Genomic DNA, 72,089 nt, shown 5'->3' with positions numbered 1-72,089 from the left:
GTACTTCTCATTCAGATTGGTGACAGACGATACCTCAAAGGAGACTGTTAGCCCTCTTAGTTGTTTCACATTCTGGTGAATAGTTTGTATAGGGAGAGTTTCTGGGGTGCCCTGTAGTTTGAGGGACTGTAGGACTGTTGCTAGTACAATAGTCCTCTCTGGGCCATCATCGAGTATAGCATAGGCTTTTAACGCCTGCTTGCCATGGTGGATGAAAATCGTGACTACCTTTAGCATCACCCGCTGTGAACGGTTTGGGCGATCAAGGTAGACTTTGGTTGCTGTAGAACTTGTGGTTGGGTTTGCATCAGCTGTGTAATGGACGAAGTCGTGGAGTACAGTGAGGTGCAGCTCTTTGCAGATCTTACAGGGCCGTTTAAGGGTACAGTTCTCTGTGGCACGACTGCGGCCACACTTTCGGCACCAATTTCCATCCTTGATCCATTTTACAATCTGATTAGGTGTAAGCTTCTTAAACTTATCACATGGGTTTAGGTAGTGATCATTCTCATCACAGTGTGGGCAATAGGGCTGTGGTTTTGGAGCCAAATTGCTATGAGTTGGCTTGGAGGGAGTTGTATCATTGTTTACTGTGAGAAGCACAGGAGTGGATCGTTCCCAATATGCGTTGGGGTTCTTTGCACTCTTATTTAGCCTGTGAGGCTCGGGTTGATATAAAGCTGCAGCCCGGCTTGAGATGCGTTTGGCATGGGACTTGACCTGGAGCCAGGCAGCGAGATCTGGTAGTGTGTGCGTTCTGTCTGAACCAGACTGCAGGATACTCCGGTTGAGGCAATACTCCACAAAACTGTCACGGTAAAAGGAGGGCATTTGACCTAGTAACCGGTACACATGCGATCCACACTGGAGCTCAATCCCATTTGGGCCTTCTAGAGTCTGTAACATCCCCACAACAGATTGTATAGACAGAGCAAAGGTATCAAAACTGTTAATGTCGCTCATCTTGAGTGTAGTGGAGCTTAGGAGGATACCAAGCTCTGATTGTATGAGCTGCCTTGGTTGGCCATATTTGTCCTGCAGTGCATCGAGTGCAGCAGTGTATGGATTTGGAATATGCATATAGGCCTTTGCAAGTTGTAATGCGCTGGGTAATTGTGACTTAGCACTTGGTATTTATACTGCTCACTAAGATGGCTGTGATTGTCTAATAAGCTGTCCAGTGCCATCTTAAGGAGGGCAAAGTCACTCTCTCGCCCACTCTCAAATACTGGTAGTGTTGGCTTAGGTATGCCAAAGGCAGTAGCAATAAACATGTCCACTCCGAGTTGTGGCTGTGGACCAGAATAGGTGGTGGGCTTTGGTGGAGGGACTGGGTATGGTGCAGGAGTGGCTGGAGGTTTCATCTCTCGAGACATCAGGGCCAGGGCCGGTAGAGTATGTCCTGGATTGGTACCTGTACATGGAGGGTACAACACTGCAGAAGATGGGCTGTTGTGGGATTCCCTCTGGTGCTGCATCATGGGAGGAATGTCAGATGAGAAGGTAGATTGGGCTGTGCTTGGCTGTGGCCAGGGGACTGCAGCAGCTTACATTGTCCCTCGACCTTGAGTGGGCTGTTGTTGAGATGTAATGGGCGAGAGTACGTTGGCTGCTGGAGCAGGTGTACTTACTGATGGAGATGCTGGTGGGGCCTGCACTATGTCTGTGCACTGGGCAGGATTCTGCGCATCCCTGGATGGAGCATTATGAGAGTGTGCTTCAGGCTGAGGGACTGCGGCTGAGATCAGGTGTCCAACTGATGCTACTGGACCTGTAAGTATTGAGACCTGGTCGTCTTTGCTAGTGGTGATGTTAGTGGAGAGCATGGAGGTAACTGGTTTGGCTAGTTCTACATCCGCTTCTAGCTTTTTGAGACGACGACTCTGTTCTAGGCGCTTGCTCATAGCTTCTCTAGCCTGTAGGGCTTCCTCTTGAGCTAGTTGAGCTGCCCTGGCTTGTGCCCGTATCTGCTGGAGCTCACGCTCGGCTAGAGTGTCTTCCTCCAGCTGCTGTTGTAGATCATTTAGTTCGTGTTTCTTGACACTTTCTTCTAGTAAAGCTGCTTGCAGCGGTGAGAGGCTGTGCAGGGGATAGCGGCAAGTGGAGTAGGTGGTTCGCCGCCCAGAATGTGAACTGGAGCTGGTTACAGTGCTTGTATCTCTCCTTGTATGGCTTCGGTATTTGCTATTAGAGTGGAATGAAGCAAGTGGAGGCTGTGAGCTGTGCACGGAATAATCTACTTCATAGTCCATTAGGTGCTGGGGTAGACGAGTCACTCTCTGCGGTCTGCTTCGTTCCTCTTCCGTGGGTGCAGGATCATCCATTTTGTGTTGGTTTAGCCTCAATCCGGGCTCAAAGGACAAGAATGTAATGCAGTAGCACTATACTAGTAAAGGGATACAGATTGGTTGAGGCCGTCAATATGGACAGGAGGTTCCGGTCTAGGTGAACGAGAAGTATTCTCAGTGAATTTATTGGCATTGACATTAAACAGCAGACTCTTTTAACTGGGGTAGGAAACATGTATGTGTACGTGTGGTTTCTAGGAAGAAACAAAGTCACTTCCGTAAGTTAAATAGTCCAACAAAGACATATCCAACACCCATTGCTAACTAAACAAATTATAAACCGATACTCGTGTAGCTGAAGGTACGTTACCAACTTGGCATGGAACTCGTAGGGCTAGCTTTAGCATTAGCAACTAACGGCAGTCATTTAAATACACTAACAACTGTGACTGATGTGGTACCAAACATGAAACAACATAGCGAACATAAATGTAACATAAATATTCACCTTTAGTACTCACTTTTATATCCGTCACGCACAACATATAAAACGTTAAACCGGAAGTATGTCCGTCATAAATTAAAGGCACGGTCTGGAAGCACGGAACAAACATTAGTTCCGCTCGGCGGAATATTAGTTCCGCTTCGGTCTTTCGGACAACATTGCTGCTTGCAGTATGCACAAGCTAATATGCTCATTCGGAAATTTTCTAGGTGTCCCATTTCTGTCAAGCTGACATTTTTCAAAGCATTTTGTATGCCACTTGTAATGCTACCCTTCACAATCTAATGTACAGATGTATGTGTAGGCTGATGGTCTCTGGAAATGGAATTATCTCTATCTTGTCCACAACGACACAAAGCATGACTCGATTCTATTCTAACTTTTGGAATGACTGGCGTTGTTGCCTGTATATTTGACAGATCTTGTCAGTTTGTATTGCTTTTGGTTGTAATTTTATTGTTATTAACTTGCTTTATTGTTCTTAATGTTTTTTATTTTCTTGCTTTTTTTTAACTGTTTTTAGTCCTCTAATCTTTATTCTTTATGAATTTAACTATTTTTACTGTTCACTGTGTTATCCTTCCCATTATGGACCTTAAAGGCCCGGAATAAAGTTTGATGATGATATATGGTTGGATTATTTTAAATATATTTTATTGCCTTGCTTAATGATGGCTTTTTAGCTTGATGCCTGCAATGTATTAATCTCTTCCTTTGGTTCATGATTTAGAAGCATTTTTATAAGATTCTGTAAGCTTCTTGTGTCAGTGCACTATGTTTTGTGAATGGGACTCCATTCCCCATAATGCTTTGTTGTGTGGAATTTGTTTTACATCAGCTGTTCTCCTTAACTAGGAACTATCTGCATGAACATGCACAATTCCTGATGAAGGTCTTTTGACAGAAGGCTTGAGAAGAATGAATACTATATTATCATAGATTGAAGTGTGCAGATGATGTTCCTCTTCAGGGAATCTTCAGGAAAAAGGAAAAGCACATCACACCTGTGGTGTCTGGATTCCTGTCAAAGTCAAAGTTGTTCATTTGTCTCCGCTGGGAGATACTTGCGCATTTAGCCAGAGGGGGTTACACTGCACCACTATACTTCACTCATCCAGACCACTACTAAAAAAATAGTACATGCACAGATTAGTAATAAAAATATTTAGACAGTTAAGCATATTTAAAAAACTAATAAAAACCTAAAATCATATTATTCTAAAACAAGAAATAAACAAGTGCAATTTGATCCGCGTAGAGCCACCCACAATCAACCCCTAACCCCAGAATTTACCCGCCTAGGCAACAGCGCGTCTACCAGACATGCTCATCTCACGCTTTTTGTGCACATGTGCACTGTCTAGTTTGGGATTCTGTTTAAACTCCTTTTGTTTAAAACACTTGATGGCCTAATCCAGGGGTGCTCAATCCTGGAGGGCCAGCATCCAGCTAGTTGTTTCTCTGCTCAAACACACTTGATTCAGTGGTTGAACCACCAGTTCAGAAGCCCGTGAAGCTCTACAGAAGCCGTAAATTACCTGCTCAATGAAATCAGGTGTGATGAAGCAGGGAAAGATCTAAAACGAGGTTTCTCAACCCTGGTCCTCAGACTTTTGGTAAACAGCATTTGTTACATGATGCTGTAATATTTTCACCCTGGCTACATAAGTTACTATTATTACAGATAACACATGGTGGCAAGACGACTGGTGGTGCAGATCGGAAGTCTCATTGATCAGTTACTATTTTTCTATCTCACTTACTTCTCATGGTTCCATATGGTTGCCCTTCATTAATGTAGTTAGGACCTTGTGTGTGTGTGTGTGTGTGCGTGCGTGCGTGCGTGCGTGCGTGTGTGTGTGTGTGTGTGTGTGAGGCCTATGTTGTGAACATCTTGCAACACGAGTACATCTATATCTGCCCAGGAAGTGTGTGTTTACATCGTTAAAGCCGTGGCTCTTTGGGGCCATCTGGGAAGCTGGTTGGTGTAATTAAATTGGATCTGGGGGGGGGGGGGGGGGGGGGGGGGGGGGGGGCTATACAGAGGAAGAGGGGAAAATGAGACCAGAAGATAAAAAAAATCAAGAGAGACCTAAGAGTCTGGGCAAGAGGAGGTGTGGAGCTGAATCAGTTTAGCTACACAAAGCTACACATTTTCAGGTTCCTGTTCTTTTTTTTCTTTCCAACACATGTTGAAGAATTGTTGTCACGTTTTGCAGAAGTGGTGCATTGTTCCTTTAGTGCTGCTTGCAGTGTCATTAGTGTGAGTCCTGCAGCGAGACAGATAAATATTTACTGAAAGCCATGCTGTGTTAAGAAATAAAACACTTGATAAATTAGGTGTCATTTTATCATCTTTTGCTTTTGGCAACTCATCAGCCTCTGATCGAATATAGGGGAGTCTTGGAGCAGTAACAGAAATGCTGGCAGATTGGTTCACCTGCCCGTTGAAATGATTATAGATTTGTTAGTTAGGGCTCTTAGCGCTCTAATGAACAATGCTCTTGAGAAAATCTGATTCTATGAAGTAAAGCCTTGGGGAACCTTCATGGCTCGGATTTTAATTCCAGTTCGCTGACAATTCTTAAATCTGATGTACATTTTGTTTTTGTTTTTATCTTGGTTCAGGTTGCCTCCCTGGGTGTGACAACCTTCACCTTGTGTGCTCTGTGCATCGATCGCTTCCGTGCTGCCACTAATGTCCAGATGTACTACGAGATGATAGAGAACTGCACATCTACAACTGCAAAGCTGGCAGTCATCTGGATCGGTGCCCTCCTCTTGGCCCTCCCAGAGCTCCTCATCCGACAGCTGGTGACCGAGGACACGGGACTCCCGGACGAGCCTCCGGTCGAGCGGTGTATCATCAGGATATCCACCTCTCTACCTGACATACTCTATGTGCTGGGCCTGACCTACGAGGGTGCTCGGCTGTGGTGGTGCTTTGGCTGCTACTTCTGCCTCCCGACCCTCTTCACCATCGGATGCTCGCTAGTAACTGCGCGCAAGATCCGGCGTGCGGAGCAGGCCAGCGTGCGCAGCAACAAGAAGCAGATTAGGCTGGAGAGCCAGATGAACTGTACCGTCGTGGCGCTGGCGATCGTCTACGGCGCATGTGTGGTGCCGGAGAACATCTGCAACATCGTCTCAGCGTACATGGCAGCTGGTGTTCCGGAGCAGACCATGTCGATCCTGCACCTCCTCTCCCAGCTACTGCTGTTCTGCCGAGCCGCTGTGACGCCAGCACTGCTGCTTCTGCTGTGTCGCCCACTGGGCAGGGCCTTCCTGGACTGCTGCTGCTGCTGCTGCAATCACGCGCCTTCCTCCACCACAGCCAGTGATGATAACGAACACGAGTGTACGACCGAACTGGAGCTGTCCCCGTTTAGCACTATCCGCAGGGAGCTGAGTAACTACACACCAGCTGGCTCCAACTGCTAAAATGGCCGTCATTATCAGGGAGGGAGGTTTTACTGGCCAGCTACCTGCCTACAGCTAGTGTTTTTATACTTTGCTAGGAGTGATTTGCCTTACCTAGTCCACTTTTAATATCAATAAGTGCACAAATGGGGTTAGACACCAAAAAACGAAGCTGAATCATCCAGGACTTCTTTGAAAATGTTTCTTTTTACTCAAGGCCAGGGGAGCTACAGGGACCGTGGATACTTTTAGCAGTCCTGCCTGAAACCTTTAAGACTCACAGATGGTCCTCCTGCAGGGTGTGGTTGCCCTGCAGGAGGAAGCAGCTGGTCTGATCAACAAGGAATCGAATTCTGGAATTGAAACTAGAATTTTTAACAATAAGTGCAGTCCGTTATAAAATTGTGAGATAAATGCCTTGCCATATTAGCTAAGTTTTTTTCCTTAAGGGGAGCCCTGTGCCGTTCAGCTAAGTGGAGAAATAATCAGTGCCAATCACCTTAAATTATGCCACTGTTACATTTCAGAGGACCAGGGTGATTAATTGTAGGGTGCATTTTGTATAATAATTCAGATACAGCTAAATATGTTGGCTCGCACTGCCTAAAGAAGTACTGTGTTTACAGACCACATCAGCTGCAAACAATAGAACGGTGCATATAGGGGAAGAAGGCTTAGTATAATTAAAGCATCTCAGTGGTTCTAACACTTTGCAAAAGAAAACCTCAAACAGGAGAATCCAGAAGTCCTCAGAAACACTCTGGAAAATATCCTCAGAACTAACAGGAGCTGGTCTCAGAGTACTAAAGACACAGACTTAATGGGATTAAACAGTTTTAAATGAACTAATTGAAGCTGAATTAGAGCTGATTGAAGCCAAATGGAATCAAATGCAATGCTACAAATTGAATTGAACAGAGTGAATGCGGATGGAATGGTTTTTAATGGCGATTTACTGGAAAGGACGGACAGAAGTCTGAAGTATCTGCACTACACTGTTGTATTGTGTTACGCTTTACACTTTGGGGGCTGTATATACTCTGTACACTTTCTTTGGTGCTGTTATGATGAATGTGCTGTGAACAACAAATCCATAGGTTCGATGTAGAAGCTCAAGAATCTGAGATGTTGTTTGTTTCCAGTCAAGAAGACGAATTACAACAATCTGCTACTTTAGAGTATGAAACAACGTCAGGATAAAAAATATTTTAAAAATCAATAGATACTTTTGTTGAACAATTTTCCCCTGATCTGGCCTTAAGTACTAGTTGGCAGCACTTTATTCTACAGTGATTACAGTACTAATGGTTTAAGGTTATTAGCTCACTGTAACTACACCTAATATGCAATAATTTATGAGTTTAATGGTTATGATAGTACAGAAATATAATCACTGGTTTTCTGTAATATATTACAGCAATAATAATATGTATATAGAAATGTTAACTTAGTGTCACACCGTACATCCTAAAGTTTTACACATTGTAATTAAAAGAATGAAATATTTTTTACAGCGAAATAAATTTATACAGTCATGTTAGCTAAATGGCCTCTGAATTTAACAGGCAGCCAATGTAGGGAAGCTAAGACAGGAGAGACATGATCTCTATTTTTAATTATCATCAGAACTCTAGCTGCAGCCTTTTGGGCAAGCTGAAGACTTTTAACTACATTCTGTGGACTTCCTGAGAGTAATGAATTACAGTAATCCAGTCTTGATGTAATAAATGCATGAACTAATTTTTCTGCATCACTCCTGGAAAGGATGTGTCTAATCTTAGCAATATTCTGAAGGTGGAAAAAGGAAATCCTACAAACCTGTTTAACGTGGGATTTGAATGACATGTCCTGGTCAAAGATAACACCAAGGTTACTTACTTTGTTCTTGGAGATTAATTTAATGCCATTCCAGTCAGGTGATTGACTAAGCAATTTCCTTTTCTGGATTTCAGGTCTAAAGATGAGAACTTCAGTCTTGTCTTGATTTTAAAGCAGAAAGTTTTGAGTCATCCAATTTTTTATGTATTCAAGACAAGCCTGTAATCTAACTAACCGATTAGGTTCATCAAGTTTAATGGATAGATATAACTGAGTATCGTCAGCATAACAGTGGAAGAGTATCCCATGCTGTCTAATGGTTTTACCAATTGGAAGCATATATTTTGTAAAAAGAATTGGTCCAAGCACTGAACCCTGTGGTACTCCACAAGTAACCCTGGAGTATGAAGAAGATTTGTCATGCAGATTTAAAAAATGAAATCTGTCAGACAGGTAGGATTTAAAACAGCCTAGCGCTGTTCCTTTGATCCCTACAACATGTTCAAGTCTTTCTAAAAGAACACTGTGATCAACTGTGTCAAAGGCAGCACTGAGATCTAACAAGACTAGAACAGACACAAGATTCTTATCTGAGGCCATGAGAATATCATTTGTAACTCTCACTAATGCAGTTTCAGTACTGTGATACTCTCTAAAACCAGACTGAAATACCCCAAACAGATCATTAATGTTTAAATGCTCACATACTTAGTTGGCCACTATTTTCTCAAGGACTTTGGATAAAAATAGAAGGTTAGATATTGGTCTATAATTCATTGGGTCATCTGGATCCAGAGAAGGTTTCTTAAGTAAAGGTTTGATTACAGCAACCTTAAAATCCGGAGGTACGAATCCATTTACTATGGATAGATTGATTATATCTAGAATGTGGGCAGTAACCAAAGGAAATGCATCTTTAAATAATTTGTTGGGATTGAATCTAAAATTCGGCTGCGCAGTGGCGCAGTGGTTAGAGCTGTTTCCTTGCAGCGAGAAGGTCCTGGGTTCGCTTCCTGGCCTGGAATCTTTCTGCATGGAGTTTGCATGTTCTCCCTGTGCATGTGTGGGTTCTCTCCGGGTACGCCGGCTTCCTCCCATAGCCCAAAAACATGACTCTTAGGTTAATTGGTCTGTCTAAATTGTCCTTAGGTGTGAGTGTGTGTGTGTGCATTATTGTTTGTCCTGTGTGTCTCTGTGTTGCCCTGCAATTGACTGGCTCTCTGTCCAGGGTGTACCCCACCTGATTGCCCATTGATCGATGGAGATAGGCACCAGCCCCCCGTGACCCTACGTGGACAAAGCGAGTTCAGAAAATGGATGGATGGATCTAAAATTCTTATTCTAAATATTATTTGTTCCATTATCATCAAATATAATTTGCTGCTCAAGACAAGAATTATAAATTTAAATCATGCAATTTCATCTAATTCAAAGGGAAACTCAAACCACGGTTTAATAAAAGCATACAGAAATTATTCTAGATAAGCCATCCATCCACTATTACATGCTAATGCTAATGTCTTTAGTTTTTAATAAAGTTTTTTTTTAGACTTACAGAAACCATCCAAACACCTTAATTCCTCAGATGCAAAAAGTTTTCCACTAATTTTGACTATTTTGGTGCAAAATAGTAATATTTGTGTTAGTTTTATATGCTGACTGAACATGAAATTAGTCGTCTACCCTTCTTCCTCCTGAGTTAGCTTCTGATGGAAAAAGACAGAAAAACTCTTGGTTCACAAAACCCTGACAGATCTACGTCATGCTATCACTTCACATTCATGGACTCACCCATCTTGACTCACAGCGGGAAGGCGTTGGTTTAGCATCCAGGAAACAGCATCAGCTAGTGCAAGCTAACCATTAGCTTTAGCAACTCCATCATGCAGAACTCCTACCGGCGTGTTGACCTTTAAAACAGGAAAAGTTTAATTATTAATCACTTCATCATACAATAAAACTACTTGAAATTTGTTCTGCAAAATTTTAGAACATTAATAATAATTAGATACATTCATTTGAGCATTAGTTTCATTTAAAAAAAATTAGCACAATGAAGGCTGTGTTAGAGTAGCAACCGTCTGCTTACATTGATAAAGTTAAACCAAATGGTCTAAAAGGGATAAATACATCAAATACATTTTGATGGATATTATTTCTGAAAACAGCAAATGTGTGCTGTATTCACCAAGATGAGTTGTGTTGATTTATGCAACACATAATTATATATAAAAATCAAGTACTACTGCTTTTGAATTTCACTTGAAAAAGAAAATGTCTTTCCCCTGCCAAGTCCTTTCAATCATGAAAACAGTTTAGTGGAGATTTTAAACAGTTTGAATTATAAGGCCTTTATTACTCGAGCTTCTAAAGACAACCAAGGAAGTGTTTTCCACAGCGCATACATCCACAAGTGTATTGTACTGTAAAGTTTTTTTTATTACTAATCATACCTGGGTCAAAATAAAGGCTCAGTCAATTTTATTTATTAATATTAGAAATTTCACTAAAAACTCAGAAGGGTGTTGCACACAGGTGCTTAAACCGACCACATTTCTGCTCTTACTGGTTTTATTTGAACATTTATAGTAGTGACAGAGTCCCCGATGACCCAGGTTTGATGTTCATTGGTAAACCGTGTCGTACTTGCATACAAGTCTGCACTGCCAAACACCTCGTCTCTGTCTCTCGTGCTCTTGTGGTGGTAGCTCTCTAATCTCTGGCAGTCTCTCTCAGCACAGAAGCCAGCTTACTTTTCTTTTAGCCCCATCGTTACAAAGAAGAATCCTCTTCCCTTAAAGCATAAATCTGACACCATACTTTGGCTCGGATGATCTCCAAACAATGAGCTCAAGGAGATCCAGGTGGATGCAGTCTGTGGCCAGCACATTAATCATCAGCTGTGCAACACCATGCAGCCTGTTGGACAGAGGCCTTTCATTACAATCGCCATCATTATTGAGGGCCGATGAGTAAACCCCTCTTGGGATCTCAGTGTTTATTGCACTACTATTAAATACGTTTTTTACAACTTTGGCAGGATTCATTTTTGATTTTCCATCTAATGTAAAGAGTGTCTTCATAGACCACCTGCTTACCGATGAGACTATTATGTAAACTGGCTTCTAAACTTTTTCTCGCTGCATATTTCCAGAAGTATAGCTCATAAATGGCTCCGTGTGTAGTAACGTGGTTGAAATATTGATGAAGTGAATCTTGTTAATCAGTGAGATGTTTCTTCTGAAATTTTATGATTATCCTCTTCACTCTGAGGTCAATGTGTTTGTATTTGATACCTGAACATGTAAGCACACAGCCACAGTCATGTCCACGTCTAGTCACTGGTTTCTAAATAGCTTTTTATATAGCCAAAAATTGTTCACTTTGTTTATCAAAGAACTTTATCTTAGAAACTGTATATTAAAATCCTAAATGTGTCACGGGGTTGTTGTTTTTTATGTTTTGTGTTCTTATTATTAAAACTAATGCCTAGTTTGAGATTAGCTATTACCAGGATAGGTGTGACTTTGCCAGGACTTACATTGTCCCTCGATTCTGCTGGTGGTTCTCATGAAGAGGATGTCAAATAAAAGCCACGAAGAAGAGGGTTTCTGGTTTAGGAGTTGACAACCAGTGTTAGAAGAGCTGCTCAGTAATCTGATACCATAATTCTTAGATCAACCCCCCACTGGCCACACCTTCACGGTCTTCACTCCTATTCACATAGTTGATGAGAAGTGTGTATTTGGGGGTGAGAAACAAAGAAAGGACTGTCCTAGATGGTGGGAATAGTATGTGATGGAATTTGGGAAGCACATAAGGTGTTGAGCTGCTGCATTGGCCATGTGGAGGGAATCAGAGTAGAACCGCTACTCCTCCACATCAAGAGGAGCCAGTTGAGGTGGCCCGGGCATCTGATTACGATGCCCCCTGGACGCCTTCATGGTGAGGGTTTCTGGGCACGTCCAACCTGGAGGAATTAACCTAAAGGAATACCCAGGACAGGCTGGAGGGACTTTGTCTCTCAACTGGCTAGGGATTGCCTTCGGAGTCCCCTGGAGGAGCTGGCCCCAGTGGCACACCCAAAGGGTGGAAAATTGCAACACCCCCCCTTTGTAATTTATATCCATGAGCAATTGGCAAAATCTTCACTTAGGCCGTAGGTTGTTGAAAGAATTGTTTGTGATACCGTATTATGGGTTATAATTTGTGCCAAATGGATCAACCAATAACACGGTCCTACACAAAATACACCTGAAGAAATCAACCTTAAAGAACATTTCAGAAGCAAAAATAAAAAACAAATGTACTTAACAGTATTTCTGATTAGCACTTCATTGCATTACTCAGACCATTTAAAGGTTTTATCTATTTGCCTTTGTTGCACCTCAATTTTGCTTCAGCTCTAGGTTTTTGCCTCTATAAGACAGTTTCATTGTAAGGGGCTCTTCAGTGCTTCGATCTCATTGGTTGTGAGGGTTGGGAGTGAGTGGCTCAAATTGTTTGCCATATACAAACTTCCACTAAGACTTTTTGATTGCTTTAGTTGGATATATTTTCTGTAACACTGTATTTTTTTGGTTGATCCATTTGGCATAAATCTTATCCCATACAGTATATTTTTGCTATCGTGTGGACGGACGGCCAAACCACAGGAAAATACCGTGTTACGTGTGGATAATGCATTAAGGACTTCCTTTACAAAATTTGGGCATTTGATTAGGCCGCCTCAAACTCCTACCCATTAGGATCCCCCAGAAGGAGCTGCAGTGTTGCTGGGAGAAGGATGCCCGTGTCTTCGTTCTTGGCCTGCATGACCCAACCTTGGGTATGTGGTGTGGAGTGAATAGATGCTACAACTGCTCTACCAAGACTAAATGTCACTCAAATAAACTGTAATCCAAAGTTTTTCCATTTCCACAGCTGTGCACAAAGTTTCAAAAACTTCGCCTAGGTGTCTTTGCTCACAGGTTGAGGAAAATAAGCTTATCTGAGAAACCAAAGACATGATCAAGTCACACTGAGTGACAGCTGCTAGACAGTTGTAGCAAACAGTCAAATCATCAATGTCAGTCAGTCTCAGCCAGCAAATCAAAATAATCTAGAGACTAAAATTACACTCAGTGAATGTCACGTGTAACCACAGGTTCAGGCCTTAATAATCTCTGCTGGACTGAACCTGCAAGCTTCGATCCAACAGCTGCTGACTACTCATTCCTTCCACTTTTTCTAATATTCTGGTAAACAATGCTTGACTAATTTAAAATCTACAGTTTATTGTTTGTACTTGTGGAACATTTAGCAAAGGAAATAAAAATGAAATATTCAACATCTATTGGTGAAAATTATGTTAACATTTTTAGAAGATGACATCTACTTTACATTACAGTTACATTTAATTGACTGCTTTTGTGAGTTGGCTTTTATTAAAAATAAATATGTTATTTAATAAGTTCAGAAATACATTAAATAACATATCTACCATAATGTTGCGATACTAGTTTCATAATGGAGATGGGTATAAAATAGACTTTAATATTATTAATTCGTATAACAACAGTTCTTAGAGCTAACCTTTAAAACAAAATGGTAACGGGGGATGGAGAAGTAGGGATGTCACATCCAGTTCCTTGGAATTTATGGAATTTCCACAAATCACTTCCTACTGTTTTGATCTCAGATGAAACGCAATATGTCACTATAAACCAGAGGAGACTGTTCAGTCTGCTTATTGGTCAGATTGTCTGGAGGCGGGACAACCAGAAGTAAATACAGGAAGATGTTTCTGTGTCCTGTTCCTGAGCTAGTCGATAGCATTATGGTCTACCCACCTTTAAATTATGATTTTCTTTTAATTCAGCGCCGATAAATCTGGTCATCTGCTCCAATATCACTGAAATAAAGTATCCTGTTGATCATCTACAAGAGCTGCTGGTTCATTTTGACTAGCTACTGGGTAGCTACCAACACTTGTGTCCTCTCGCATCCCAGAATGCATCACAAACCAAAGTTTGGCTTGAGCTTGCAGTGCACATACAGCATTGAGACACACTCCTTGTAGTCGTTTGCCTCTCACACATGTGCAAACAAGCTGCACCAAGGGGGAAAAGGAAGAAGAGTTAAATTTAGATGGACAAAAGGTTGCCCTTAAGGTATTTAAGGTGGTTACGTTAGCCCTTAACAGCCGATGACACAAACATAAATAAAGAAACGTTCAGACGTCCTCATAAACAAACCAAACTTCATCTCGGACCCTTTTTTTCAGGTGATGACATCACATAGATCATCGGTTTAGTGTGCTAAAGACAATGGAAGAATGCTGTGGTACTGTGTGCCTAATTTAAGCATCTCAAAGTTTTTTTTTTTAATTAGGCTTCAGGAAATAGTGAAAAATGAAAGTATGGCATTTTGCCTTATTTGTGCCCATTGGTTAGAGATAGGGAAAAGTGCAATCCACATTGTGACAATGAGGTTTTAGTCCTCAAGCTTATCTGCTGAAAGTAAGTTGAACGTATTAAAAGCTATTTTCCCTTTTGGATGTAAAATAGCACTAATTCTTAATGTTTTGCTATAAAAAGAAGCCTATTTTTTTCCTCCCCTAACTGAGGCTTGTTTTTTATGCTCATCAGTGATTTATCACCACGCTCTGTTGTCCTAACACATCCTACACACCCTCTCTGGCTCGTCTCTGCTGGCTTGCCTTTGTCTGTTAGATCCAAAGCGTTATACAACGATGACGATAGCGGACGCCGTCCTGGGTCTGTGTTAAAGATAAAAACAGAACTATTTATGCTTCCTGTATCAGAATTAGCTGTCATACTGGAACACAGCAAATGCCAGAAAGTGTCTCCAACAAGCCACAGAGAATGAGGACGAGGTAGAAGAGATTTAGCAAAGATTTTTGAAGTGCAAATACTAAGATGGAAGGGATAAAGGTTATAAGTTCTTGTGTTAATGGTGTCCCAAAACACATTGCTGAGCATTATCACAGCAATGTTTGTTTGGAACACTATGGTGAAATCTGAAGCTCATTTTGCACTTTGAATCAAATGGTCCAACTATCTGCCATTTATCTGTCAGGAACAAAAACAAAAAGTCCTAATTATGCAGCGTTTGATAAAAACCAAGAAACTGGTGGCTTTGAAACGTGTGACAATCCAAGCTTTTATGGGTCGTCTCAGAGTTTCAGTCTCACTCTCACTGCAGCTCTTCAGCTGAGTGCATGAGTGTGAGGGGTCCCTCGTCCCAGAAATGCTGACAGGCGGTACGTCTCTCATCTCTGTGATAGTCCCCCGAAACTGCTGGCCTCCTGCCAGCGCACTTACTCACACTCAACCAGCCTCAATCAGGAAGGCATAAAAATATCAGCAGACCTGTCTTGAGTGTAGGCTGATGACGGCACATGCTAGGTCTGCAGGTGTGTGCTTGTGTGTGTCTTTTTGCTGTTTCAATGTGTGATGAAAAAGGTTTTCATTTTGTGATCAAAGATAACCGTCATTGTTTTTTTTTTCCTTTGATTTTCTTCAATCTGCTTCTATTTTAGACTCTAAACAGCCTTTTGAGGTCTTGATTTAACAATCCACATCGGTTTATAATTATTATCCATTTAAAGGGTGTGTGGGTAACCTCTGACCTTTGGACAAGGTGCCTGAGACAAGTAAACACACAAAAATCCTCAGATGTTTTTGGTCTAACGCTTTTATTATCCCCGAGCTTCTGAGAGAGTTGAACTCTCTGCCGTTTGTTGGAACTGACTCCCACATTTATGTGCGTTCAATTGTAAGTGGATAGTCATGAAAAACAAGAACATCAAGCTCTCATGGGGTAAGGCTTTCCTTATGAATGGTTTCCATAGTAATCAAGGAGTTAAGTTACAATCTTTTTTTTTTTTGACTCTCTCCTGTTTCACTATTCTTTTTCGTGGCTTGCATTGTGAAAGACGAGTCAATCTCCGCGTTAGAAAGCGATCCGTGAAAGCAACACGGCTGTTTAGATGCATGTGGCAAATTTATTATGAAATGTTTAATTGACCTTTTTAAAGACTGTTGTTATTGAAGGCATACTTTGCTATTTTTTTCATGTTTTTAAATCTTTTTCTTGAGCCAGCACTAAAATGACCCTTTACAGGGTTAATGAAAGGCCGCCCATCTCTATCGTCCCCTGTAGACAGAAAATTCCACTTGCAACTTCAGACTGGTGAGCCGCTCTGACATACCTGGCACTGCAGTCTGCTCCCAGCACATTTTCTGCATGTTTTAGATCAATATTTCCCCAGTCCTGGTCCCCAGGGCACACTGTTGTGCATGTTTTCCATGTCTCTGCTTCAGCACACCTGATTTACATCGCCTCCTCAGGAGAACATCAATTGATGCAGATGCCTGTTAATCACTCATTCATTTAAGTCAGGTGTGTAGCAGCAGGGAAACACTGGTGTTTTAAAAGGCAAGATGGAAAACATTTAGGACAGTGTGCCTTGAGGACCAGGGTTGGGAAACACTGTTTTAGATCACAAACACAGCTGATTTGTTTGACTAAGTGATGAATCACTCCTGTAGACACTGGTGAAGGCTGGGAAGACATTTCAGCTGTTAGAATAAGGTAATAAAAAGCAGAGGTGTGACCAAGGCACTACTTTGCAAGTCACAAGTAAGCCACAAGTCTTTCCAGTCAAGTCTCGAGTCAAGTCCAAGTCAAAGACAACCAAGTCCAAGTCGAGTCCAAAGTCAATGATGTGGAAGTCCAAGTCCTTAACTTTGAATTTAAGTCAAAATCAAGTCATCTGTCAATTTTCAATTTTATGACAATAATAATGAATACATTCCAGAAATAAAGCTTCTTAAAGTTTCATTTATTTGCTCAAACAAGCAGAAAGTGCAACTGAAGTTGATTATAAACAAAGTGCTGCTGCTTTTAGCAGAACAAGATCACACCCAGAACGAAGAATGATTCATGATTTTTGTCCACGTCGTGCCACTTTTGTGCTAAAAATATCAAACATGCTCATGTCATCATCAAGTCAACAAATGCAAGTCGATTCAAGTCGCAAGTCATTGGCTTTCAAGTCCAAATCAAGTCGTAAGTCTTTATAGATTTTATCAAGTCAAGTCAGAAGTCATTAAAATAATGACCCAAGTCTGACTCTAATCCAAGTCATGTGACTTGAGTCCACACCTCTGGTAAAAGGCAAACGCACTACATGAAGATATGTTTTGCTTTAGGTTCTATAAATGGACACTAGGGGGTGCTAAAAGCAAGCCAAAACTGCCTACTTCCCTTTTAAGGATTACTTGTTATAACCCTACAAACCTGCCTCACTGTCACTAACTCTTTCTGATAAAATCACTGCACCAATTGTTGTGATTTAGAAGAAAATATGTGAACATTTGGATGTTAAATAATTAGTTCATTCTCATAGAAGACTAAAAATACAAATTATGCTTATTTTGGTCAATTCTGAAGTGTTTGTGAACCCAACCATCCATTGTTACCTGCTTGCCCCTCACCAGGGTCCAACTCCAGCAGTTGTCCGGCGAGAGGCAAGGGGCACCCTGGACAGGCTGCTAGTCTGTCATTGGGCCACACAGAAAAGTACAACCAGTAACACACTCACTAGGGACAATTGGTCTCCAATCAACCTTGCATGTAAGGATGGAAACCAGCACTTTTCTAAATCTGATGTGTTTACACCATACGCTGTCCCACTCAAATAAACTAATCAAATGTATGTTTCAGACCTATGGGAGGACACCAGAGTACAGAAAAAGCTGAGAACATGCAGAAAAGCCACTACAGGGATTTGAACCTTCTCACATCAAAGCAACAGTGCTACCAACTGCACCACTGTGCAGCCTGGTTATTAAACCATCAAGTTAGATGAATTCAGGTGTGGTTGAGGCAACACACCTGACATGGTTAGTAAGGAAGTCTTCAGTTAAAAAGAAAGACTTTGCATTTTATGCAACCAGTTTTATACCAAAGACTCCTTTAACTCACACTCTGGGGAAAACAATACCTTCAAGTGCCTTGAGTAGCAGATCCAAAACTCAAGATGTTTTTGTGGCTCCAGTTCTCCTCAAATGAACTAAAATGCACCTTTAAATAATATCAAACACAGAAATATTCAATCTCAAGATATTCAAGTAGAATACTTTTCTACTACTTAACCCTTTAAGACCCAACAAATTAAATAATATTCAAAAGACTCAAATTTATTACAATTTTAAACATTTGATTGGTAATGATAATAGAGCAATTATTGACTTTCATATTATATTTGTCATGCAATTCTAATACAAGAATAATTATACTAAATAAAAATCCCACTTGACACTTAAGTACATAAATAATCCATAAGCAGGCAGAAAACCTTTAACCCTTCCACTGTCCTAATGGGTGTGACCCCGCGAGGAAAGTTGACCATTGAGCAGGATTGATGGTGTTGTCACAATGGGGAGCCAAGAGGAGGTTAGGACCCAAAGATGCAGAGAACCAGATGACACTGAGTGGAGCAATAACGTAAAATCCTTTATTGAGAATAAATCCAAAAAGGCAGGGAGCCAAAAACAAAAATCAAAAGTCCCAAATAACAAAACCTAGAATATACAAAAACAAGATCAAAATCTAGAGAGGGGAACGAGACAAAGGTGACACGAGACAATGACCCAACAACAGACAGACGCAGACAGGGTTATATACACTGGGGCACGATGAGAGGCAGATAGGCTGCAGGTGTGTGAGGAGAGAAACCAAGTGAAAGCAATTAACTAATCAGGGAGGAAACAAACATGACCTAGGAGTAAAAACCTAAAGACAAGAAGAGCCAGCAAAAATGATATTCTAAGGGGGAAGGAAAACTACAAAAACAGGTGGAAAAACACACTAAAGAGACTAATAAAATGAAAAGCTGAACCTATAAAAACTGCAGAGGGGTGACTGGGGGAGACCAAAGGAACACAGGGCTTGGGAGGGATAATCTGCAGGGCTGCAGACCAGGGGAACACAAAGAGACACATAAGGGGATCCTTAGAGGGGGATGGAGCACACAAGGAGACACATGAGGGAGACGCAGATGCAGACCATGACAGGTGTATCCCTTGGGTCCACGTAACAGGGGTGAATACCACCTCACCCCTGCCATGAGGACCTCAAAGGATAAACCATCAATCCTGCTCAATGGTCAACTTTTCTCGCGGGGTCACCCATAAAGACAGTGGGAGGGCTAAAAGATTTAAGACTGCAGATTGTTTTGGAAAATGCTAATCTTGCTAAAGAGATACAGCTACTACAAACTTAGAACGGTGAGTATCACATACAATACAGTGGGCCTTATCATCCAATTGAAAGTTGACTCCTCTCAAATCTCTGGTGCTGAGGTCACTGAGGTGGTTAAAAAGCTCTTCTGTGGCAAGGCTCCAGGGGTGGATGAGATCCGCCCGGAGTTCCTTAAGGCTCTGGATGATGTGGGGCTGTGTTGGCTGACGCAGCTCTGCAATATCGCGAGGACATCGGGAGCAGTCCCACTGGACTGGCAGACCGGGTTGGTGGTCCCCTTATTTAAAAAGGGGGACCGCAAGGTGTGTTCCAACTACAGGGAGATCACACTCCTGAGCCTTCCTGGTAAGGTCTATTCAGGGGTTCTGGAGAGGAGGGTCCATCGGATTTTGAACCTCAGATTCAGGAGGAGCAGTGTGGTTTTTGTCCTGGCCGTGGAACACTGGACCAGCTCTATACCCTTAGGGGGATCCTGGAGGGTGCGTGGGAATTTGACCCTACCAGTCTACATGTGTTTTGTTGATTTGGAGAAGGCGTTTGACCGCGTCCCTCGGGGGGCCCTGTGCATGGGGGGTGGGGGGTGGGGGTATTCCGGGAGTATGGGGTACCAGGCCCTCTGATACAGGCTGTTGGGTCTCTGTATGACCGGTGTCAGAGCTTGGTCTGCATTGCCGGCAGTAAGTCGGGCTCGTTCCCAGTGAGAGTTGGACTCCGCCAAGGCTGCCCTTTGTCACCGATTCTGTTCATAACCTTTATGAACAGGATTTCTAGGCACAGCCAAGGCGTGGAAGGCATCCGTTTTGGTGGCCTGAGGGTCAGGTCTCTGCTTTTTGCAGATGATGTGGTCCTGTTGGCTTCATCAGAACGTGATCTTCAGCTTTCGCTGGAGTGGTTCGCAGCCGAGTGTGAAGCAGCTGGTATGAGATTCAGCTCCTCTAAATATGAGACCATGGTCTTGATTCAGAAAAGGGTAGAATGCCTTCTCCGGGTCAGGGATGAGGTCCTGCCCCAAGTGGAGGAGTTTAAGTACAGTGATCCCTCGTTTATTACGGTAGATGCGTTCCAGACCTGGCCGCGATAGGTGAAAATCCGCGAAGTAGGGACACCATATTTACAGTATTTATTTAACAGGAGAGGGAGCGCAGCTGATCCTCATCAGCCTGATCAGCGGGACGGCTTTAAAAGGAGGACGGTTATCCAGATACGACGCCGGATGATTAACTACTGCCTGACTCGCTTCTCCTCCGGATTCGCTCCCGTCTTGGAGACTTCTTGATACTCACTGGTTCGCTGCCTGGATACCAACTCCGCTCTGCCGTCCCGCTCTCCACCATGCTCACGCTCCCTCTCCGTTACCCCATCCTCGTCCTCCTCATCCGTCTACTCTGCCACCTGGAAATCTACCATTCGCCTCTGGATATCACCCCGGCTCAACTCCCCTCCACATTCACCCTGAACTTCTGCATTTTGCCGCTTCCTGGTTTACCCTCCGCTGGATCACCAGTGCGCCCTCAGTTTTCCTCATCATTAAAGAAATAAAATTATTGTTTATCGTTTACCTCGACTCGAGTCTGATTCTGTATGTCTTGGGTTAGACACTTACCCCAAAACATGACAGAAAAATACCGCGAATCGGTGAAAAATTCCACGAATCGGCAAATTTCCCTTGAATAAATCTCCAAAGAAAAAATCCGCAAAGTCGTGAATCCGCGATAAACGAACCGCGAAGTAGCGAGGGATCACTGTATCTCGGGATCTTGTTCACAAGTGAGGGAAAACTGGAGCGTGAGACCGATAGGCGGATTGGTGCTGCATCTGCAGTGATGCGGGCGTTGTACCGGTCTGTAGTGGTGAAGAGAGAGCTGAGTCAGAAGGCAAAGCTCTCGATTTACCGATCAATCTACGTTCCTACCCTCACCTATGGTCATGAGCTTTGGGTAGTGACCAAAATAATGAGATTGCGGATACAAGCTGTCGAAATGAGTTTTATCCGAAGAGTGGCTGGGCTCTCCCTTAGAGATAGGGTGAGAAGCTCGGTCATTCGTGAGGAGCTTGGCGTAGACCCGCTGCTCCTCCCCCTCAAGAGGAGCCAGCTGAGGTGGCTCGGGCATCTGGTCAGGATGCCTCCTGGATGCCTCCCTGGTGAGGTTTTCCAGGCACCTCCAGCTGGGAGGAGACCTAAAGGTAGACCCAGGACATGGTGGAGGGACTATGTCTCTCACCTGGCCAGGGAACGCCTTGGGATTCCCCCGGAGGAGCTGGCCCAAGTGGCTGGGGAGAGGGAAGTCTGGGCCTCTCGCCTTAGGCTACTGCCCCCGCGACCAAACTCCGGTTAGGCGGAGGAAAATGGATGGATGGATGGATGAAAGTTTTCAGTCTGTAATAGCAGAGATCTACCATTTTTTTATCATTCCCATGTTTGTACATGTTTTTTTTAGCATAAATCAGCACATGGTTCCGCTCCTACCTATCAAACCGTACCATCTCTGTACAGATTGGTGACTGTGCATCCTCCAGTCTTCCACTGCCTTGGGGGGTGCCGCAAGGTTCCGTTCTTGGGCCATTGCTGTTTTCAATCTACCTTCTGCCTCTGGGCAATATCCTGAATCAGCATGGCCTGAGCTACCACATCTACGCAGATGACTGTCAGCTATACGTGGAAATGGACGAGAAAAATGCGGGCTCGAAATTGGCTGCATGTATGGATGACGTGAAGGGCTGGCTGGCATCCAACTTCTTAAAACTGAATGAAAAGAAGTCTGAGTTTATTGTTTTTGACCCCCGCAACCACCATGGCTCTCACCCTGTTTGTGACCTTTTAACCCTTAACCCCAAACAGTGTGTGACGAGTCTCGGGGTCAAGCTGGATGCTGGACTCACGATGGCCCCACAGATAAACTCTGTAGTGAGGTCGTGTTTTTATCAGCTTCGCCGCCTTACTCACCTCAGACGAATCCTGAAACGGAGGCATTTGGAGTCAGTCATCCATGCATTCATTACCTCTCGCCTGGACTATGCAAACGCCCTCCTCGTTGGTGTTCCGGACTCTGCCCTGAATCGGCTGCAGGTTGTTCAGAATGCTGCTGCCAGGTTCTTGACGGGTACACACCGACGTAGCCACATTACACCTGTCCTGGCACATCTTCACTGGCTCCCTGTCATTTTCAGAGTGCAGTTTAAGTTACTGACTTTTGTTTTTAAAGCGCTCAGTGACCTGGCACCTTCCTACCTCTCTGCCCTTCTCACTCCATATGTGCCCACCCGCTCGTTGAGGTCGGCTGACCTATTGCTGCTGCACACGCCGCGGATGAGGCTCAAATCGCGGGGTGAACGAGCATTTGTCCATGCTGCCCCAAAGCTATGGAACTCATTGCCCATTGGAGTTCGGCAGGCTCCATCTCTGGCGGTTTTTAAATCTCGTTTAAAGACCCACTTTTACACTTTGGCTTTTAGACAGTGACTCGTTTTAGTGTTTTATTGTGTCATTGTTTTAATGTGTTCTTATTATTCATGTTTTCTCTGCTTTTAATTGAGATTTTATCCTTAGTTTTAGCTCCTTGTAATGGGTGTGTTTTGTTTTAGCCTGTGCAGCACTTTGGGCAGCTCCCATGCTGCATTTTAAATGTGCTATATAAATAAACTATGCTATGCTATGCTATGCTATGCTATCCTTGTGCCATCAGGGTTTCAGCTGCAGGACTTGCAGATAAGACAGGGGCAATCACACTGACAGTGGAGTAGCAGCACACACATTTGCACAAAACCTGCTGAACAGAAACTTTACTGTCAGATTTTGCTCTGTGTTTAATAAGGGTTTTGTGTAAAATAGCTTAGATGAAATATAGTGACTCTGTCCATTATGTTTTCCTCTTTCTTCTTTTTTCCTTCACATAGTCAGAAAAACTTCTTCTAAGCACTATCTTGCCCTCTCATACATTTTAAACAGCTGCATTTTGATCCAGCCAGAAAATTAAATAAAAAAAACACATACATTTGTCCACTTGTGTTGAATAAATACATTTATTAGCAACGTGAGTCAATCAGAGTTCAGCGTCGTGGAAAAGACAAGCTAAATGTTTCGCTTTCTGAGCGGTGGGTAGGCTGGGATCCTGGCCGAGGCAGAATGCTGAGCTGTGTGAAGTTGCCAAATCAAATGGAAGAAGCATGTTTGTAGTCCGTTTTAAATGCAGAGACACTGTTGGATGACTGCTGAAATCTCATGCATACAGATTTGCTTTTCTGGCAGAGGAATAGTTCTCTAAAAAGAATAAAGAAAAAGACCTGTGAGCTTACATTTAATGAAAAATGGCACTTTATTCTATAAATGTTGAAGATCTGAAAGTGAATGAAGAGCGGCAAAACAGCAGGAGTCCATAACAAGTCATCGGGTCTTCTGAAGCAGCCCTACATAAAACAACATTCATGTTGCTTTCTTTAGTTATCAGTCTAGGACACAAATGGTACTATATCAAATTCAGGTCATTTACAAAGGCTCTGTTGTAGCAGTGGGGTTTGGTTAATTGAGTGCTTTAAGAGCTCAATATATATTTTACCTCTACTTATGACAAATAACCTGTGATACTCTGTCTAAATATACAGGTGCTGGCCAGTAAATTAGAATATCATCAAAAGGTTGAAAATATTTCAGTAATTCCATTCAAAACGTGAAACTTGTACATTATATTCATGCAATGCACACAGACCAATGTATTTCCGATGTTTATTACGTTTAATTTTGATATTTATAGGTGACAACCAATGAAAACATCAAATCTGGTATCTCAGAAAATTAGAATATTCTAAAGGCCAATGAAAAAATGTTTGTTTCTCTAATGTTGGCCAACTGAAAAGAATGAACATGAAAAGAATGTGCATGTATAGCACTCAATACTTAGTCGGGGCTCCTTTTGCCTCAATAACTGCAGTAATGCGGCGTGGCATGGACTCGATCAGTCTGTGGCACTGCTCAGGTGTTATGAGAGCCCAGGTTGCTCTGATAGTCGTCTTCAGCTCCTCTGCATTGTTGGGTCTAGCGTATTGCATCCTCCGCTTCACAATACCCCATAGATTTTCTATGGGGTTAAGGTCAGGCGAGTTTGCTGGCCAATCAAGGACAGGGATACCATGGTCCTTGAACCAGGTGCTGGTGGTTTTGGCACTGTGTGCAGGTGCCAAGTCCTGTTGAAAGGTGAAGTCTGCATCCCCATAAAGTTGGTCAGCAGCAGGAAGCATGAAGTGCTCTAAAACTTCCTGGTAGACGGCTGCATTGACCCTGGACCTCAGGAAACAGAGTGGGCCAACACCGGCAGATGACATGGCACCCCACACCATCACTGACGGTGGAAACTTTACACTGGACCTCATGCAACGTGGATTCTGTGCTTCTCCGCTCTTCCTCCAGACTCTGGGTCCTTGATTTCCAAAGGAAATGCAGAACTTGCTTTCATCAGAAAACATAACTTTGGACCACTCAGCATCAGTCCAGTCCTTTTTGTCCTTGGCCCAGGCGAGACGCTTCTTGCGCTATTTCTTGTTCAAGAGTGGCTTGACACACGGAATGCGACACCTGAATCCCATGTCTTTCATGAGTCTCCTCGTGGTGGTTCTTGAAGCGCTGACTCCAGCTGCAGTCCACTCTTTGTGGATCTCCCCCACATTTTTGAATGGGTTTGTCGTCACAATTCTCTGCAGGGTGCGGTTATCCCTAGAGCTTGTACACTTTTTTCTACCATATTTTTTCCGTCCCTTCGCCTGTCTGTTAATGTGCTTGGACACAGAGCTCTGCGAACAGCCAGCTTCTTTAGCAATCACCTTTTGTGTCTTGCCCTCCTTGTGCAAGGTGTCAATGATTGTCTTTTGGACAGCTGTTAAGTCAGAAGTCTTCCCCATGATTGTGGTGCCTTCAAAACAAGACTGAGGGACCTTTTAAAGGCCTTTGCAGGTGTTTTGAGTAAATCAGCTGATTAGAGTGGCAGCAGGTGTCTTCTATATTCAGCCTTTTCAGAATATTCTAATTTTTTGAGATACCAAATTTGGAGTTTTCATTAGTTGTCACTTATGAATATCAAATTTAAATGTAATGAACATTGGAAATACATTGGTCTGTGTGCATTGCATGAATATAATGTACAAGTTTCACGTTTTGAATGGAATTACTGAAATATTTTCAACCTTTTGATGATATTCTAATTTACTGGCCAGCACCTGTAGAATATCAACCCTGCTTGGTCTTTGTGTGTTTATCAGAAGATTCTAGGATTCTTCATTTATCAAGGGATGGTACACATTTCGTTTTGATTCAGAAAAGAGTCAGGTTTATAAAACAATTTATTTTACCAACAATTAAAACATGGCAAGTTAACTAACATTTACTGTGATGGGTGGAACTAGATGTGATGTATGAACCTATATGTGAATGCGATGTTATCAGAACTTCCGTATCTAGGAGAGCTGAGTTCTGGAAAGAATTTGGTTTGCGTTAACCTATGAAGTTGATTATTATCAAAAACACACCAGACACTATCTGTGTGTCTACTTCATCCGTTCTGGGGACCCTCTTGGTGGATCCGAAGGTCAGGGAGGTCAGATGACCTCTGGCACCGAAGGGCTGTAGGATACCGTGGCAACGACTCTTCAGTCCAGAGATGTCTCGGGCCACGACAGATGGATGGAACCGCGCGTCTGGGACTCTCAAGGAGTCTAAACAATATCAGCTTGTTCTGCAGGAACTGTATGCTGTATCAGCTTTGCAGGTGCAAAAAGATTTTGATGACGTGTCAAAAGCTTTGATGGTTAAAGAGGGTTTGCTTCAGATGGCCGGTGTGAAGGTTTCTCTAGAACTACTGAATCACCAGAGTGATCTGGTTTTAATGTTCTCATGTTATGATTTGTGTAGCCAACCAGAGGTTGACAAGTTTGAGGAATATTACCAACTCAGAAACACGCCTTCCTTGATCCGGAGGCTCTGATATGGGGTAAAGGGCTATTTATGTGTCACGTGTTTAACTTAACCTTACTTCGTTCTTGTGTGAGTGCAAATGGTGATGACCCTGTCATGTAAACATGCTGAAACATATTTCAATCACTGTAATCATGAAATAACATTCATTTCCAACTTCAATCATTGAGCACAGATTAATGAAAGCATTTCACTATATTATAAGTAGCAATAAACAAACGTTTAATGATTCTGTCACGAACTGAACTAGAAGGACTCGTTTCGTTTTGTTTTATTGAGATCCTCATTAGCTTCTGCCTAAGTGCAGATGCTAGTCTTCCTGGGGTCTCATACATTTTCATACAAGTGTTTACATAAGACAATACCCTACACACACACACACACACACACACACACACACACACACACACACACACACACACACACACTCACTCACTTCTTCAATTGGTCATTGTTTTCTAATGTGTGCTTTAAATGCTCTCATCTTTGCAGCAACCAAAGCAGAATGTTGACGTATTTCAGGACGTGGTTACAGTTTATTTTCTCATTTTGCCCACCCATAATAAATCTGAGGTGTCTGTGATGTGCGGGACCTGCCATTCACATAAACTTTGTGGCGTTTTACTTAGCTTTTTTCTGTTAGGAAAATGTTTGTGAGAACATAAACAAGCAGGAACCCCACATCTCCTTCCTTACCGTAAAAAGGGAGGTTATTAAATAAATTAAATAATATGTATATAAAAAAATAAACAAATGAGATAGCATGTTTTGCGGTTGCTTTGACACAAACACTGACACAGCTGTTTTAAAGGCACACTTGTTAGTTTTGGCTTGCTTTAAGCATCTCCTAGTGTCCATTTAGTAGAGCCAAAAATGAAACTTATCTCCTTGCTCTGCGTTCATCTTTTTAACACCTTAATCTATTAGCTGAAATGTCTCCAGCCTTCATTAGTGTCTACAGGAGCGGTTCATCACAACATTAAACAAATCAGCTGTGCTCATGATCTAAAACATGCAGGAAATGTGCTGAAAGCAGACTGCAGCGCCAGGTATGTCAGCTCACTTATTTCTAAGTCCCGACAGGTGGCAGCCTGCCCGTCTGAAGCTGCAAGTGCAGGATTCTGGCCACAGGGGTGGTGGGGGTCTGAGTGACTTTTCATTAACCCTGTAAAGGGTCATTTTAACACATGGTGGCTCAAGAAAAGGATTTAAATTTATGAAAAAGTAGCAACATATCCCTTTTAGAAGTAAATAATGTAATCTACATAACAACAAATCAATATTAAGTTGAAGATTTAGAAACTGTAATGTTTGGATCAAATAATGAATGACATCATTTAAAATCTTCTGCTTTAAACCACGTTTGATTTTGAATTCAGGACCATGGACAGTGCTCCATTAAGGCTGAAATAATGTTCTTCTCCATAAACAACCATTCTTCTAAATTGAATTTATTCAGGTTAAGTTGGAAAATCAGATTAAGGAAAAAAAAAAGTAAAGTTTTTCTATATCCTCCTGACTGTCAGGGAATTCCATTTCCTTGCCTTTGGTGGAAGCTAATAAGGCAAACTACTTGATCAGAAGATGCAGAATGGAGAACATAAAATTTATTATTATTATTATTATTATTATTATTATTATATCACAGCAGAATAACTTCATGCTCTCCTTGTTTATCCGTGAAAACATTGTTTTATTTTTGGGGAACTTCTCCCATCCTCAGCAAACCCACCTCATCACAGCAATCTCACAAAAGCACCAGGTGTAGAATGAAGTAAAATAAACTTTCAGTGGGTAAAAACAGCAGCTTCACTAATGCATTTATATCTAATGATGCTTTTTTAAAAAAAATTTCCCCAGAGGGTTTTCTCTAAAATGAAACAAAGGAGTAATTTAACGCTGCGTTAAAAGAGAATGAGGTAAAATCTGAACAGTGCTGTATTTTGGGGCTTATTTTGTTGCAGCTTATTGATTGGAGTAGTTTTCTACTCCAAGTAATCTTCTTTGCCTCCGTAGCTCCATCTAATTCACCAAAGTGGTCAGCTGACTTGGCAAGTTCAATCCCTTTGATTACTCTCTCTCTCTCTCTCTCTCTCTCTCTCTCTCTCTCTCTCTCTCTCTCTCTCTCTCTCTCTCTCTCTCTATATATATATATATATATATATATATATATATATATATATATATATATATATATGAGTGAGAGAGAGAGGGAGAGAGAGATGTTTCAGTACTTATCTCTGAGCTTAAATGGTTATGTAATTAGGTTTAAAGTGCCAGGTGTTGTTTTGTTGACTCGTGTCAAAGGTCTAATTTAAAGCAGATGAAATTCAGATCATTAGTCCCTGTTCAGCTCGCTGTGTGTCTCTCTCTAGTAAAAAAGAGAACATTTTAAATTATTCATTCAATTTGATATTCAGCCCAAGGCAGTGCCTTTAAAAAGTTCGACTGAGATTACTGAGCTGATTTACCAAAACTTTTCCAGGAAATTTCCTGACAGTCTCTGGAGGATTTGAGGCTTTCCGGAAGCTTTACTATTTATCTTGAAATCTCCAACGTGAAAACCCTTAGATCTTCTGACAAAAGACTGGGAGATCCTGAGGGAGTATGTCTATTATCTGTTAATCTTGAGTAGCATAGCTTAATTGGAGCTAAACCTAGACAAACTCCACATGTAGGTGACTGATGGGAAGAACAACCCACCAGGAGATCTGAAGAAGCTTCTGCCAGGTGTTGGGTGATGGGCCATAGGAGATAAGTAGTAGTAATACCAGAGGCATTAGATTATTGTTGAAAGAATACCTCAATAAATAAACCATATGAAGGTTTATTTCAGTGTATTTTACTTTGTTGTTTTGTTATTCAAATACAGCTTTTATGTTTTCCATGTCTTTGTATGAATTTATATATTGAAATAAATTCAATGCATCTACCAAATCTGTACATATTTTTCTAGTTTAAAAACGTAAAAATACTGTATGCAAAATATTGGCTTTTTTATGGATATCCAATATGTTGCTGACTCTTACTTCTCGATACCGATTTAAACCAATACTTATATATGCTGTATCCCTCTGTCACAAAACAAATAAATAAATAAATAAAACATTTTAGATTACTAACATCACATGTCCTACCACACATGCTTAAACTTCAGTTCAAAGCTGCTTTAGGAAATTTACAGAACAAGCTAGGTTTTGAACGCAATCACGGTCACGGGACACCCACACCTCTTCTTTACAAGTTGTGCCAAATACAGTAAAGTATCTCAAAAACTAAACATCAGATCTGCTATAATTTCGCATTTTGAGAGAGAAGAGAAGTAGCTGAAGAGTTTGATGTATAATATGTGTATGGTATGTAAAAGGCGGGTCCTTCAAAGGCTGAAAACTGATATAAAGTTTTAATGCCAATACCAATACTAAAAATTTTAACGGTAGACCAATAATATCAAGAGTAGTTTATACCTTACACCTTTTTAGCTTTGCTTTTAATTGATCAATTTTATCTTTTTACCAAATTAGTAATTTTAATTTAAACTCGTGTCCAGATTGTAATTTCTTTCTTTATTTGTTTTTAGACCCAGTTCTTTATACAGAAAATTTAGATTCTACTCTGTTTTGTGCGGTGAAGAGGTGATGGTTGGGGTGTGTGTTGAATGTGTACAAATAGTTTGAACTGGTTGTGTAATTTTGACGTATGAAAGCTGTGTTTTTAATGTGTAGACATAGTTGTATTTTTGTGAAGCACTTTGAGCGGATTTTATCGTAAAAACCTGATGTGATTTTGGTGTGTGTGTGTATTGTTTGTTTGCTTTTGTCAACTGTATGCATGTTTTTATGTTTGTTCTATCGTCTGACATGAATCTATATGTATAAATGTAACTCTTGACAATGACAGAAGCTGCTCACCCTACCTTTGAACGAATCACCCTTCCTCTTTAGGCAGAATGATGATCATCCTCTAAACTCGACAGCAGGACTGAGAAATGTCTTTCCTGAGATTCATGAACTCTGCCAATGAAGCTGTCTGGATTTAATTTATTTTATTATGGTGTGTTTTTGACTTAATGTGATTTGTTGATTTAGATTGGCCTGAGTCACACATTCTCTAACTTGCTGCTGATTGGCCGCTGCAGAAAAAGAATGGCGGGTAAGAATAGTTTCTCTCCTTTTCTCTGCTGAGGGTCAGTTAATCGGCAGAAAATATGTGGGGTTTTATTTGTTTTAGAATTCTGTGTGCCTGCTCTGTGGGTTTTGCATTGATGCACTGCACCTTCCTTGCACATGCATGCATGTTGAAACATCTACACAAGCACATGGGACACAGAGATGTGGAGATCCTTCATCGAGCATGTCTCAAGCTCAGCAGAGCGTTCAGTTCTCCCAGTGATCCAGAAATGAGTGACAAGAGAAACGAAAGACCCACTTTCCGAAGTTCAAGGATTTTGTCATCTTGGAAAGGCTGAGCAAGAAATAAGTCTCACAAATGTGCAATTTAACTAAAACATTCAAGTTTTTGGTACATCTAGTTGGAATCCAGGTAGCATGGAATTAACTGAAAAAATATCGGTCAAAATTAATGTATGATAGTTAAATGTAAATTATATTTGCATAAATGTGGCCTGTTAATAGCTTAAGACAATGCACTCCCATGCAATCCTGAAATGGTGACTTTTGGTAAATCTTTAAATCTTTGCTTCGGTATTTTGTTTGTCCCACTTGTTCAGCAACAGCAAAAACCATTGATCAACCCTCCACTTGGAAGTGGAAAATGTTTTAGACCCTTTTCTGCACGAAAGAGCTTCACAACATGTGGAAGGAAATGAAAAAACACAAGAACTTGCATTAAAACTAATTCAAACCCAGCTTTTCAGAAGCCGAGCGTTAAAAAAGAAACGTGCTTTTAATGGTTTTTATTTTTAGTGCATGAGTGCTCTCCACAGAGGATTTAGATGGAACCTGCTTCATTTGAGGCAACATGATTACCCTTAATTGGAAGGAGACACAGTGGTTATTGTTGAATGGTATCCATAGAAACAAAATCACATGTCCCATAGAAATTAAGTGACTGTGCACACAAGAATGGTGACTATGACCCATCTGCACAATTTGGTTGCTGACTGAGCTTCTGTTCATTTTGTTTTCAGTGCGTTCAGCTACTTATATGGTAATGGGCACATTCACGCTTCTGATTAACAATATGCTTAAAAGGAACATTGTTCAGATTCAGTGCTTCTGGATGGCTAATTCTTTTCAACAAATTCATATTAAAGGATTAAAGCATTCAATCAAATGACAGTACAACAGCTTTGAGATGTTCAGGAAAAAGTGTCCATCTGGCCATTAGCGCTAGAGGAAAAAGTATCTGAAAAATGAAGAATCAAACTTGTTGGATAATAAATATAGAAATGTTTATTTAACATCATTTAGTTAGGTTTAAAAAGGGAAATTGAAGTACACATGCTTGTGTCATGGATTTTATATTTGTTTATCAATAACCCATTTCCTGTAGCGTAGAGAAGGAGACGATGAGCAGACAAGTCAAACAGTTATAACTGTGGCTCGTGCACGAGGCAAAATGCCCCGAACATCTGATCACAGAGTTTATTTAAACAAGGAGATAAAGATGGGAGTGAGGTCATCAAGAGAGAATGTGTGTGCGTGTGTGTGTGTGTGTGTGTGTGTGTGTGTGTGTGTGTGTGTGTGTGTGTGTGTGTGTGTGTGTGTGTGTGTGTGTGTGTGTGTGTGTGTGCGTGTGTGTGTGAAGAACAGGGTGTGTGTGTGTGAAGAACAGGGCGTGTGTGTGTGAAGAACAGGGCGTGTGTGTGTGTGTGTGTGTGTGTGTGTGTGTGTGTGTGTGTGTGTGTGTGTGTGTGTGTGTGTGTGTGTGTGTGTGTGTGTGTGTGTGTGTGTGTGGGAAGAACAGTGTGTGGGTGTGTCTGAGTGTGAGAATGCTTCAAGACATTTGAGAATAGGATTAGGTTTCGAACAGTGATCTTTCCGGTACCAGCATTAGACCAAAGTGTTTCCTAGAAGGATTTTTTCTCAGTAGCTAATACAATTGGCTCTCTTTTAAATTTTGGATTCTCTTCATTCAACTTGATTGAGATTAACACAGTTCGTCGACACGTTTATGAGTTTAACAGAGAATATCCGGCTCTGCGTAAGCAGGTACTGCAGCAACGGCGTGCTTTGAGACATCTGGGCACGTCTGAACAAAAGACTATGGTGGTACTCAACACTCATAGCGACATTTTGCGTAAAACAACTTCCGCTGTGAATGAATTGCGTTCTTTTGTGAATGTTGATTATGCTCATACACAGATGCTGACCACTTGCCTGTCCGACTATGGTCGGGACGTGAGCGCCTCGATTCACACCCTCCTCATAGGGAGGATCCCTCCGTACCTCGTGTCCCTGGTGATTGCACGAGTGACATCGAAGGACCCGTTTGCCTTTCAGACTCACTTGGCTTTCTCGTTGGGCAGTGCTATCCCGTTAAGTGTCAATCCAGATGCTAGAGAGCTAGCTTTCATCATCAACTTACCTATTGTAGATGTCCAGATGACATCTATAGACTAAAAGATGTGGTAATTTTAGGTAATTGGGTTGACGCCTCCTGTCGTCATGTTCCATGAGGACACTCCGCACGTCCGGTTGGTTCCGGATCTGTGCGTGTGGTTGCTCACACGTGGCCTACACTTCTTGTGTCCAGGCACACCTTTTCTGCGTAGTGGTGCCACTGGTGTGTGTGGCATAGATGAGTTGTCGGGTGATTCTAAATGTCCTATGACTGTGACTCCACATTTGCATGTTGTACAAACTACTGCTGTTGTTGTTGGTGAACGCTGGTTAGTTAATACCCCTGCTCATGAAGCAGATGTTTTCTATGAGCGTCATGGTGTGTCCACACGTGTTGTGCTTCCTTCTCAAACCCTATGGGTGACAGTTCCACATAGTGCTATGGTCCTTGTAGGTGAGGTCTCTCTATGTTCCTTGGATCCTGGTGAGCATAAAGCCTGGTTCATGCTTCTCCGTCAGCTCCGCAAGGGACAGACACGCATGGATTGATGGAAGCGTTATGCTCTCATACTTCTCCGTCTCCTGGAGAGTGTTGCAAAGCAATTGCCCGGCAGGACAACAGAGGGCGTAGCGCTGTTCTGTGGTATCCTGTCATGTATCGGTCAAAGATCGTGTGTTTATATTGTGTTTTTTGTGTATATAAGAGACTTTTTAACACAGACACATTTTTCTCTCATTCTCCCACCCCTTCATGCGCTTCCCACCTCTAAACCCAGGTTTCCTGTCATTTCCGTCCACAAATAAACGCTTGCTGCGCATCTTTTCACTCCTCCAGTCATGGGGGAATTAAACGTTCATATTTTTAGAGTTTTTTCGCGATGTATTCTTCAAGCTTCTCCGTGTCTGCCGCTTGTTATCCTCAGCTCTCTTTATGCTTTTGAGGGCGCTATGGCGGCGCTGTAAACAAAAGCGGCGTCCTGACCAATCACAAGCTTGCGTTGTCCGTCTCGACAAACGGATGTTTAGAAAATAGAGCTTGACTCCGTCCGTCCTTGCGGAGCTCTCCGGCAGGCACGCAAGGACGTTGCGTGTCTCCGCACTGACGCAGACGGAGAAGCATGAATCAGGCTTAAGTCTGTTGTGGAGTTTTCTCCTTTTTATGACGACATCTCCTTTGCTCTTTCTCCAGCTACGCTGGATCGTGTTACATTCAATGGTCCGACTATGGTTCGGGTTAGTGCGGTGAAAAGGGTGCTGCGTGAGTTGTCGGCAGATCCTGGTCTCAGGTTTCAACCAGTGTCTTACTCCTGGTCCTCTGCTGATTCTGTCGTGTTATTCACTGCATGCCTAAACCTTTGTTGGTCTTTGGGGTTGTCATTGCTCCTGTTCCGTCACTTCTCCGCACGGTTGACCTCTCTAGAGCCCTTTTCAGACAGACATTCTGGAACATTTGTGAACAATTCAATCCAGTTTTTAACCGGAACTGTGTTTTCAGACACACCACTTTTGTACCGGAACTTGTCCTTTCGGCTGCGTTCACACAGCAGGGAAAAGTTCCAGAAGTCTGACGGCGGCGGGGGTGGGGGAGTGGTGGGGGTAGAATCGGACTTATGTTAAGAAGAAGAAGAAGAAAATATCATTTCTATAGCGCCTCTCAAGATAAAAATCACGAGGCGCTTAAGCTTAATTCTGCGCACACGAAGACGCATAAGAGACCTGGATGATGAAGCTCAATGGTAAAAGGAATCACTGAAGCGGTGTGAAGTGCTCCGTCGCGCATCTAGACGGTACCGTAGGAGGCGAGCTGCCGTGGTTCGCCGCATGCTACAGCAGCGGGCTATATAGGTGCGCACAGCGTCCCCCAGTCCCCTCGTCCTCCCCCTCCCCCTTGTCCGGAACTCTACCTCACCAGTCTGAAGCAGCCACCCTGTCCGTAACATGTCCGGACCTGTTACTAGGGGCTTCGTCCGGATAAATTCCGGAACACGTTATCCGGATGTTTGTATTCAGACACAAAGGTCTTACGGACAGATTCCGGAACATTTCCGTTTTTCATGGCCTGTCTGAAGGGGGCTTAGGGGACTCGGTCCGTAACGTCGGTGGCCGCCTATCTCGAGCTCTCATGCCGGTTGTTCGTGAAGCCCCGGCTGCCCAGGTGCCTCCACCTGCACCGGCCGGTCCTGTACCTCCGCCTGCACCTCCTGCGCCTTCAGTTAGGCCTTCAACTTCAAAAGGGGGGTGATCTCTATTGTCCAGATTTGTCAGTCCCATAGTTCCCTGTTTCAGGTTACACAAGTTTGTTTGTGTTTGTGTGTGTGCATGGTTGTATTTCCAGTCTATACATGACGTGCAAACTTGGGGTGACTTGATATGGTCATGCTGTGGGTTCCTGGAGTCCTGTAATGGTTAAGTCTTAACAGTTAAAGGGAGTATTCCACAAACTGTTGTGTTTATCCAAATTCCATTTTTTTATTATCTACTAATCTATAATTCCTTAGGGGGTATATTCACATATAGGTTTGATTACTAAAATTACTGATTTACATTTTAATGTTTCTTCTTTATATTACTAGTAATCATATTAATTATTTTAAAGATATATTCACAGATATACATTTCTGCATACTTTCATTACAGCTGATTTCTTTCATTTCTATTATCATCTATTTTATTTAGATTTTTGTCAGTTATGGACTACAGATTATTTTGCCCTCCTGTTTTGATAACATTTTTACTCCAATGCGTTGATTTTCCCTTAAATATATTACAGGGTTATGTTAATTTTGTTCTTTTGCTACACTTTTCCAGTACACGTAGTTTACTGCATCCATTTCTTTCACCTGAACTCCATTCACATGATTTGCTTCACATAGCACATATAGGTGCATATAGTGCTAGGTTTATTTTTATTTTTTATTTTACATCAGATGCAATCTATATGTGTCTACATTCAAGTGCCCTGCATGTGTGCTCTTCTCTTCTCCTGGGTTTCGCCTGTGATTGTCGCTTCCTGGGAGGACCTCTTTACACCATCACCTGATTCGGTGCCTGCTGCCTGAGGGTCCGGTTCGCTTGAGTCTGGACGTCCTGTGGTTCCTGCCGTGGTTGCTGGAGTTCTACGGTTTGCCTGGGGCCTGCTCCGGTCCCTGCTTGTCTGCTTCCTTCCTGAGGATTATGTTAAGTGGAATGACCTTCTCAAGTTTGGGAGTAACTTTGACTATTCTCTAGTGTGGGGGTTTGCTTTCCTCACTCCTGATGCCTTTGCCTGGGAACTAACCTTTGCTTCCTTGACTGAGTCCTTAGGGCCTCTGGGATTATTCAATGACCCGTGTTTTCCACCAGGACCCCATGACCTTTAAAAGGGGGGTTATGTAACGTCTAGCAATGGTCAGTCTTAGGTACTGTTTGACCATTCAACATCTGGTCAAAAAGGAGACAAAAGACTGCATGTGTTCCCTTTAAATCTGCTTGCCTTCATCCCATCAGCTGAAGCTCAGAGCCTCTCTGCAGCTCTGAACACAGATAACGAATTGTCAACAATAATGTCGTCTCCTCAAGGTCCAAGCTTCCCTTATCATCCTACAGGATTCTTCATGCCTCTGAATAAGTGAACACTCGCAGCTCAGATCAGTTGCTAAATCAAAGAATAATTTCCTAAATCAGGTATAAACTTCTAAAACGTATACATTTGGACACTTATGTTGTGTAATGTCTGAAGTCTGTTGCATTTCTGTCTGTGGTGTTTTTTGCATAGCAAAGCTGCCCTCCCTGTGGAGGGTAACTCTGGAGTGCCTTTTTTTTCCTCCACCTGACCCTATCCTCATGTAAACCCCTCTGATCTCTATTAAGGTAGCGTGACTCAGGTTGCGAATGACCACAGTCACCAATTCTTGTCACGTGTCTTTGTCTTTGCCTATGTATGTCTGACCTCAGTGCTGTGTGTACTGAAACTCTAATTTCCCTCTGAGATTAATAAAGTATCTTTGAATTGAATTGAATAAGCTAGAAAATCTGTCATGACTCCCAGGTTGACACCCTCCTCTGCCTCTGCTGCCTCCTCAATCGAGCCTTCAGCCACTTAATTACCATCACCTGCACCCTGTCATTAGCTCATCACACACATCTGCTTCCACTGCTTTATATTCACTAGCCAGCCACCAGTTCCCCTTCCAGATTATTGAATGCTCTTTGCCAGTAGAACTTCCAGCCTTTCACCTTGCCTGATCATAGCTTCCGGACCTCGTTTTCACGCCTGACCCCTGCCTAGGACTCTGCCTGCCATCACGACCCTCGCCTGTCTTTGACCTCTTCCCTAGCCTGCTCCATTTACCTGCATCGCCTCGTTCTGGTTTTTGACCCACGCCTTCTCTCTGACTCTGTCTCCTGCCTCGCCCTCCTCGGGTAACGCCACATCTAATAAAGACTTTTAAAGGTGCTTTACTGTGTTTGGTGTCATCACGGGTCAGGAAAAACTAAATGCATGGTTGTTGGCTCCAAACATACTTTACAGACGATACCAAAGTTACATTTAACCCTGACTAACAACGTAATGGAACAACTAGAAGAAGTAAAATTACTGGGAGTAATAGTTGATTGTAAGTTATCATGGACAAGCCAGATTAATTATGTTTTACACAAAATGGGGAGAGGTATGGGCATAGTTAAATTTTGTTGCAAATTTATACCACAATATTTACTTAAATGCCTTGTTCAATCATTAGTGCTTTCTTGTGTAGATCAAGCATCTCTTATTTGGTCCAGTACAAGTGAAAATAATTTGCATAAGCTACAAGTAGCACAAAATAAAGCTGCTCGTATTGTTTTAGGCTGCCCTTACAGAACAAATGTGAGAACTATGCATGAAAAACTTGCTTGGCTCAATGTGAAGAGTAGATTGAAGTATTTCTTGGTAACAATTGTGAGGAACATTATAATGACAAAAACACCAAAAATTATACATAGCACATTATTGTTTTTCTCAGATAATCATACTTATAATACACGACAGATAAATGAGATGAAAGGTGTTTTACCACGCAGTAGAACAAATCAAATTCAATGATCTTTTCACTATAAAACTATGATTTCATGGAATGCATTACCTAGATTTTTAATATTTGAAAGTAATAATATTTCTTTTCAGAAGAAACTGAAATTTTTTTTGTTTACACACATTTGTATAGTCACTATGAACTCTGCAACGAAGGATTGAGAATCTGGGTTTGAGGTTGAATACTGGATATCGATGGACTATGATACGAATCAATAGACATGAGGTCACCATTCTGTTGTATTTTATTTTCAATCTTTATTGGTGTGATTAACTCCTCTCCCGATATTAGTTTATATATGTAATTTTGTTCTAGATATGTGATTTCATCTTGAGCTACTGGGATTATGTGAATTAGGGATGTGTGTGTGTGTGTGTGTGTGTGTGTGTGTGTGTGTGTGTGTGTGTGTGTGTGTGTGTGTGTGTGTGTGTGTGTGTGTGTGTGTGTGTGTGTGTGTGTAGAAGGGCCATAGAGGGACACCTGCTGCCAACTACTTGGACTGCTTCTAACAAGCACCACTCATTGCCATGGCAACCCCATACACCCACTTCAACACACTGACTTATGCGCTACAGACTGATCATTAGAGCCTAGTGATCTTTCTCCTCCATGCCCTCTTCCATCCCCATCACCCATTCTTGAGAACCAAGCAAATTGCCCTCCTCCCTTCATCACACCCTTCCTCTCAACCTACGCCTGCTTTCTTCCTCTCCTTCATCTGCTCTCCATTTGGCCATAATGGTTTTCTGTCTCCTCCTTCCTGCTCTTCATTTGGCCTAAATATTTCACTTTTTATGATTTGTCATCATCTGTTCTAACATACTCAGGCACTACCTCTTTTCCATTTATCCCAGATTTTCCAACTTTCCCAGAATCCATTCTTCTTTCCCTTCGTGTGTCTTGTTATTCCCTACCACCACCCCCACTTCATTTCCTTTTGTTTCAACCTGGATAGAGGTTATAATTAAAGAAAAAGAGGATCTATTTGGTCCAGCAAAGCTCTAATTGAAATCCAAATTTGTTTCCTCCAGTCATAGGAGGAACCGGTTTTCTGCTGAATGCCCGATATCCATCAAGAGGCACATTTTCTGAAGATTACTTTGATTATTATTATTTTTGAGGTGAAAATTAGAACTGCAGACATGAAAGTCTAAATTATTCTTTCAATATTTAAAATTGCCTCCAGCATTCTTCTCCAGTCTTCAACAGATGGAAAGTATGGAAATCGTGTGAGGTGAAATAAAAAACAACATTTCTGTGAGGTTGCCGTGGTGATTTACTATAGTGATTGTAAAAAACAACAACAGCTGGGCTCATTTTGAAGAGGAGGAACAAGTGCGTTTAAAGCAGGATCTAATTGCTGTGTGTGATGCACTCCAGCATGATTTCCTTTCCCAATTAGCTGATTGACTCAAAGCATAAGTGGAAAATAGTACACACACATACACACACACACACACACACACACACACACACACACACACACACACACACACACACACACACACACACACACACACACACACACACTTCGATTTACCGTATTTTCCGGACTATAAGCTGCTACTTTTTCCCACGCTTTGAACCATGCAGCTTATAATGAGGTGCGGCTTTACTGAAGATTTTCCTTCACCTGCCAGGGGGCGCTTTAGCAGAAAGTGAAATAGGTGGAAGTCAAAAGTGGAAATCGAAGAAAGTGCTCATTTTAATTTAGCACATGCAAGCAGCTGGCACGACGAAGAATTTCTTTCAAATCCATTCCCCCTCATCATGGTAACTACACATATGATTTCATATGATGCTGCATTGAAGTTGATGGCCATCGATCTGGCAGTAAAGGAGGGAAACAGTGCTGCCGCACGTGAGCTTGGCATGAATGAATCCATGGTTCGGCGCTGGAGACGGCAGCGGGAAGAACTCATTCAAGCCAGCTTCACCCGGAGATGATGACAGCAACACGGACAACGACACTGACATCGCCACAGAAAAGGTTTGTGACGAAGCTCTTCTGAGGCTGTTCAACTCCGACACTGAAGAAGAGGACTTTAATGGCTTTAGTGCGCAAGAGAAAGATAAATAAACTAATCAATAACTTTTCTGTTTTGTTTGATACTGATCAGTTCAGTTCCGTTCAGTTAAACTACGTTTTCAATTCAGTAGATTTACGGTAGATATCTGCAGCTTTTAGCCCAGTGCGGCTTGTATAAGTACACTTCCATGTTATTTTAAAAACTTAGTAGGTGCGGCTTATATTGAGGTGTGCTCTATAGTCCAGAAATTATGGTATCTCACAAGAAACAGTTCTTCCTATTGGTCTTGTGTTCACGGTAAAAATAAAAACATCTAGGAACATAAAGAATAAGTAAAATTGTAAAAACTAACAATGACAGCAGATTTTCTTGGAGGTAAACATCTAAGTCATTGAAGTCAAATGTGTTTATGTACCATATTAATAAAGAACATTTGCAATATAAAAACAAAATGTCATTTAGCTTTAAAGGCCCATGTGTGAAATCCACAAACAAGATCCGAGAACTATTTTATTTTGAAAGGACCGTTCCGGCAACTGTCTGCTAGGATCTTGTAACTCACGTGACCAGCTTGTGCTATACTCAGGACTTCAAATTACAGGTGAGCTAAAGGGAGCTCCTGGAAGCCGTCAACTTCCACACCCAGGTGAGCCCGAAAACAATCCTGGTTTTACTTACATTACATTATCTATGTGGATTCTCTGGGGATTATTTTGAGCTGAGAGGTGCAGAGCTCTTGATGCGCTTTGTTTGTCCATTCTGGCCATGTGAAAGCACTCTATAAATAAAGTTGATTTGATTTGATTTGATGCGCTCCAGACAAATGCGTCCTGAGAATGGCCACAGTAACATTCTCAAAGTGTTGCCACCTCAAAAACAAAGTTAACACGCGATCATTTTTCTCAGCGCATATCCTTTGATGCTTTCTGTCTTTTATTTGTGTCTGATGCGTTTCGCTGCTGCAGTGCAGAACGGATCACCTATTTCGTCCTCTGGTGACTTCACCGCACCGGCGCGGTCTGCGCGCGGCACATGCTCCGTTATATTTGAGGTCGGTAGATCTTTTTGAATTGCAGTTCAAAAGTAACTCATAAGGTGAAATATATGAAGCCAGGTAGCAGTTTTTCTTTAGCATTGAGAGGAGATGCAGGAAAATAATAAACAGGCAGGACAGAAAAATAGTCAAATAAAAAACAAACTCGTTTTGTACCTGGTGGTTGCAACAAACAGACACCACTGAAAATAATCAGAAGTGAGGAACAGAAAAGGAAATTATTCTTTCAATGTTTAGATCAGCAGGAACTCTGAGAGGTTGCAGGTGCACCAGTGAGTTTGCGGCCACTGTGCAGGGGGAGGGGGAGGAGGGCTGAAGCAGGGGAACAGTAAAGATGCAAAAACTTCCGTTGTTGAAAGAGATGTGTGCTAACTTAGAAAATGTGGGCACAATTTTAATTACTTGTCATAACTACATTGTCGTTAGTAAAGTAGTGTGGAGATAAAATAAAAAAGTAAGCAATGCTGATTTAGCCACTGGCTAGTGGACAAGCGCTGGAGCGTGTTGGGCGAGACGGCAGGCTGCAGGAAGAGAGGAGACTTGAGTAGAAGGACTTTGGGACTGACACGTTGGGACTGGATCGGGAGTTCTGGTACTATGAAAAGATGAATGAACAACTTGAATTGAATTTGGGAGTCAGAGACACTAATCGGAGGCTGGCGTCTAGCCAATAGTGGGTGGGGATCTGAACATATGTGGCTTCCTTGTGTTGCACATGATGAGGAACTGATTAATTTTATATGTCTTTGGACATTGATTTTTATTCAAACTACTAAGTACAGCAACAGTGTAGCTATTATTTTCTATTTCTTAGTTGAATTAGCAGAATCCATGCTTCCAGTGCACACTGCTGCCCTCTGCTGGTTCTTTTAGGTTGCAGTCATAGTCCAAACAGGTAACGTGGAGCTCGTATGTCCCTAAACAGCTACTGCATTTCAAGATGGTGGATGACCATGGAGCGTCGACCACAGCTTATATATACAAAAATGTATAATTTCAAGTAGAGAGGAACATTTATAATTGATGTTGGTGAGAAATATTAGTGAAAAAGGACAAGTTTGGGAACTGGAAACACAGGATTTGATAGTAAACAGGTAAAAATATCACACACTGGGCCTTTAAATATAGAATGTCATGTTCTAAATGTTGTATAACTAATACAGCAGGATTGTCATGAAGTGATTGCCTTTGTTTTTAAGTGAGCCATTCTTTTTTGTATTCATGTGGGTTTAAATATTAGTGTTGTAGCCTTATAAATAAAGATGCATGATTTTATTTGGGGGCTTGTCCGGGATTCAATTTAGGCAACAAAAAGGATGTCTTCCGAACAAGCATATTCATGTTCCATGTAAAAAAACATATGTACTTGTGTTTTACAGTGTTTTGAGTGATTTATTAAATAACAATTATGTATATCTGCTGGTGAGTTTTTCAAAAATACAAATACTTTCTTATAAGATCAGCAGTTCTTTTTAACGACATTGGTAAGAATCAGTAATTGGGCTTTATTGTTTGATGAAGCTCCATGTTTTTCTGCCAAATTAAATGGTAAATCACTTGGAAGAGTTAGAAGTGATCATTTCCAAAGTTTTTTTACATGTTGTCATAAAATTTCTTGCACAGATGTGAAAAGTAGGGCAAAAACATGATCCATCTTCCTGAGACATGCTCAACCCGACAAATTTTCAAAATCGCCCTTTTCACCCTCTCCTTCAACATGACATCCTGCAACAGATCCATTCACATGAATTGCCTCATCACACACACACACACACACACACACACACACACACACACACACACACACACACACACACACACACACACACACACACACACACACACACACACACACACACACACACACCTTAAGCCTTTCTCCTTCTACCCCCTGTTGAGTCCATCCCAGACAAACCCAGCACAGTCCGATCTGCCTCCGGTTTTAGCTTCAACCAATCTCAGAGCCGAGCACATCCTGATAAGCTCCTGCTGATTGGCTTCAGACGGACTGAAAGGCTGATCATATTGTCGCTGATTTTCCCCTATCCCACGTGCACATTCCCAATAACACACCCATACTCTCTGGGGATAGGAGGAGAGAGAGGCTACAGCTGACGGATGAGAAACAAATCTCACTGTGACAAGTCAGACACATGAATAATGAAAGGATGCGGAGTTGTTTGGTCAGGTATGGCTGCTGGGACGATGGAAAGAAGGTGGAAATGAATTCAGATCTATTTGGGTGAACAGCTGAAAGTAAAGTGATAAGAATTTTGCTGCATTTAATATGAAACAGCAGGAAACTTTGGCTAATCAGAGGTATAGCAGGCAGCCAAAGACCAAATGTTCAAAAACCTGTAAAAATGAGCAAAAGTTATCTTGTCAACACAGGACCAGTAACCGGTGCATTTCTAATCCTAATTTGTAATCATTCAAGATTTCCTTAGCTTTCTTAAGAAGCACCATTTTTTAAAGAGGTGGGAAAGGTGAGAGGACTCAGATGAGTCGAGGACAGATTTGAATCCTCAAACCCTGTGAAAATCCAACCTGCTGCGTCTCAAGGATGTCTCTAACTGGAGAGATGGGTTTTAAACAGGCAGCGGACCCCTCCTGTTACCGAGGTGTGACTGCGTGATTGTTCCACTCGACTGCAAGCTGTGGCAGAAAGATTCCTCCTGGGGAGGCGGCAGCTGATGGAGGAACAAACTGAACTGTTGCACCAGCAGGAGAGAGAAAATAATGAGGAGGAGGAAGGGTTTGAGATTTCTCTTTCTGCATTATTTTAATAACTTCTGAATAACAAAATTAGTGGCAGAGCATCCTGGTTCTTATGAGGTTTCTGCCGGATTCGCTGAGGTTTTTTCTAAGAACCTGAGAAAGTATATTTTCATTAGCTCAATGGGTTTAACTGGGTAATGGATTTTGTATCATTAGCATAATTAAAAACAGTTGCAATGTTGCCGCCTTCTTCCTTTTCTTAAAGGTGAAATTATGTCATTTAATAGACTCTGTCATAGCAGGATGTGGTGATGAAAGTCACAGCTACTCACCTGCACATGGTCATTTACATGGAGGGGGTGGAGCTTAAAAGCTTGTACTGCAGCCAGCCACTAGGGGATGTGGGGTTGGGTTTTGCTTCTATATTCTACGTGTTCCTCATTCTGGTGTTCCTATTTCAAATTTACAGTTTTTGAAACGGAATTTAAAAATTAGACAACCACTCAACTTTCACAATAAAAGCTCCTTTAACCAACCTTGGAGGAGTCTCTTGTGCATCAACTTGCAGGGAGATTGGTATTGTTTCATTATTTTGATGTGTAACAGCTTTTCATCAGGATAGTTTTTAACTAAAGCAGGAAGCTAAATAAACAGTAGAATGAAACTGAACATGTAGAAGCCTCAGGTGTTGGGAAAGAAAAGAAAAACTGATGCATCTATTTTTTTATTTTATTTTTTTTATCAGTTATTGATATTTATCAGTTTACCTGAATAAATTACATGTATTGTTTCAGCCATTGCTGGGCTCTTTGTGCATTTTCTACTTTTACTGCAGCTCTGCTGTTTATTTAAGGGTCAATAACTCCCCAGAGCTAGAAGGAGGAACATTGATTCAGTGATTCCTTTATGAGTTTGCTGCATCTGTGTGTGTGTGTGTGTGTGTGTGTGTGTGTGTGTGTGTGTGTGTGTGTGTGTGTGTGTGTGTGTGTGTGTGTGTGTGTGTGTGTGTGTGTGTGTGTGTGTGTGTGTGCATACACTCCCCAGAGAATTTCCTCAGTTGTTCTTCCACATCATTCTATCTTTTTCTTTTCCACTTTTCCAATTCTCAAGGCTTCTTGTTGATTTTTTTTGGCACAGTGCATGTTAAAGAAAGGGTAACCTGCCAAAATGAAGAAGTAAAATCCCAAATCAGGGCTGATAAAACTGTCTGACTTCCTGTGAGTGATGCATCACTCACAGCTTTCCCTTCTGAGTTTGCCTTGGTTTGAGGGTTAAACAGAGCTGCCCTTGACTGTCCCTGTTGTGTGTCCAGCACAGCCCTCAGGGTTTGTTCTGTTATATTAGAGCCTAATATGAACTAATTTGTCCTCCAGGGTTGTCCACTACCATCCACCTTCATGTTCATGCATGATAATTATTTAGTCTGGCTGCACCGTCGCTTTACCTGGAGGGTTTTAGAGATGCGGGTGTTGGTGAAAATGACTGCTATACTGATTTCAAACACACACACACCTGCACACGCGCACACACGCACGCACGCACACACACACACACACGCACACACACACGCACACACACACGCACACACACACACACCAGAATGCCTTGCAGCCCCCCTGTTGCACTGCATTGTATTGTATTCCTGTATATGCACCATCATGCATCACAGGACACAAGGTAACACTTGACCTCAATTTCTATAAGAGGTTTTTAATTTACTAAATCATTCAAATTTTTTCTGAAACTCCAGATTTGAACTTTTCGTTTGCATGGATTTGTTTTCTGCTTTTTCTCTTTGCAAGAAGCTCATCATAGCGTTTCTATTTGTTTAGCACTGTTTCAAGGTGATATAGCTCTTCTCTGACTGTCATTGTTACAATTTCCAGACATTTGCTGTCATCAGTATGAATGTGATGGTGTGCAGATAATGCCTCTGATGTGCTATTGGTCTGCCTGTAGAGCCAAGATATTACCAGGCAGACTATTTTCATTCACAAAGGACAACACAGTAAAATTTAATGTGATTCTTTAAAGGAGCAGACTGCATCAATAAATGTTTCTATTGCATGGGTTTCATAGAACTCCCTTTTAACAAATGAATGTCCGTTTGTAAGACTCAGACTCTAAGTAGGAAATTAGCACCAACTATTTACCTGTGAGTGTATTTTCTTCGTGGACTTGGGGGGTGGTTATAGTTGAAGGTGTAAGCCAACGGTGCCAAGGTCAGCTGGAAGGGAGATTCTGAAATCAAATGAACTGAATCTACAAGAACAAACTGATCCAGAACAGACTAAGAGCTACAAGCAAGGCACGATAGGTAAGAGAGCTAAATATGGACTACATGAAAAACTAAACACTCTATACCAGGGAAAGCTGATCCTGATCCCAGATGTCTGTCGTCTGGACTGTTTGAGTTGTTTTTCTGCTCCACCACACCTGATTCAGTGGCTGAATCACATGTTGAGCAGCTCCTGAAGCTCTGCAGGAGCCTGTTAATCACCTGCTAATTAAAATCGGGTGTGTTGGTGCAGAGAAACTAAGGCCCTGTCCACACGTAGCCGGGGATCTGCCAAAACGTAGATATTTTTCTACGTTTTGGCCTGTCATCCACACGAAAATGGAGTTTTTTCACATGAAAACGGATCTTTTTAAAAACTCCGGCCAAAGTGAAGATCTGCGTTTTCTCCGTTTTGAGTGTCTGCATGTGGACAGACAAAACCGGAGTTTTAAGGTCCGCAACGTCACTTTCCGCGACAAAAAATGCTGACATCACATGTGCGACCTGTGTTTACACTAGCCGGCATCATGGATGCCCTCAGAGCTGTGCTCACTTTATCAATTGTCCAATTGCTTTTTGCTTGTTTGTGTTTGCAAGCGGAATTACTGCTCCTTGCGGAAGACCACAGACGAAGGACGAGGTTAAGAACGGGGGAAGTACTGCCGCCTACAGGTCTGGCATGTCCTTAACAACGTATTTATCCGGATACGTGTGGACAGAGTTTTCTTTTTTAAACAAGGTGGTGTGGATGCAAGTTTTTGGAGGGGCAGATATTCGTTTAAAAAAAACGGCTATGTGTGGACTAGGCCTAACATGCTGCAGTGAACCTCCAGAACCACAACTGTTTATTGGGTGAAGAAGAAGAAGAAGAAGAAGAAGAACAAGAAGAAGAAGAAGAAGAAGAACAATGCATAAATTACAAAGGCTTTTAGGACAGGAAATAAAACTGAAATACCAAAAAATATTTAAAAAAAACAAGCTAAAGTCCTGTTTTAGAAGGAGAAAAAGATAAAAATCACAAGGCGCTTCACGAGAACATAATCATTAAAAAAAATACAAATAAAACAATATTATGGAAAAATTAGATTAAAACGGTTGAGAAAAAATAATGAAAAAGACAAACATGAAGAGAAGCCATTGAGGAAGAATCAGCAGGAGGTCACACCAAAGCCGGCATGAACATATGAGTTTTCAGCTGCTTTTTGAAAGAGACCACTGAGTCCACTGATCTCAAGAAACCAGAGGAGCATTACACCTGAAGCTTGGTGGAAGTTTCACTGGTTGTTGTTTATTTTTAAGTATGTTGTTTTAACTTTCCTTCATACTTAACTACCTTACTAGTACCATTTAGATCTCATTACCACAATCACAGAACACATAATGTTTCATTCGTCATCCCTTTCTCTAAATCAGAGTCAGGAATGCTGGCCTTTTCTGTCAAAGCACCAAGAGACTGGAACAATTTGCCCGTTGTCCTAACCCCGGGTTTACACGGTAGCCGACAGCAGCACGTTACTGCAGCAGCACGTCTTGCTCGCGTAAGCTGCTGCTTGGCCCTTCCCACGAGACGCGAAGCAGCAGGGGAGCAGCTGTCACCGACAGAGCACGAAGTCACACGAGTGACTTCGTCAGTAAACACAGCAACAAGCAGGAGAAAACTACAACATGGTTTGTGTTTTATGTTCTGTCCGTTTTATAATCGCCAATACGGACCTGAAAAACAAAGGAGACCGCTAGCTAGGTGGTAACTTCTCACGGGGACGCACAGTTAGTAACCTTTTTTAAAAGTAAAGCAACCGGAAGGCAGTACGATCTTTATTCTGAAAATCTCGGTAGCTTCTCTCCATTTCCGCGTCAAATTTCCTGTCTTTCCTTCCCCAAAAATGTCGAACTTGACCCGTTTCAGAGGCGTCGCGCGTAGAAAATAGAACCAGCGCGTAGCCGCGACATGCTGCTCCTGAGACGCGGCTGACTCGCGCTGCTGACGGCTGCTGACAGCTCCAGTGGAAAAGGTTCTGTTGACCACAGCGGTTCCTATCAGCAGCTATGACGTGCTGCTGCAGTAACGTGCTGCTGACGGCTCCCGTGGAAAGCCGGGGTAAGAATCATCACTACAATTCATCAGTTTAAAATCTCTTTGTATGAATATTTAATTCAATTCAATTTAATTCAATTTTATTTATATAGCGCCAAATCACGACAACAGTCGTCTCAAGGCACTTCATGTAATAAACATTCCAATCCAGGTCAGTTCATAAAGCCAATCAGAAATAATGTTTCCTATATAAGGAACCCAGCAAATTGCATCAAGTCACTGACTAGTGTCAGTGACTTTATAGCAATCCTCATACTAAGCAAGCATTTAGCGACAGTGCAGAGGAAAACTCCCTTTTAACAGGAAGAAACCTCCAGAGGATCCTGGCCCAGTATAAGCAGCCACTCACCATGACTCACTGGGGATCGAGAAGACAGAGCAGACACACACACACACACACAGACACACACACACACACACACACACTTAATACCCAGCTATAATTGTTTTTGATTTAGATTTAGATTGTTCACTTGTTCACTTCTTTCTTTTGTGTTTATCTTTTATTCAATATTTTTATTTTCATTGTTATTAATATACATTTTTTCATGTATTTTTTTTTTAATTTTTATTATTTTAATTATTACTTTTGTGGTTTCAATGTGTGGCGTTGAAATACTGCTTGCTATCTTGTTTTACTATTTGTTTGATTTGTATAGAGGTGTCATGTTCTGAGGCATGTGTCTAACCCAAGACATGCAGAATCAACCACAAACACAGAATGATAGAAAAAATAAGATTTATTTTGGACAAACGATAACTAAATGCGCACAGGGAATTCCAGTGGTCAGGAGCTGGGATCACAGCATCTGGGAGGCAAGGGAGAGCAGAGTCAGGTGAGTCCTGGGGAGTAAGTCACTACCGGATGTTATGGTTGCAGAGACTTACTGAGTGAATGGGGATAGAAGGCAGTGGGGGAAGTCATGAGCCAGGGTAGATCCAGAGGTCCAGGGATGGAGAGGGAGAACGGTGAGAGAGCGGGTCGGTCTGGAGGGATGGAGGAACGTGGCAGAGAGATCCAAGAGTCATATGGAGTAGTTAGGGAGTATCCAGAAATGCAGAGACCTGAGGCAGGTGAGCAAATGCACACAGTCACACGAGATTCAAAACACACAAATACCAAAAAACTTAAGGGCGAGTCGAAGGGCTGGAAACTGCCAAACAGTGACAATCATCTGGCGTCGAGTTGCTTGCTTTTGAAGGAACCCAGCAGCTTAGACGCCGCATAGGCGTGTTGCTGCCTTCGCAACATCACACGCCTACCCAATATATTCTGTTATATGTGCCCACAGTGCACAAGTAGTTCATCAATAGCTGCACGTTGTTGTTCTTCATGGAGCCCTTCGCCGCCTGATCCGCCTCATCATTTCCACCCACTCCCACATGGGCGGGAACCCAAATGAACCCCAAAACACTGCCCTGTTCTGCAGTGCACAGACCAACTGGTGTACCGAGATCAGCAGATCCAGCCTAGAGCCCGATCTCAAACCCGCCAGCGCTCTCAACGCTGCTGCCGAGTAGGAACACGACCACACTCATTGGCCCACGTTCCCCCACCCACCTCAAGGCGCACAGCATAGCCACCTCCTCCGACATGAGCACCGAACTGTGGTCATGCAACCAGCCACCAAACACGTGCCCCATGCTAGGAACCACAAATCCCGTTGCAGCCCTGCCACTCTCAGGGTCCCTAGAGCCATCCGTGTATATCGACACATACGAGGACCACCCTGTCTTCAAGAACTTTTCTACCACCTCTGCCTAACCTCTTTCCCTGCCCTGCCCCAAGAGAGTCATATCCACCTCTGGGTCGAGCAACTGCCATGGCGGAACATCCGACCCAACCAAATGGGAAACCACTGGCCAGCCCAGGAGACCCAACCTACCCGCATGTCCCCTGAGCATTTCCAAAAAGCCTCCCTGCCCTTTCTGGCCACCAAACTCCCACTGTTCCTCCAGCAAACCCAACGCCACAGCCACATCCCCCATGCCCCGTAAACTCATCAGGTATCGTAGCCCCAGCTTGACCCGACGATACTCCAGAGGCATTTCTCCTACCTCCACCTGAAGCGCCGGCACAGATGTCGTACAAAACACCCCGCTACATACTCTCAATGCAGCTGCCTGCACCACATCCAGCCTCGGCAAGGTTGAGGGGGCTGCAGAGCCATACACAAAGCATCCATAATCCAGGACAGAGCACACCACACCTCTGTAAACCATCAGCAGGGTGGACCTATTTGCTCCCCAGTTCGTCCCAGCCAAACACCGCATGACGTTCAGCACCTTAACGCACCTGCTCACCAGATTCATCACATGAACCCTCCATGTCAACCGTTCATCCATCCACATACCCAGATACTTATACGAGGTCACCCTCTCCAGTGTCCATGATCCCAACCTCAGCCCCTCCTCCAGTGACGACCTCCTGAGACCAAACATCATGTACCGTGTTTTAGTATCAGACAGCTTAACACTCCAACACCTTGCCCGCCTCTCAACCCCGTGCAGATTGTCCTGCATCTTACGAAACACGTGGCACGTTCTGCCCCTTCCCCAAAAGGTTCTATCATCAGCATACAAGGATCTACCCATTCCGACACTCAACAAGCCAAACATACCATTAATTAAAACATTAAAAAGAACCAGACTGATGAAACTACCCTGAGGGACCCCATTCTCCACGACCACAGACCTAGACAGGGATGACCCCACTCTCACCTGCATCATCCTGTCACTCAGGAAGTTCCCAATCCACCTCAGCATTCTACCCCTCACCCCAGCCCCGTGACAGGCCTTTAACAGACCCTCTCACCACATCATGTCATACGCCTTTTCTATATCCAAGAACACCACCACCACCACCTCCTTATTGGACAGGGCCTTCCGCACATCCAAGTCCAAAGGCATGACAGCATCCATCGTTGAGCGTCCGAACCGAAAGCCACTCTGATAAGTACCCAGCACCTTCCAGTAAATGAACCAATCTATTGGTCACCATACACTCCATCACCTTGCACAGGACCCCGGATCTCCTGGAGGCTTCCTTGGTTTCAAAAAAGGAAGAACCACTGTTTCCACTCAGCAGGTGGCTTCCCCGACCCCAACACCAAATTCATCAATGCCAGCAGCTCCTCCACAAAAAGCCCCCCTGCATGTTGCAGCAGTGGGTAACCTAGACCATCCCGCCACGGACAAGTGTCCCTGCCTTTCCCAATTGCCCGTTCCAACTCCCCCAAGCTAAAAAATAGGTTGTAAGCGCCGTCCTCCACCCCGTCACCCCGTAAGTTGATCACTTCACCTGCCAACACAGTCTCCTGACACGCACAGTCTGCCAAGGTTACATTAGACGAGCTATGGACCCCCTGAAAATGAGACACCAGCAAATATGCCTTTTCCTCGTCTCTTACTGCCGTCACATTCCCACCACTAAGTACAGGAATCCTCTGCTGCACCAGAGCCCCCGTCATTCGACGCACCATTTGCCACAGCGTCCCCACGGTCGTCCGTGTCCCCATTCGGGCACAGAAAACCCTCCATCCCAACCTTTTCACCATCCTAATCACCCTCCGTGCCACCGCCCTCAATATCTGATAATCCAAAACATAGCAGTCAACAGGGTGCTTCTTCAGACGCCGAAATGCCCGGTTCCAGTCCCGGATAGCCTCATCACAGGCCTCCGTCCACCACGGAACCGTTGTTCTTCTTGGCGGAACTCGTTTCCTGGGGACATGAACCTCTGCCACCAACCTCAACATGCCCGAGAGGGCTGCACACCTGGCATCCACATCCCCACCATCCCCCAGCTGGCACACTCCATCCTCCAAAAGTGACAAAAACCGGGGCCAATCAGCCCTCCCATAATTAAAACCCATCACCAAAGCCATGGGGTTATCAACCAGCCCTCTCCCATACCAACTCAATACCAGGGAGTGTCATTCCTTGGTCAAAGAAAATGGTTAAATAGAGCGTGACACGTAAGGTAAAGTTATATTTTATAAGTATAAGTTTCTCCCAGGCAACCAGGGTGGGACCAAGGCATCAAGGCACTGAGAAACACCCAGGAAGTTTTCACAATCTCCGTCAGAGTGGATGTAGGTGAAGCAGAAGAGAAAATACTGATGATGGTGTTAAACACCACCTTGAGATTCCCTTTGCTCTGGGACACCAGGTTGGAGAAATAGGCAACCCTTGCGTCTGACTGCATTCTAATACAGGCCTGGGCCTTTATTTACTCAAGCGCATCCTGGTTCAGGCCTTTATTGGAAGGAGGCCAGAATTAGAGGCAGGCCTCAATTTCATCCAGAGCAAAACAAACTACCAGTAGAATGAATAAAAACAAAATTGTATGTCTATTTGAACCTATAAAACTCTAGGATCATTTATTGAAAATGTACAGTTAACATAGAACATTTACAACAAACACCGTTGTTTCAGGCTAAATCCCAGTATGGTAACAAAAACGTAGCAAACATGCCGGTAGTGCATTGTAAACACTTGGTGATAATTAGGTTATTGATTCACAACAAAAGGCAACAGGCACATGTCTGCTCCGAAGTTGAACCGTTCGTGTCTCATTTGGTTTGAAGTTAAAAAAGTTATAATAATCCTCCAACTGTTAAATCCTCATCCTCATCATCCATGTTAACAAAGTAGCTTTACCTTCAGCGGCTAGCGGTAATACCCATGTGGATGGTGGCAAGTAGGAATAAAAAACTCCAACACATCAGTTTTCCTTTTCTGACAGCCCCCAGCTCTTTCCCCTCAGCTCCTTAACAAACGTCTCTGCCGCTGCCACCCACTGTGACGCTCATCCATCCTTCTGCCAACAATTGGAGGGAAAGTGGGCCGTCCCTTTATTAACTTCCCCACTGATTACACATTGGTGTCACCTGTGGACACACAGTCTAACACTACGCTGCTCCATGTTACCACACTGAGCTAACTGCTAAAAACATTAGCATTCTACAAGCTATTTGCAGTGAGGACGCGTGAAAACACTTTCAAAATGTTTACCTGCTGTTTTTGTAGCTGCATTTCTACGCTGTTCAATAAAACACCATGAGAAACCTTTAGCAAACCCTTACCTGTGATGAAATAATCACTGCATACCATAGCCTTTTCTGTTCCGTTAATGCTCGTCTTGCAGCCAGAGATTATGATCCACTGTTCCGTCTTCATTCAGTGAGTTTCAGTAAGTCCTTTGTGGAGCACTGCTTTCAGGACACGAAACAAAAAAAAAAAAAAAAAAAAAAAGGTTTATGGGCATTTTTACACCTAGTGAACAAAGTAAATAAAGCCTGTGGTTTTGAAAAGCCAAGTGGTCACGCAGGATGTGCCGCGTCGCTGAGCGCTTCTTGCAAAGTCGCGCGATAGTCACAACATCACACGGGACTTGAGAACAGAAAGCGGGAAGTGACTCTATTGTTTATATGTGATTATACTTGCCGTTGTGTTTTGTGAGACTATAATTTATTAACAGTGGGTAAGTACATTATTTATGAAAATATTTTAAGATCAATAGTACTTTAAAGTTATCAAAACTGCGACTGGGCTTGTGCCGTAAAACCGGCTTCTATTATAGACCGGCCTTTATTTACCCCCGCTGACAGCGAGACCGGCTAATGTAGGAGACCCGGACGGTAATGGATTACAGGTCAATATTAGAGGATTTATGGTAGTTAAAGGATGTCAGAAGATCCTTAGATGCAGCAGATGGAGGTGGAGACGGGTTTTCTTCCACAAGCGCTCAATCGTTTTCCACTGGTCATTAAAGCTGCAAATAATAATAATAAAAGAAAACTTAAATATGTTGTGGTTTTTCCTGAAGAGTCAAACTGATCTCGTTTACATCAAATGACAGTTTACAGTGTTTCCCAACCCTGGTCCTCAGGGCACACTGTGCTGCATATTTTCCATGTCTCTGCTTCAGCACTCCTGATTTACATCGCCTCCTCAGGAGGGCATCAAGGGCTGCAGATGCCTGTTAATCACTCATTCGTTTGAAGCATGTGTGTGGCAGCAGGGAAACACTGGTGTTTAAAGGGGTAACATGCAGTGTGCCTTGAAGGCCAGGGTTGGGAAACACTGGACTATCAGATACAAAAACAGAGCAAAAGTACACAAAACTTTCAAAATTTTGTCTAGATTAGGTGTCAAAAATACTATTTTACTCACAGTTTTTGTGTTCCATGATCTGTTCCATCACGTTAGGACTTCTCCTTCATTCTCAAAATGATTGATTATTCATAGCCGCTAGTGAGAAAAGGAAAAATAAATACATCAATAAATAAAAACATATATTTATATAAAACTTCGAAAACTTCCCTTCATTTGGCTTTGTTTGGTTTCTCACTTGTGTCTCTTGTCTTTTGATTTCCAAGTTAAATGAAGCTATCTTTGCTGACACCAGTTGTTTTCTCAAGCTCCACTAAAACCAAACAGCAGCCAATCTTTTATATAAACATGGACAAAATACTTTTAATTAAATTTAAGTTTCTGCTCCAATAATAATTTATTTTGTCAACTGGAAGAACAAGCAGCAAAGAAAGTTAAGATGAATCTGAATAAAAACAAGATGAGTGCACAAAGCAGAATTCCAAACAGCATAAATGCAGAAACTGGGATGGCTTTTTCCTCAAATCTACTCTGCTTTATCTCCAACCATTCTGCTCTTTTTTCAATGCTTGCAGGCTCAAGTTTTACACACATGCGCACACACACACACACACACACACACACACACACACACACACACACACACACACACACACACATGCACACGCTGAGCAAAATGTCAACCAATATTTCACTTTTTTCCCACAAAAATGTCAGTGCCTTGGACAAAGCCCGTATGCCTCGATAACTTCCTCGCTATCTGCCATCATGCATCCTGGCTTAACCTGTCACTGCCTGACATTCACATGCTCGGTGTCAAAGAACAAACTAAAGGTGTGTCACACAAGTTTCCTCTGGCTGAACTGTGTGCACATACTGTTTAACAAAACAAATATAAAGACTTATATCCATGCTTTCGTTCTTTTTTAAACACAGAAACAGTTTTGTTTACCTGTTTGTAGCTACGGTTTCGCCGACAGCTGCCGGCTTCTTCAGGCTGACGCTGATGGTGGCGCGTCACTTCCTTCTCCGTTTATCTGCGGGCAGCAGAGGATGTTGTCGCCCTCTACTGCCCGCTCTCCCCTCTCCGGATCTCCCCTCTCCGGATCGATCCGGACCCAGACAGCACAAAATATAATAGAAAGAGCACAGAGAGCACTGCTCAAGGAGAGGATAAGGAACGTCATAACCAAACAGAGGCGTGTGGAGGACGAACTGGAAAGAGGACACCTGGACTTGAAAAGGAATTACAAACTTGATAAACAAATGGAGGAACTAATTAAAGGACACATGATGGAAAAACAGGAACAAGAGTTCATAAAAGTGAAAGAAAGACACATAAAGAAGTTAAACAGACTCATAAACAAGAAAAAGAGGGGAGAAATACAAGGCAACTCCACACCAAACTCATGGGTATGTAACATTTCACAATACAAACTAACAGAAGCAGAAGAGAGCATATTAAAGAAAGGTTTAAACTTTGCAGTCACACCAAAAGAAATACCATATGATGAATTTATTGTAGCAACAGAACTAGCATGTCAACAGATCACAGATGAGGGAAAGAAAGCAGAACTCAGAAATAACGTAGTTGGGATATTAAAAAACAGCCAAATTCAACACAGCAATATTACAAAAGAAGAACAATCAGCCATGACAGCTTTATCCAAAAATGAACAGATAATTATTCTACCGGCAGATAAAGGAAGAACCACAGTAGTTATGGACAGAGAAAAATATAAACAACAGATGAAACAGATGCTAGAAGACAAAAATACATATGAAATACTTAAAAAAGATCCAACAGAAAACATTAAGAAAAACATGAAAAAATTACTGAAGCCACTGCACGAAAAAGGCAAAATAACAGAAAAAATGTACAAACACTGGATTCCCACAGCAAACATAACACCAAGAATATATGGAACACCAAAAATACATAAACAAAACACCCCACTTAGACCAATAGTTGACAGCATAGGTACACCAACATACAACATGGCAAAAGATATCAGCAGAATCATCAGCCCGTTATTAGGAAATACAGACCAACACTGCAAAAATAGTATAGAATTGGCAAAAGAACTAAAGGAAATTACAATAGAAGGCAACGACATACTCATCTCACATGACGTCACATCTCTGTTCACAAAAACACCAACCCAAAAAACCATAGACATAGTAGTTAACAGAATCAGACAAGACAAAACTTTACATAAAAGGACAATCCTCACAGCAGATGACATAGCACAACTGATAGGACTGGTAGCTAACTCCACTTACTTCACATACGACAATACAATATACAAACAACTGGAAGGCTTCGCCATGGGTAACCCGTTATCAGCCACCCTGTGCGAGTTTTTCATGGAAGACCTGGAACAAAAAGCCATTGCCACCGCCCCCCCAAACTGCAAAATAAAACTATGGAAACGCTACGTAGACGACATACTGGAAATCATACCAAAAGGTCAAACAGAAACACTAACACAACACTTAAACAACATTGACGACACAGGCAACATAAAGTTCACATATGAGACAGAAACAGAAGGCAGCATAGCATTTATGGACATGAAAATCACCAGGCAGACCGACGGGACCCTAAACATAAACACATACAGGAAACCAACACACACAGACCAATATTTATTATGGACATCAGAACACCCCACCATACACAAAATGTCAGTAATCAGAACATTATATCACCGAGCAAACATAATAACAGAAGAGAGAGACCGTAAACAAGAGGACAAACACATACAACACGCTTTAAAGACCTGCAGATACCCGACATGGGCAATAAACAAAGGAAAACAACAAACAAAAACAGAAAGCAAAGAACAACCCAAAAAAAGAACCAGAAACCCAGAAAGACAAGAACCAAAACCAGTGATAACCCTACCATACATCAGAGGCATAACGGAAAAAATAAGAGCAACAATGAAAAAACACAACATAAACACACCAACAAAGCCATACACAACAGTTAGAAACAGATTAGTACACCCAAAAGACAAAATATCAGCTGGACAAAAATGTGGAGTCATCTACGAAATCCCATGCAAAATATGCAATAAAACATACATAGGAGAAACCGGACGCCAACTCAATACACGGACAATAGAACACAGAAAGGAGTGCGAGAAAGAGGCAAATCGTAAACACACAAGAGCAGCAAAAGAAGAAGCAGAAAGTACAATAAAAAAAGTCAGCCGTAACAGATCATTGCTTAAGAGAAAACCATATAATGGACTGGGACAACACACGGATCATAACCACTGAACAACAAAAATACAAAAGATGGATCAAGGAAGCAATAGAGATAAGGAGACGTGGATGTGGGACCATGAACAGGGACGACGGAGTTTACACGCTGGACCACGCATGGGACTGCATCGTCGGAGAAGGGAGAGCGGGCAGTAGAGGGCGACAACGTCCTCTGCTGCCCGCAGATAAACGGAGAAGGAAGTGACGCGCCACCATCAGCGTCAGCCTGAAGAAGCCGGCAGCCGTCGGCGAAACTGTAGCTACAAACAGGTAAACAAAACTGTTTCTGTGTTTAAAAAAGAACGAAAGCATGGATTTACAAAGACACAGCAAGAACACACCTAAGATATAAAGACTTATAGCTGAACTGTATAAGTTGTTCATATAATATGAATAATGAAAGGTGGAGGGCGTTCGCCCAACCAGTCTACATGTGTTTTGTGGATTTGAAAAGGGCGTTCGACTGCTTCCCTTGGGGGGCCCTGTGGGGGGTACTCCGAGAATATGGGGTACCAGGTCCTCTGATACGGGCTGTTAGGTCCCTGTATGACCGGTGTCAAAGCTTGGTCCGCATTGCCGGCAGGAAGTCGAGCCCTGACTCCACCAAGACTGTCTTTTATCACCGATTCTGGTCATAACATTTATGGACAGGAATTTTAGGCACAGCTAAGGTGTTGATTTACTGGTCAGTCTACGTTCCTACCCTCAGCTATGGTCATGAGCTTTGGGTAGTGACCGAAAGAATGAGATCAAGGATAAAAGAGTCAGAAATGAGTTTTGTCCACAGGGTGGCTGGGCTCTCTCTTAGATAGGGTGAGAAGTAGACCCGCTGCTCCTCCACATCGAGAGGAGCCAGTTGAGGTGTCTCGGGCATCTATTTAGGATGCCTTCTGGATGCCTCCCTGGTGAGGTTTTCTGGGCATGACCAACCAGGAGGAGACCTAAAGGAAGACCCAGGGCACGATGGAGGGTGTATGTTTCTCACCTGGCCAGGGAACACCTTGAGATTCCTCCAGAAGAGCTGGCCCAAATGGCTGGGGAGAGGGATATCTGGACCTCTCAACTTAGGCTGCTGCGCCCGCGACCCGACACTCCCTTAAAGGATTATTTGGAACAGCATACTAATACGGTGTTTGACCCCCTTTCGCCTTCAGAACCGCCTTAATTCTACGTGGCATTGATTCAACAAGGTGTTGAAAGCATTCTTTGGACATGTTAGCCCATATTGATAAAATATCATCTTGCAGTTGATGGGAGATGTGTGGGATGCACATCCAGGGCACGAAGCTCCCGTTCCACCACATCCCAAAGATGCTCTATCAGGTTGAGATCTGGTGACTGTGGGGACCGTTGTAGTACAGTGAACTCATCGTCATGTTCAAGAAACCAATTTGAAATGATTGGAGCTTTATGACATGGTGCATTGTCCTGCTGGATGTAGCCATCAGAGGATGGGTACATGGTGGTCATGAAGGGATGGACATGGTCAGAAACAATGCTCAGGTAGCCCGTGGCATTTAAACGATGCCCAGTTGGCACTAAGGGGCCTAAAGTGTGCCAAGAAAACATTCCCCACACCATTACACCACCACCACCAGCCTGCACAGTGGTAACAAGGCATGATGGATCCTTGTTCTCATTCTGTTTACGCCAAATTCTGACTCTACCATTTGAATGTCTCAACAGAAATCGAGACTCATCAGACCAGGCAACATTTTTCCAGTCTTCAGCTGTCCAATTTTGGTGAGCTCATGCAAATTGTAGCCTCTTTTTCCTATTTGTAGTGGAGATGAGTGGTACCCGGTGGCTTCACAAATGCTTTGCTGCATTCCTCGGTTGTAACGAGTGGTTATTTCAGTCAAAGTTGCTCTTCCATCAGCCTGAATCAGTCGGCCAATTCTCCTCTGACCTCTAGCATCAACAAGGCATTTTCGCCCACAGGACTGCTGCATACAGGATGTTTTTCCTTTTTCACACCATTCATTGTAAACCCTGGAAATGGTTGTGCATGAAAATCCCAGTAACTGAGCAGATTGTGAAATACACAGACTTAATAATAATCCTTTAGGTGAGTGTATGAATGGTCTGTATTTGGTACAGCGCCTAGAGTCCAGAGCTGGGATGGATCCTACAACCCTTTGATTGCTAGACAACTCGCTCCTTATTTCCATCTCATTTTTCTCCACCTCTTTATTTTTTTTACTCTGTATGAAGTCAACACTGAAGTGTGCTTAGGTCTGTCTATGTCTGATTTAAATTTAGCTTAGGGAGGTTTGACCTTGCTGCAGTGCCAGCAGATCTTGTTTGGTTCTGACTGAGGTTAGACAGGCTTCTTCTTCTCTCCTGCTGCACTGATCAGTTTAAAACTCGTATACCTCCTCTTTTGACTTTTGCAATGTAGAATTTTCTACTGAGTTATGTCAGTAAACGGTGTTTTAAACATTAACTTTATTGCAGTCTTTAACATTGTTATTTGCATCAGGCGGTAATTTACATTGAATCCTATCAGTGATGGAACCAGTCGACTGGTTGGCCTATGGTTGATCAAAGCAAGTCTGATTTGTTTTAGATGGCAGAAATTTGCACTTGAATCAGTGGTTACGTGTCATATCAAGTTGCAAAAAAAATTCAAAAGGAACTGCAAAAACCATCCATATATTTTTTATTATTGATTGACAGCACAAACATTTGTCATTTTTGCACCAGATTGGTTGGTTGGCTGGTTATTTACACTAAAGACTGTTGGTGTAGTGGTCAGCAGTCTTTGATTATAACATTTGATCCTTATGTTACACAGTGGTTTAAAACATTTAACAAAATAAAAGATAATACAGAAAATATTACGTCTTATTCTGGAATGCATGGCAGCACAACCAGATTGCATGACACACTTGCAATGATAATGAAGGGTATAAAAAGGAAGGATCCTTGGGACATGTGTTGCATCATAAAGAGAAGGGATTTTTGTATTTCAAACAGCAACATTGAACAGTAAGACCGGAAATTATTGTGACCTTCTTACCACCTCACAAGGACAAATGCAGGGGTCATTTTTCATTAGTCTTCCATTTATCTCATGTGTGTTTTACTTTTACTGCCTCATTCTGAAAGCCCCATCAAGCAGGTCAGTCTCTGGTCAACTCCCCAGGTTCTTGTCCCGTGCCTTTAACTTACCTAGAACAGATTAATTTAGTCCGCACAGACCACCACTCATGTTAAAACACCATCTTGCACACACACACATACACACGTGCATTCTCATCCAGCACTCGTTGTGAGGACTGTCATTAACTAACCCTAACTCTATTCCTAACACTAACCTTAACTAAACCTTCCTTCACACCAAACATCTAAAATTAACGAGTAGAGCTCTGTAACATTGTACCGAAGTGAGGACCAGCAAAATGTTCTCTTTTTGGTACTGATGTCCTCAGTTTGCAGGTAGAACGCCTGTCATTGGTCCTCACTTTGGTGCATAGATGAGTACACACACACACACACACACACACACACACACACACACACACACACACACACACACAAGTTCCCTCACACCCACATAGTATTAGTCTAATCTCCTGTTCATACCTGCCGACAACTCACCAAAAATGGAGCAGGGAATGAGGGACTTTCTTATTTGCTAAGTGGCATCCCAATAAATAGCACACACACACACACACGCACACACACACACACACACACACACACACACACACACACACATACACACATACACAACCAGCTCAGCGAGTCAAATGGCTATTCATTTTTAATGACACATGGACAGCTTGACCCAGTATTGCTGGGGTCCGTGTGTGTGTGTGTGTGTGTGTGTGTGTGTGTGTGTGTGTGTGTGTGTGTGTGTGTGTGTGTGTGTGTGTGTGTGTGTGTGTGTGTGTGTGTGTGTGTGTGTGTGTGTGTGTGTGTGTGTGTGTGTGTGTGTGTGTGTGTGTGTGTGTGTGTGTGTGTGTGGTGAGATGAACGTCTGGTCCTACAACTGTGAGCAAACGCCAGGCTAAAAGTCTTTTCGCCCACAGTCATGTGAAACTAATACACAGAGTCCTCCTTCCTCACATCCCCATCATTGCTTCTCTGATGCTTTCAACACACTGAGGTAGAAGAAATATTTTTAAATACATTTCACTCATTCATCCACGTAGTTCCACACACTGACACTCATTGCACACGTTTTCACTCATTCACTTGAACAACTTCGAAGTCTTTCCCATCTTTGAAGACGAGTTCCTTGGTTGCATCAGAGCTATTTTCACATTTCCAAAGCAAAATCCCTCTAAAGATATTCTATCAGTTATGTCTACAAAGCTTTTTTTTATTTCAGACTGTAATAATTAACAAACATGGCAAACTTTACAACAAACATTTTCCATGGAATATCTCTCAGTAAATCCCATAGCATCTATGTACAAAATGCATCTCATAGTATTTCTGCTCATTTCTTTTTCATGACGACTTCCAAGTCAGAACCCTCATCCATGTGTACCACCTCACCAGCTGAATGAGCTGGATGTGTGCACTGATGTGTGCATGACAGCTGAGCCACAGCCACAGTGCATGCTGGGAATTTTCTTTCCTTTTCAACATTTTGTCTTCTTTTTGAGGTGGGAGAACACAAGAGCTTATAATGAACAGGGACTGGTTTCTTATTCGATAGAATGACTGATGATGGGAAATGATAAAAGCCATCAACTATTCAATTACTAGTTATGGAAACAGATTATTTAAATTATTTAAGTCAATCACTTATTGCAAGCAAACACAAATTAGCAAATTTTAGCTGTAATTTCAACTTTAACCCTCAGGCGTTACTTTAATATTAAAGAGCAGGTAATGTCTAAATTAACTTTTTTTTGCTGATTAACTGTGTAAATGAGTGACTAATAGTGTTTTAAATGTGTGTATTCATTATTTTAGCATTTTGGGGCATTTTCTTTAAAAATTAAAAATTCTGCTTAAATACCACAGTATAGCGCCACCTTCAGCTTAAAACATAGAATTTGAGTCATTTTGAATACATTTTAGCCAATGGCTAAAGAGAAAGATACTACGTAAACCAGTAGAGTACTACGTAGCAGCTCTGTGTCAAAGTTATAAAGCAACGAGCGTCTCGGCCACGCCTTGTGGCGAGTTGGGAGTTGGATTTGCAAGCGAGTGTAGGACGGTAGTTCAGCATTAGCATATAGCATTAGCATATCATAATCTTTAGCATAGCTTTTAGTCGTGTTAGCTTGGCTGTTAAATATTGTAGTTTAGTTAGTGTTTAGCTATTAGTGTTATTTGGAAAGTAGTTCGGGTTTAGTGTTCCATGTCGTGTTAGTATGGTGAGAAAGTGTAGTGTAGTATGGTTGCGGTGGCTCTTTGGGGTTGCACTCCTTTCCACTGGACTTAGAAATTAGGCACCAGTGATTGCGCGCAAACGGTGTACTGGAAAACAGTCAGCTCCCACCTGGTGCTGTAGTTTGCAACCAGCATTTTTCTCGTGATTCCTTCGCCAACATGATGAAGTTTGAACTGGGTTGTTCTGCACGTCTCCGTTTGAAGAGGGAGGCCGTGCCCGCCGTGGCTCTTCCACGATTTAGATGCAGCCCACCGACTCTGCTCCCCCACCACGGCAGGCTCCAGTCTGAGGTGAGTAAGCTAAATAAAAGTTAACATCTTCTAAAGACAATTTCCTACCTAAATGCAAAGTTTGAGAGACGTGGTTCACTTCATTTAGCTAATATCAGTCTGCATTGCCTTCGGGCTGATTTGTCAAGTTCACAAAATGTGGAACGAGATGTAAGGTTAGAATCAGCGGCGAATCGGAACATATCTCGAAGCCCTGGCCGACAAAACGGTCCACATGACTACTACTGCAAGCTCGGAGAAAATTTGTGTTGTTTTTGTGTCAGTCGGTAATTCTGCAACAGTGACTCTAACTAACGCAGCACTAGTTGACAGACAGCATTACAGCGTGAAATCCAGCTTTACACCAAAGCGTGACCCGGTTCTTTAAGGAATTCTGTTCAGGAGGTCGCATTTCAGGCTCTTCACATCATATGTGTCTGACTTTTACATTATAATAACGATCACACACTAGGAATGTTATAAAGCGCCAATATAGGACAGTTTCTTTTGTATATTATCTGACTTTATAAACTCCAACAACAATGTGCTTCTATTTTTTTAGGCTAAATCTACCCAAGACATTGGCTGTCAGACTGATTAAGTAGTCTGCAAGAATGTACTTGTCCAGGCTGACGTGAAGCCTTACCCGTAGCAAAGGTGAATTATTTTTAATAATTGTCTATGTAAACATTTTATTATCACTTTCTAGTTTTAATTTGTTATACAGATTATTGTTGCACGTGATTTTGTGCTCTTTTAAACATTTATAAATGTGCTGCTTCTTTGTTTTTTTACATAGCCAGCCAGAATAGAGCTCACAGCTGCAGTGTGCTTTGTGACACAGGGACCGTGACGGAAATTCATCTTCCAGAAAGTCCCAGAGCAGCGTCCACACCCCTGAAAAGACCAAGATGTGAGGTGTCTGCTGTTGATCCCAGATCCCGCCTCAATGACAGTGCAAGCTCAGTGAACTGTTCAAGGTAAAAAATTATAACATTTTAGAATTTTGAAGATATTACCATATATATAAATGTATGTGTTCTATACAGCTCTTTCACTGAGGTCCATCCACAAAAGGACAAGAAGTACATTGTTCATGAGGAACAGTTGCTGGGGCTGTTCAGAAGGTGTCCCGTTTGTACCGGTCGTTGTGTTGTGAACACGACTGCTCCGTGTGACACAACGGTGTTCATGTTGTGAGCACTACAATGAGTGGTCCAGTCAGCCCATGGTTAACAGCATCCCAGCAGGAAACCTCCAGCTCTGTGCTGCTGTCCTTTTCACAGGCTCATCATTAAGCCAGATTTCTAAGGTATAGGCCAAAACTGTTTAGGTTAGTTTTGATAAGGTCTGTGCATCTCTCATTTCATTATGTAACTTTTCATATTTTAGTTCCTGGGTGCCTTCAATGTGCAGGGACTGTCCAAGCAGACATTCTGACGACATCAGGCAAAGCTGTTAATTCCAACAGTGGCAGCTAGAGCAAGCTGATATCATCCAGGAGGCTACTGAATCTGGACCTGTGACTCTTGGTGGTGACATGCGAGCTGATTCACCTGGTGAATACATTTAAATTTATTTATTTTATTCCTTTGCTATCAAATGTAAATTAAGTAATAACTTGCATTTCTGAAGGACACTCAGCCAAATATGGCAGCTACACCATGATGGATCTCAAAGGAAACAAAGTTATTGATATCCAACTCCTACAGGTACAAAGTTACCTGATGATTCCAATGCATTTCATGGTTAATTATTCACAGATCAATGGAGAATTGTGTTTATTTTCAGAGCAATGAAGTTGGAAATAGTGTGCGAATGGAGAAGGAGGGATTTGTGCGAAGTCTGAGCACACTTTTGGAGAGGGGGGTCGATGTGCAGCAAGTTGTGACTGACCACCACACATGGGTGCAGAAGTATTTGCGGGAGGAAAAAAAAGAAATCAGTCGCTACTTTGACCCCTGGCACATGGGAAAAGGTAATCTTCGGGGATGTATATAGTGAATATTACAGGATTTTTTTTTCTATTTTAAATGTGGGTCTATTTGGCTCTCCAGGAACTGGTAAGAAAATCGAAGAGCTGAGGAAGAGAAAGACGACCCAGGATGTGAGACTGTGGAAGCAAAGTGTGGTGAACCACCTCTGCTGGTCAGCATCCAGTTCCTTCTCAGGACAGGAGGCAGTAGCAAAGTGGACTTCAGTTGCCAACCACATCCAAAATGTGCACAGCCATGACAACGCCCTGTTCCCTAGCTGTCTGCATGCACCTCTGGATGGAGAACAGGCAAGACAGTGGCTCAAACCAAGTAAGTGTAGCATGTACTCATTACAGCTGAGCCTTTAATGTTTGGTTACTTTACATTTAGAACAAGTCACCCCACAACAGAATATTTGTCTTCACCTCCTTCAACATGGAGAAATATTTTTGGAGCATGAGAGTTACAGACGTCACATGTAGCTGCTAACGTCACACACCACCATTTGGCCAACAGCAATTAATTACTAAGAATAAAATGCTGTGCAGAAATCTCACAAGAGGGCACCACACAACTCATGGTTTTAGGCAGAACAGCCTTAATTGAAATAATATGTACTAAGATGCTGTAAGTAATGACCACGCCTGTCTACAGCACTATTAGTCACTCTTTCATACATTTGTCATCTAAAAATGTCAGCTATGGGTAACTTTCTCTCAATGAAATAATAGCAACGTTCTAAAGTTGATAAAATTGTAATTTATGTAATTAACATTTTCTACGTAGGCACAGTGTCAGGCGTGCTGGTGAGTGAGACGGAGGTGAGGATCCACACGCAGGTGAAGAAGGAGGCAGGCAGGCAGGCAGGAAGGCAGGCAGGCAGGCAGACAGACAGACAGACAGACAGACAGACAGACAGGAACATGAAAGCAGGGATTTTAATCGGGACCACGCTGACATAGAAACAATGATCCAACACGAGACACAGAACTGAAGGGGTTTAAATACAAGAGGGCTGGGAGCTTGGGTGATTGGAAAACGAGAGGCAGGTGGGAGCAATTAACAGAGACACATGGCTGAACCAGACGGGGAGACAGGACAGGGTGTGACACACAGCATCATGTGAGAAGCTCACTGCCATTCTGTTAGCTCCACGGTTTGTGAAGGACGTAGAGAAGATAAGCCCTCAGTACCACACATCCACCTTGGAGGCCTTCCACAGCCTCATCATCAGATTTCCTCCAAAAAGTCAGGTCTTCTCCTTCAAAGGAATGCTGTCTAGGTAATGAATACAATAAATGGTCAAATTAATGCCTCTAATTGTTTAAATTTTAGCATGAAATGTAGAATTTTGCCTAAAATCTATATGGTTTGTTTCTTTGATTATTTCAGATTGCAAATTGCTGCAATGCACTATAATGAAAATGCAGCACGCTCACATGCAGCAACAGCAACTGGTGAGCTGAGATATGCTGGAGTGTACCCAAAGTGCAAATGTGGAGACTACACAGTGAGAGCCCTGAACACCAATCCAACCTCATGTATGTCATATATTGTATGATAAAACCAAAATGATGGTTATGGAGAACTATTGTAATACTGAAAACCCTTTTCCAGTATATGTGCACAAGCCTATGGACCTGCTGTTCGACTCTGTGGTGGTGGATCCTCTCCCATATCAGGAGTACACTGACATAATTCCTGTTCCAGAACCTCTCTGTGACCAGTTCCAAACACCAGATAAACGGGATGCTGTGAGCAGGCACAGGTCCAGGTTTTAAAGTGCACGTAAGGTGAGCTACACAACAAGAAATTGTAATTATTAGTTAGTATTCTACTCTGTGTGGTTTTTCCTTCTCTCCTCCTCAGCCAGGCTGCTCACCACTGTACGACAGAGGAGTTACCTGACAACTCCTCTAATGTGGTTATAACCGAAGGTGCATCCTCACACCTGTAACCATCATCTCATCTGGCAGGAGAACAAAAACAGCTGGTGGCCAGTCACTCATCTTTACTTTATTGAAACTTATTTTCTACACAGATCTCTGGAATTCCGGCTCTCTTCTCAATCACATAATTTCTTCCTCCTCCTCCTCCTCCTGGGTAGTCCTCAGTCATCCTCCCATGACTAACAATCAGTTTTGTCATTATGGATCTTTCTGCTCATCCACTCGTGACACATGCTGTCCACCTCCCAGATGTCTATTGATCTCTACACCTTTCTGCTCTGTGGCTCCCATACAACTTGAAAATCTTGGCCGTATGTAACATAACAAAACTCACCAGTCTTGCTTTTGTAAAACATACTAATATTCCTTTTTTCCTCAGAGCCTCCTCATCTTTTAACAGAAAAACCTGTGCTCCTGGGCTCCATCTCCACGACGTTTGTCATCACAGTGAAAGCTACCTCCAGTCTAAGGAACCTAAGAAACATCACTGTTGGCCCAACCTCTCCTCACATGGCTCCAGAATCTCTGCTTGTGGTTTAGAGTTTTGTCAAAAATCATGAAAGTTATGATCAGATTGTAATCTAACATTGTCTTAGTAGTAGCTATAATAAATGTTATCTTTGCAGCACAATTGTGTCATTTTAAATACAATTATATTGATATTTTGATGTGTTTAAATACATATGTCACATTTATTAAATTATCATTCATTTTTACCTAATAAAACCTGCTCTAGAATAGACTTCATTAATCACACAAGGTGTAAATTCACTTGTTACAGCAGCACTAATTAACCACTAATTAGAACCTTACTGTTGTAAGAGCTCATTTGAAAGTGTGTGGCTATACGTGTGTATATATAAATAATGTCAAAGTGTAAAGAAGTGCATTTACCGTTTAGTGATTTATGCAGCTTTTTATGAACAGGACTCAAAACAGGAAATATATAATATGACATTTATTTAATTGAAAAAATATTAATTCAAGTTCAGAGGAGGGAGGAATCCTTTGTATGCACAGTCTTCTGGGAACTCCTGCCTTATTCTGGAGACAGCACATGACGGGATGACAACACGAATGTGCTGTCCCAGGTAACCCCAACACCACCTGACCACATTCCGGTACGCCAGATGTCTAACAGCTGAGAAAGAGGTGGTATGAGTTATAAATAGAGTATTCATGAAAAATGTATTTGACAGTTGTCTTACCTGTTGAGCATATTCTTCTGCATCTCCCAACAGAGTTGCAGAAAGGTGCCATAAACTGCCTGCAACACGTATGTACCCATAAGGAATTAAGATTAGTGAAAATAAAAACAAATTTGGATAACAGTAATATGTGGACTGAACCCATCTACTGTTAACTAACTGATTACCTGACTTCAGGAACCCACAGCATGTTCATCTCAAATCACCCAAGTCTGCACGTCATGCATAAACAGGAAAGACAACCATGTAAAACACAAACATAGACACACGTGTGTAACTCGAGATAGAGAGCTATGGAACCGACGAGGCGTGAAATCACCCCCCTTTCGAAGTCGGTAAGTTGTTGGTGGTAGCATTGACCAAACTAGTGGAACCCTTGTGTGGTTTGATTTAATAATAATAATAATGCATTGAACTTATATAGCACTTTTCTAGACACCCAAAGACGCTTTTCACACACTCTCACATTCACACACTGCTAGTTGTAGCCACAGCCGCCCTGGGAAGGTCTGACAGAGGCGAGGCTGCCATCGACCCCTCTGACCACCATTAACACAGGCAAGTTGGGTGAAGTGTCCCATTTATAGATGGCTCCTTGTTTGTTTGGGTAATCTTGATCTGATACACGACTGGAGAGAGCTTATCAGTTATCAGGTATGGGCCTGACCACTTTGGCAAAAGTTTCTTAGCCAGCTTCCCAGAGGTGTTCTTGGTGTTACCAGTTTTAGGAGCGAAAATATAGAACCAGGCCTCATCACCTACGTTGAGTTCAGAATGTGAGGCCTTCTGATCATGATAAGCCTTCCTGGCCTCAGCAGATTTCTCCAGATTTGTCTGTGCAAACGAAAACGCTGCAGGCAGATGGTTCTTCAGGTCCTGCAAATATTGCGCTCGTGTAAGCCGGGTCGGGCTCGGACTGAACTGGCTGGTACAGCAGGGGAAGTGGCAGGGTCATTTGTCTACCCGTCATCATTTCAAACGGGGAGACACCAGTAGACTCATGAGGGGTAGCCCGTATGGCCATGAGGACCAATGGAAGCTTCACATCCCAGTCTCGGTGATTAGAGGACACGTACTTCCTCAACATGCCGACAACCATCCGGTTCATCCTTTCGACCTGGCCAGAAGACTGGGGGCGATGGCTAATGTGGAAATTGGCCTTCACACCCAACAGTTTCCAAAGATGTTCCATCACTTCAGAGGTGAAGTGAGTACCCCTGTCCGAGTCAACCCGAGTGGGAAGACTGAACCGGGCGAAGATGTGATTCATTAAGAGAATAGATGTTGTTTGTGCCATGTCATTAGGTGCTGGTAAACATTCAACCCACTTGGTGGATGCACAGGTCACGATCAAGATGTATTTATTACCCCTGCTGGACCTGGTCAGAGGCCCTACCCAATCAAATTGCAAGTCCAACCACGGTGTGGACGGTCCCTTTTGCTGTAGGGGAGCTCTGTGTGCGGGGTTGGATGGCTGAAACTGACAACAAACCAAGCAACGCTGGACGTAATCTGAGACGTCGCGACGCATCCCCGGCCAATAAGCAACCTGGCTCAGGGCACCGAACGTGGCCTTGACAACTTTGTGTCCGACGGAGGGAGAGGCATGAGCTTGGGGGATCATGCCCCCCTTAGTGACTGTGGCGCCACGAAGACAGGAGGCTTGGAGGCATGCATCAGCAACCCTTCAACCATTCTCAGCGTGACCCAAAAACAAAAGAGAGCACGGAGCTCAGGAACGGAGTCAAGCTCGGTGGAAGAAGGCAGATGAGTTGTAGGATCAGAAAGGTACAGGATCATCCTGCTTATAGCAGGGTCCTGGGACTGAAGACTGACAAGATCGGTACCAGAAAAGACAGGTTGAACAGACACAACACCCTTGGATGGTTTGGAGGTGGACACGTTAGCGGCCTGAGCTTGAGTCACGACACACACACGGGGTGGGTCAGACCGAGAAGACACATCCCCAGGAAGCCACAAGGGGTTGAAGACCCATGGAGTACCATCGGCCGCACCTTGTTTGGCAAGAGAGTCTGAAAGGTTGTTCAGATCCTTATCAGTTCCGGGTGCAAGAGAATGTCCTTTGACTTTACGCCAATAAATGTGCCTGTCATGTGACGTCACTAGGGCGTCACAAGCCATGAAGAGGTCTTGATGTTTAACAGGCTTCCGGTTAGAGGTTAGGAACACGTTACTCTTCCATGAAGGTAGATGTCAAATGAAACTGAGAAGCGCGTCAGTGCAAATCACCAGCTGAGTATTTTAAAAATTCATGACATATTTTACTGAGAGGTAGATGGTTAACCCCAACAGTTAATGCCAAAGCTTCATTAAAGATGTCTTGTAACATTTAGAGCTCAGAACATGTGATGCAGAAATCTCTAAGCTACTAAAACACCAAAGTTTAGATCAGTATGTGTAAAACTGAGGAAATTGTGATCATTTTTGCATGTGGTGACATCAAAAGCTTGTGGTGGATAACATGCATACTGTTTTGCTAACATGACACATAAACACACATACAGAAAAGTAAGCAAATATGTTAACTATTTCAACAGGATTTCTCTATGAAAGGACTCCTTTTATGTGTTTGTCACAAAAAACAAAGCAAGTGCTCAAGTCTGCATGAACAAGGACAAAGATTTTGCATTTAAACTTTGTGTCAGTGCACAAGGCTGCTGTTTATATGAGGATTGTGTGCATGTGTGTTGCTGTAAACCACAGAAAAAGAGTGGCTCACTGTTGTCATGGGGAGAGCAGGTTCCTGAGAACGGAGAGAAACATGCAAAACACACAAACACTCAAATCAAATCTGTGGGTGAGTACATGAAACCACAACTGCATGTCTCACTGTGTGGCTGTAGATGCAGATGCAAACAAACCAAGGTAACATACACATACACTGGCATATGTATGCATGTCATGAAGAGCCTCAAATAGGCATTTGTTTGAAAAATAATTAGAAATATCAATGTTACTGTTTGCCATTTAATGCTGACAATCACTATTAATGCAGAAACCCTACTTTATTTGATCCTTGCTGCAAGACACAGTTGCATGCATTAAAAAATTGTAAATGTAATCTAATACATTTTATGCAGCAATAGTATTTAAAAAGTCCTTTAAGGCATTATTCAGTTTATTTTCTTGTCATTTATTTTGCATGAAAAGCGGCAGATGGACGGGGACAGCATGGGAGGCCACAGCGAGCTTGTGTGGTCATGTGATTAGACAATGATAGAGGGTGCGAGAGAACAAAGAAGGACAATGGGAAGATAAAAGAAAGAGTTCATTGTCAGCTACTTTGATGTGAACATTGATACGGAGCAGGAGGGGCGGATGACACACAGAATGGAGAGAGGAGGTGGAGAAAATTCCCATTGTGAGGAAAAAGTCACAAGAAGTTCTGTCATTTCAGACATTTCACAACTTTTCTAGATATTGTTTTAGAATTTTGTCCAGATGTGAGAAAAAGAAAGATTTGTGATGGAGACAAAGAGTGCTACAATGCAGACATCAGCTTCCCTCCATCACACAGAACTCATTGTGCAGCTCTGAGTAAAGTGTTTGTGCTGAAGGGCTAACAGAGGAAAGAGAAAAGGGATGGAGCGGGGTCACCATTCACCAATGTACCCCCCTCTCTGTGTGTGTGTGTGTGTGTGTGTGTGTGTGTGTGTGTGCGTGCGTGTGTGTGTGTGCGTGCGTGCGTGCGTGCGTGCGTGTGTGTGTGTGGGTGTGGGTGTGGACTGTTATGGTTAAAGTGCACGAGTGAATGAGCTGCTGGCCAAAGAATTGAAGGGGTGCAGCAGTGAGCTGTTCTAAAGAGGGATCCTCCCACATGTCATCATTCTTGGGTTATGAGATTAGATGAAAGGGAACAGGCCAGGTCTCTGCTGTCGTCTAAAATAACAGCGTTGGAGATTTTACACAA

The 72,089-nt window shown here is 42.6% G+C and overlaps 1 protein-coding gene and 1 long non-coding RNA gene across 2 annotated transcripts in view; one reads left to right on the top strand and one right to left on the bottom strand.

Moving 5' to 3' along the window:
* Window positions 1–6,420, top strand: part of gpr37b (G protein-coupled receptor 37b) — a 24,547-nt gene extending 18,127 nt beyond the window's left edge. The window contains exon 2 of the mRNA XM_015958131.3: window positions 5,422–6,420. Within this exon, the coding sequence (XP_015813617.3) occupies window positions 5,422–6,234 (813 nt within the window). The 3' untranslated portion in view covers window positions 6,235–6,420. The remainder of the gene's footprint in view (window positions 1–5,421) is intronic.
* A 16,799-nt stretch (window positions 6,421–23,219) lies between these two features.
* Window positions 23,220–46,437, bottom strand: LOC139070806 (uncharacterized). The gene is made up of 3 exons (XR_011521257.1): window positions 46,002–46,437; window positions 45,791–45,864; window positions 23,220–23,560 (listed from the first exon to the last, which is right to left on the bottom strand). It is a non-coding gene; the product is annotated as an uncharacterized lncRNA (long non-coding RNA).
* Window positions 46,438–72,089: the final 25,652 nt, after the last annotated feature.

The sequence above is a fragment of the Nothobranchius furzeri genome, chromosome 1 (assembly GCF_043380555.1).
Source record: "Nothobranchius furzeri strain GRZ-AD chromosome 1, NfurGRZ-RIMD1, whole genome shotgun sequence".
Classification (NCBI taxonomy): domain Eukaryota; kingdom Metazoa; phylum Chordata; class Actinopteri; order Cyprinodontiformes; family Nothobranchiidae; genus Nothobranchius; species Nothobranchius furzeri.
The sequence above is the reverse complement of the archived record's forward strand: the minus strand, read 5'-3'. Positions and strand labels throughout refer to the sequence as shown.